General features: G+C 35.4%; 1 long non-coding RNA gene across 1 annotated transcript; it reads right to left on the bottom strand.

The window, feature by feature from the left end:
- Positions 1-6,477: 6,477 nt before the first annotated feature.
- LOC105483645 (uncharacterized) lies at positions 6,478-48,849 on the bottom strand. Its single transcript, XR_988444.2, has 4 exons — positions 48,735-48,849; positions 13,843-13,884; positions 8,731-8,863; positions 6,478-6,837 (listed from the first exon to the last, which is right to left on the bottom strand). It is a non-coding gene; the product is annotated as an uncharacterized lncRNA (long non-coding RNA).
- Positions 48,850-72,089: the final 23,240 nt, after the last annotated feature.

Consider the following 72,089-nt stretch of genomic DNA (forward strand, 5'->3'; position numbering starts at 1 on the left):
TGATGCAGCCACTTAAAAAAAAACCAGTTTTGCAGTTCCTCAAAATGTGAAACAGATTTTCCATATAATCCAGCAATTCACTAATATAGCTGAATTCACAATTCAGCTAATATAATAGCTCTATAGCACAATGAAATAAAAATGTATAGACACACAAAATCTTGTACATAAATGTTAATAACAGTATTATTAAAAATAACTTAAAAATGGAACAATGCAAATATCCACCAACAGATGAATGGAAAAACAAAATGTTGTATATCCATGCTTAATACAATGGAATATTATTCAGCAATTAAAGGACTAAAAGTATTAATCTATACAACAAAATAAATGAATATTAAAAACATTATACTAAGTGAAAGAAGCCAGTCACAAAAGGTAACATAATTTTTAAATAAATTTATGGAATACAAGTGCAATTTTATTACATGCATAGATTGCATAGTGGTGAAGTCAGAGTATTCAGTATATCCATTACCCAAATCATGTATATTGTACCCATTAAGTAATTTGTTATCATTTGTTATAATTTGTTACCTCCATCTGATCACCCTTCTGAATATCCATTGTCTATCGTTCCACACTCTATGTCCATGTGTATGCATTATTTAGGTCTCATTTATAAGTGAGAAATGTGCCATTTTTCTTTCTGTCTGACTTCATTTCATAGCTACATTTGCACCCTTATTGCTGTAAGAAACATTATTTCATTTATTTTATGGATGAATAGTATTCCATTGTGAATATATACCACATTCTTTAATCAAATTATCCATTAATGGACACTTAGGAAACATAATATTAATGTTATATGGCTACATATTAGATATGGCATTTCACTTTAGGGTAAACAAATTGTTTTAAAATTATGTTGTGGTGATGGTTGTACAGCTGTGTGAATATACTAAAACCCACTGAACTGAGTACTTTGTATTAATGAGTTTTATCATATGTGATTTCCATCTTAATCAAAATGTCAAAACATACAAAGTAACAAAATATAATTTTACTTATTAAAAATATATTAAAAATATGAAGGAAATTAAAGTTGTATATTACCTTTCTATGAACAAAAACCTTGAAATTGTTTTGCAAAGATATTTAATTTCCCCATTCTATATTAAAAGTAGTTTTTCCAATAATGGATGTTCTTGGGCACAATTATATTTCCTTCTATGGTGATCCTAATTTATCATTCACGTCACTCAAATGACATCTTAATTTCTAAAGCTATCACAACTTATTATGTGCCACAATATTGCCACATTACAGTCATCAAGATCTTAAGTGGTTCAAAAAGAAACTTATCATCAATTCAATGCAAGAAGGATCTATTTTATTATTTTAATCTTCCCATATACATCTGAAAAATTACTGAGTAACATTATGTAAAATAGAGCCTGTTGAATATTCAAAATACTAAACTGCCTTTTGACATTCTAAATGTAATCCTGAAGGTGCAATTTTAGCACACATACTTTCTAATCAAAAAAGATAAGTAAAGTTTAAACTAAAAACATAACCTGTAAGAACAAGCATTTGTTTCAAAGATTCCTGTAATAGCACACATAAAAATCAATTTTTCCAGTCTTTTAGTCTTATAAGATTTTTATTAATCAACTATAATAATAACTCAGTACCTGCTGAAGTCTAAATTTTACAAAACCCTGCAGTGTCATATTTTGCTTTCATTTCCTGATATTATTAAATTTCTACCCTCTGTAAAAAATTTTATCTTTTCCTTTGGTCTTCCCACTCTAATTGTTTCTCCATCTTCATATAAATTCTCTTAAATCAAGGGAATTCTAATTTAGAGACAATATCACATTAATTTGGGTTAAGAGGTAAGGCAAATGCCCAACTACAAATCAGACTAATCTTTAAAATGATAGCTGATTGCTATAAAAAGAGAGGAAGTGGAGTACAGCAGCTAAAAGCAGATTCTGAAGCCTGTCTCAGTTCCATCAATAACTAGCAGTGTGAACTTGGACAAGTTAATTTATCTCTTTGTGCCTCAGAAACCTCATCTGTGAAATGGAAATAATTATAAGCAACTATGACATAGAATTATGAAAATTAAATGAGTATGAACAGTAATTAGAATAGTGGCTGGCTTGTGGTAGGAGCTCTATAGGTAATAGCTGATGTTATCTTTAGGTAAGGCACCACCAACAAAGCTTTTGAGACCTAATAGGCATTTGTGCTGCTGTTGTTTTTTACTGGAATCTGACAATTACTTGAAATTACTTATTATCAAATAAAAGATGAACTTTGTTATTATTATTATTATTTTTTGCTCTTACTTGTTCTCTGTCACAAAAACTTTCAGGTGGGTTACAATCCAACTGCATTTTAAAATCAAGTTTATGATGCAGATGTGTCTACTATTTCTTCCAATTCAAAAGATGGATTATTCATTTACTCCTAAGAGCAAGACTTTGGAAAGAAGATACATTTTATGAATTAACAATAATCAAAAAGTAATATTTAGTTGGGAAATATAGGATGACAGAGATTGAATAAAATGGATTACATAAATATTTAAAATACCAGGCACCACCCGCAAAATGCCACTGTCACATGCATAGTAAATTCTTTGGGAATTGACAGTGCATTTTACTCTAGAATTAATACAGTGGTATTATTCAATGGTAATTAAAGAGCAATGCACTCCCTCCTCTACAAAATTCTTTCATGCACCTCAGAACAAAGCACTAGGGAAAGCAAGAGACAAGGAGAGAAAATGACTTTCCAATTGTGGTAGAAACCTTACTTCATAGTTGCTTCCATATTGGGATCAAACTGGTAACTATTATATACTTGATTACATTCCCAGGATTATTTTCAGGCTACACCTGCCTACTGCGGCTTCCTCTGCTCCATTCTACCCTAACTCCAAACAATTAGAAATAAACAAAATCCTTGACTAAATTGTGCTAATATGTTATCAGAAAATAATGACTCAATGTATTACTACATATTGTACAATGAGTTAAAATGTATATCGATGGAGTCTGTCTAAAGGCCTAATATTTTATTCCAAATCAGTAATTCTTTTTTGATTTTTTTCAAACTTACTTACTTTTCTTAAAATTTTATTTTAAATTCAAAGGTACACATACAGGATGTGCAGGTTTGTTATATAGTTAAACATGTGCCATGGTGGTTCACCACACAGAACATCACATGACCTAGGTGTTAAGCACAACATCCATTACCTATTCTTCCTCATGCTCTCCTTCCCCTCAAAACCCTCATCTGATGTGTCCAGTGTGTGTTGTTCTGCCTTACTTGTCCATTTGTTCTCATCATTCAGCTCCCACTTATAAGTGAGAACATGCAATGTTTGATTCTCTGTTCCTGTGTTAGTTTGCTGAGAATAATGACTTCCAACTTCATCCATGTCCCTGCAAAGGACATGATCTCATTCCTTTTTATGGCTCTATAGTATTCTCTGGTGTATATGTATGACATTTTCTCCATCCAGTCTATAATTGATGGGCATTTAGGTTGATTCTGTATCTTTGCTATTGTGAATAGTGCTGCAATGAACACACATGTGCATGTATCTTTATAATAGAATGATTTATACTCCTTTGGGTATATATCCAGTAATGAAATTGCTGGGTCAAATGGTATTTCTGCATCTAGGTCTTTGAGGAATCACCACACTGTCCTCCACAATGGTAAACTAATTTATACTCTCATCAACAGTGTAAAAGAGCTCCTTTTATCCACAACCTTGTCAGCATGTGTTGTTTTTTGACTTTTAATAATAGCTATTATGCCTGGTGTGAGATGGTATCTCATTGTGGTTTTGATTTGTATTTCTCTAATGATCTGTGATGCTGAGCTTTCTTTCACAGGTTTATTGGCCATATGTATGTCTTCTTTTGAGAAATATCTGCTAATGTCGTTTGCCCATTTTTTGATGGTTTTGTTGTTGTTCTTATAAATTTGTTTGGGTTTCTTATAGATCCTGGACATTAGACCTTTGTCAGATGGATAGATTAAAAAAATTTTCTCCCATTCTGTAGATTGTCTCTGATGATAGTTTCTCTTGCTGTGCAGAAGCTCTTTAGTTTAATTAGATCCCATTTGTCAATTGTTTCTTTTGTTGCAATTGCTTTTGGTGTTTTTGTCTTAAAATCTTTGCCTGTGCATACGTCTTGAATGGTATTGCCTAGATTTTCCTCCTGGGTTTTTACAGTTTTGGGTTTTACATTTCAGCCTTTAATCAATCTTCAGTTGATTTTTGTATAAGGTGTAACAGTTTCAATTTTCTGCATATGGCTAGCCAGTTCTCCCAGAACTATTTATTACGTAGGGAATCATTTCCCCATTGCTTCTTTTTGTCAGGTTTATTGAAGATCAGATGCTTGTGAGAGAGTGAATTATAAAGGGGTCCCCACAGGATCCCTGCAGGTCCTGTGCACTGGGAGAATAAAGCAGAACCATGGAAATGCATGCCGTAAATTTGCAGAGGGGAGGAGTTGGCCTCTTGAGCTCCTGTATGGTGGAGCAGGAGCCAGTTAACAGACTTCCTCCTCACTCTGCTGAAACTTTTTCACTTTTTTCTTTTCATCCAATAAATTCTGTTTTCCCTTGCCCTTAAAAGCATCTGCAAATGTAATCTTTCATGTTTGTGTGACAAGAACCTAGATTTTCCTACATTTTGGTGTGCAATGTGGGGCTGGGAGAAGGGTGAGTGAGATGCAAACCAAAAAAACCTTTACCTCTTTTGCTTCTAAGCTTCGTGTCCCTAGGATTTCTTCAGAGGGTAGAGGCAACTGTGCCCCATCCTCTGTTGCTCCTGGGTGTCAGAAATATTGGCTTCAGTCCAACCCAGCCTTTCCATGGCCTTTTCCTTCCTGTTTTGGGACGGACGGGTGAGCAGCCACTCTCCTCTTCCTGACCAGGTTGGGACAAATGGCCCAAGGGCCCTGGAGTTCCCCAACAGGCCCTCATGGAGTCTCCCCCTCTTCCAGCCAAAGAGTTCTGCTCCATTGTACAGCAATTAAGCTTTTGTCCCTGGTAGAGGAACCACTTGCATAAGAATAAGAGGTTCTTCCCTCAGAAATCCTTTACCCTCTCAGCAGGTAACTTTTAAATGATTATTTTTTCTTTTGGAAGACATTTTTCTGGGCTAGAAATGATGGGGAGTATTACTATTTATATTATCTGTAGAGTTTTAATTGTGAAAAAGGATATGTGAGGCTGGTTTTAAGCTGTAGCCAATCTGGTGTGCTTTGCATGTCTTTCTGTACCGTCTGTAGCAAACTTTGCCTCAGGGCTCCATCTTGTTTTATGTCCTGGGGAGTGGACTGTAATCCTATGTCAAGGCTGTGTTTAGCCTCTGCAGAGCCAGGGATTTAGTCCTGGCTTCAGAAATGTGTCCTTTCTGGTTTTATATCTGCATGACCGTTTGCTGTTTGTTGATTCCCTTCCCCTCCACAAACTGCATTGGATTTTCTTTTCTCTGAACATTTAGTAAAGTTTGAAAGCCAGAAATAGTGGTCATTTGTCAGGTGATAAGGGAGTTAGAAGGATGATCTTAAGGAGTGCTCAGACTAATTAAATGTGAGTATGCAAGTTGTAGTTACAGTTAAAAGGCCTTTATGTTTTCTCTTTCTTGGACTTTGTTTTGGTGGAAAAAAAGAGGGTTTTTTCAGTCAACTGAATTATTTTTCTCCATTTTTCCTTGGCACTTTTAATGAACACATGAGAGTGGAGAGACCTCTGTTTTTCACATGGGATCCCAGGAATTAAAAGCACCAAGAGGCCAATGGTCCTAATAGGAGATTGGTAAACGAAGGATCTTGTGGTACTGGGTTTTGTTCCGCCTGTCTGTGTAATTGTATATGTGTTGTGTGTGTGGTGTCTATAAAGAGAGCTCTAATTAATTGGTCTAAAGGAAGATAAGTGCTTAGATGCTTGAATCAAATGTTTTTTAGAGGGAAGATAACAGCTGTGGTACCTTTCAGTTCACATGACTTTAATCTTTGAGAAATAAAAACAGCCTTAAAGACTATTGGTAAAATGCAGATGTCATCAAAATATAAATAGGTGGACTAAATTATGTTCAGATCCAAGGTTTGCTAAGTCTTTTGAGGTTATAAACTGCTACTCCATTTTTGAGAACTGTTCAACCTGCTAAGGCCTGGGGACATATGGAATTAACCATGCCCCTAATTGTGCTGGGAGGAGTCAAACCTTGGATGAAGTTGGCACATAATCAAAACAACTTACCAGGTTTTACATTCAAATTAAAAATTGTTAATAGTTACCATTATAACATGTAATTGAAATTACTGGAAATAGATTTACATGCAATATGTGTAAGAACAGTAAAATATGTTTTTAGTAAAAAATTATAGAAAGACATAAAAATATAAATAATTGCCTAGGGTTAAATAATTGTTTTAAATTAGATAAAATAAAGCTAAAAGTTAAAACAAGTGGTGGAAGGATTGTAAAATTTAATCTTGCAAAATTTCTGTGTGTGAACATATTGACTAAATTCAGAAAAGGTATTATATGGTTTTTCTGTAAATTGAGCATTAAAATAAAAGCACAACAAAGTGCTCTTAAGGAATTAATCTGCACTTTGGCAAAATTTTTAAAGGGTTATAAAAGGGATTTTTGCTTTTTAAGTTCCTGAGCCATAATTTTGGCAAAATAAATAATTTGTGGTAATCTGGAATTCTACTTCATAACATCAAGTGTTTTAAATATCCAACATATTTAACACGATTCCCAAAATTAAACTTCAGACTCAAAATTATCTTTCTTGACGTCTGTCTTTTTGAAGGCTTTAGACGGTCCCTGGAGCCTCTAGAAGAGAGAAAAATAAGATTATTTGACATATTTAATTATATGAGATTACCAAAATGGTGTACAAGCTACTTTACGTTATATTTTGGTGAATAATACTAATATATTCCAAAATTGTATAGGATTTCTGAAATTCTAACATTTACATATATTCTATTAATCATAATTAAGGTTATTATGCTAAGTTATTATAAACCATGGAAATAACCAAACTTCTTTGTCAATTGTATTTCTAACTGTAACTATCCTGGACATATTGTAATTCACAGACAATATTTGTCTTGGTTTAATCCTTTTCAAAAGATGGTTTATAACAAGCTAACCTTATTTTGTAAGATTTTATAAAGATGGTTTATAACAAGCTAAACTTATTTTGAACTATTTATGGCCTTGAATGATTGAGTAAGGTATACTCCTGTGAACAACATTTGCAGCACCATTTGTTTCTCTCTGCCTGGTTCCTCTAAAATTTGGAAACTACCTGTGAGTATTCTTAACTTATGGCAATATAATTGTTTGCATCAGTGAAATAAAAATCCGTTTTCTTTTGCAACAGGATGCAATTGGAGAAAGAAGTGGTTATTTTACCAAGGCTTTGCCTGGAAGGGTATGCTTCCCTTTAAGGACTCAAGCCGGATTTGCAGAGCTGATAAAACCCCTTGGGGAGACTGGCCTCATACCCTTGTCTATGCTGTCCCTATATAGGGTTTCTGACCTGTGGTCAGTAAAGAGCGTAACTTTCTAACAGTCAGAGGAGTTTCAAGCTTATCTTGGGATCTTAAGAGGAGAGGATCACCCAAATCACAGTCATTTGAGGATACAAACCCATAGCTGGGTTCAGCTTTAAGAGTTCTTATCTGAGATTCCTTATGAAACAGAGTTCCACTAAAGCCAATGTAAAAGGCCTGTGTAAAAATAGTTATTCTTGCTGCACTTCATGCAAATAATCAGGCCATGTATAAGGGTAAAGTCTATTTTTCAAACAACTTAGTCCTATTATGATGTTTTTTAACAAAAATGAGAACTAGAGAGAGAGAGAGAACTTATGTTCCAAAACTTATAATACATTTGTCATCAAATTCTAAACTCATTAGTTGTTTTTAGGTTTTTGCCTACATTTTTAGACTAACCCTGCTTGTTCCTGTGAACCCACCAGCAATCTCTGGCTGCAGCTCAGAAAGAACAAAAGAACAAGAGGAATGGGTAATGTAAAAATCTGGATCAATATTCTAGTTCTGAGCAATTATTCTGAAATCCTGCCAGGTGTTGGGTATAAATAGGATGCCCGTCATCAGAGATTTTCTTTTCGGAAAAGCAAGACTAAGGGAAGTAACCAAAGCCAAGTACCATGCATCCAAATTTTAGCAAGCATAACTATAGCGACCAGTTAGTTGGGCATGTCACAAAATATCCTTTTCTCTCCATTTTTGGAGGTGGACTCAATTCCGCAGCTTCACCTAAGCATTTGGTTTATGATAAGGAGTCCATGCAACACACCCTGAGACACATTTTTGTCCCAAACTAAATTCCAAGCTTCGGGTGAAAGTTCAGGAAAGAAAACTAGATCTATGGGATCCAGAGGTAGATGATAACAGAGGTTAAAAAGCACAGTGCAGGTGAGCATGACTGATTCTTGCTGATTAAGCCAAGCCTCCCATTTCATGGATAAAGGTCATATTAGTATCCATGGCATAAATGAAGTCTAGGGACGTCCAAGATACTGACAGCAGAGGGAATAGAGGCGAATAGGTGAGAGCAGATAATTCCTGTTCTCTAAGCCCTCCCTGTTTCATGGGTGCACGCCACTTTGGAACTTATAGGTGGTGCTCTGTCATGGTTGCCAGGACTTGGGGATATAAGAATAAAGGAAAGAAAGAGTAATACCTCACTTACCCTCCCTTATGTACCCCAGATATTTGCTAGGAAGAGAAGGGAATGAGGGATGCCTGCTCCCCTCTTTCCAGATGAGTAGCCATCCATGTTCAGTCTGTACCCCTTTTGAATGCATCCTGAATCTCTGGGACTCCTTTGGAAAAAAAATCATTTCTTTTTCCTTTTTCCTCCTCTGTCCTCTCTTCACTAATACGTAATTGTGTCTCCCTACTATGGAACACTCCACTCAAGTGCATCCTCCATACTGGGAAAGTTTAATTCCCCAAACCTTAAACTGGTTGGCTTAGGATTGAACCAAGGGGATGGGAACCCAGAAGTCTGACATGACAGTAAAAGGTGTTTATTTTATTTTATTTTATTTTTTATCAGTCAGGCTTTTGGATCCCTCTCTCTGTGCAAATTCCACTACATACTCACCAGGATAACTAAAATTTTAGTCTGACAATACCAAATATTGGTGGGAACATAGAGTAACAAGAATTTTCACATATTATATTTTCTACTGGAGTACGATATAATACGATTACTTTGGAATGGAAATTTCTTCTAAATCTAAACATGCATCCTTCTCAGTAATCTCTTTCCTAGATATACCCAAAGAGAAATGAAAACATATGTCCACAAAAAGACATTATAAAAATGTTCATAGAAATCTTATCCATGGCCTTATACTAGAAACAACAAAAAGGTCCATAAAAAAGAATTGATAAACTGTAGTGTATTCATACAGTGGGATGCCACATAACACTATATATAAAACAAAAAAAATATTAAAAACTAATATTAAAAATTGATATAAAACATTATGTTGAGTAAAAAAGCCCTCATACAAAACAGCATACTATGTCAAATTCCACTTCCAAAATTGGTAAAACTAATGTGAGGTGGAAAATTATCAGAACTGTGGTTGCCTCCTGGTAAGAGGCAGGAACATAGTGGAAGAATCATCAGGGTTTCCTCAGCATGAGCATGAGGGACATTCTCAAGTGAGAGTAATATTCTATATCTTCATATGGATTTTAGTTAAACAGCTGTGTCTACTTGTCAAAACTCACAGAATGATACACTATAAGACACTTAAGTTTGGCGCATTTCATTTTTGTAAATTTATCTACAAAATTGAATCACAACTAGTATTGTTTCATTAACGACATGTTTGTTGAAGTGTTTGGAGTAAATTATACTGTTTTCTGCAACTTTGAAGTGCATCATAATAAATAAAATAGATTATTAGGTAGATAAAGAAATGGATAGATAGGTGGATGTGTACAAAAGCAAATATAATAATATATTATTTGTAGAATGCAGGTGGTATTTATATGGATGTCTACAATTCTTTCAACTTTTTGAGATGTTCAAAAATTTACATAATCAAACATTGAGGGGAAAAAAATTAAGTCTTTACAGTGGCCCACTATCTATTCAATCTGTCCTGCCACTATTTCTTCTTAGATCTTGCCTTTTACTACTCTGTTCCATGCCCCTTTCCTCCCCCTACACCTTTCCTCAGTCACATTGGCCTTCTTGTTATTCTTGAAACACATCAAGCATGAATCTCTCTTATAGTCTTCGACTTTTACATCCTCTACTTAGAACACATAATAGATAACCACATTGTTCAAAGCCTGATCACTCATCTTCCTTAGCTCTTTGCTTAATTTACCTTTGCATCGAGGCCTTTCTCTAACATTCAAACTTGTCTGTGAGCACCTGATCCTGGTTCCTCACTTTGTTTATCTCTGCAGTACTTATTACCATTTGACATTCTGCATATTTCATGTATTTATTTGTTGATTCAAACGCAGTGAGGGCAGAAATTTGTGTCTATTTTCTTTCTGGAATGTTGAACAATACCTGGCACATAATGTGTGTTCAGTAAATATTTGTTAAGGGAATGGATTAGACTTGTAAATGATCTGAGTAAGTGGTAACGATGAAATTGAATAGGCCCAGCTGCATAATTTTCAAAAACAAATACTTAAGTACCGGCAGGGGGAAATAACAATGGCTGCAAAAAAAATGACAAAGGAATTTTAGTTAAATTAGTTAGCATATATAAAACACATAGAAAAGTATCTGCATGTAGTAAATACTAGTAATTGTGATTCTTTTTATTATTTGGGTAGAAAGTATAATCTTGCATTAGCAGTGTGATGGGGATTTCTAAAACAAAACAAAAGAAAACATAAATTCCATCTTAGGCCACCTTTAAAAGAGTGTAGCATTTAGAATAAGGGATGTTACAAAGTCCCTGCTGGCCACCACATTTCTGAGAATCAATAAAGTTCTGAGTACCTAATTAAAAATGAGCATGGATATCATGTACTATATTTACAGCAGAAGAAATACAATGATAATGGGAACTAATAGTATTTATCTGAGGAAGAGAATACTGCTGTATTGAAACATCTGAAGAATAGTCATGTGGAATAATGATTACATTATAGTTCTCTTGACCCCTAGCAGCTGAAATAAGAACAATGTGTGAACACTGTGAAATAACAGATTTTATATCAAGAAAGGATTTTCTTAGAGTAAGAACTATCTAAGTATATGATCTGGTTTCCAGGTGGATAGAATGTCCTCAACTACAAGTATTAAAGCATTGACTATGCAAATGTGTGGTATAAAGGAAAGAACATGAGCTTTTACTGTCACAATAACCTAAATCCAAATTCCATATGTGCAACTTACTTGTATGACTTTGAGCAATTGACTTAAACTCTAAGCCTCAGTGTCTTCATCTGAAAAATGTATTTCGACATCATAGGCATTATGAGAATAAAATGAAATGAAATGCATGTTAAGAACCAAACACTATATTTGGCACACATTAGGCCCTCTCTAATATGTGAGAGGTGATTCAAACCCTCGAATTTATGGTTGGACTAAAACTAAAGTGCCTTCCAAGTCTAAGAATTTGCGATTTCATAATACTATTCATGTTAATTGAGGCATACTGAAAATTGGGTTCCAGAACTGACATCTGAGATAGTATGTAAACAATTTGTGTTTTTCTAAGGAGAAGCAAATATTAGCATCCAATAATAGGCATGCAGAAATTTGAAACAGAACATTACTCTGTAGAGAAAGACAAACTGACTTTCCTTTCTTCCTCATGTCCATCCATCACATAATTTCACTAACATTTCTGAAGAATTATGTCTTAGAGAGAAGGCGCGGTTATAATTGTAAAACCTGAGTAATGTTAATGTAGCCAGAGACATGTACAACTCCCTCTAGAATTTAGTTGTTTTTATTAGTTTTTGAAGGCTGACATGTTTGAATAAAATACATATTCTCTATGTCAATGAACATTTCCTGTACTTCACATCAACATTTTACTTTCAGGTCCTATATGAAGCAGTGAGAGAGAAAAACGGAGCAAGAAAAAATAGAAATGATTATGAAGAAAAAATCTGAAGGATAAAGAAAAATAAAATGGGAAGGGAGGGCAAAAGGTGCTAGTATAAAACAGGGTAAAATATATAGAAAACATTATGTAATCATTAATGTATGCTTATTAAACACCATTAAGAGAGAGCATTTTAAAATATACCTCTCAATATTTAGTAAGTAAAGCCTTCTAAAAATCTTAACATTTGTTCAACTTGTATAACATATAAGTACTATAACTTTGCTGTCTGTACAAGCATAAACAATGAAATGAAATAAGTAAAGTCTTTTCATGATTTTTAAAATAGAATAATTTCAAACACAACATCTCCTCTGAATTGACAAGAAAACTGCAATGATGATTTATGGCAGATACATAATGTGGAGCCACTTCATTTTCAACTGTAACTTTTGTGGCGACTAGATTTTTATTAAAGTCAGATTCAGCTCATATGTAACTAAAACAAATACTTCAAGAGCAAAGTTGCCTGCTGCTAGAAAATCTGTCAAATGGCCTGTTTTTCTTCTTTTCTCTTTTTATACTTCAATCTCCCTTTCTATGAACTCAATGTCTTATGCTTTATTTCAACTTGTCCTTAACAAAATCTGTCTTTCACAAAGAACCCAAGAAACTTTCTTTCAGTTAAAAGGAAAACATGAGTTACTTAACGTTGAACATCTCGCAGGAAAACTTTCATTTTGATGAGAAACAAGGCTTAAAGCCAAAGCAATTACTTTCAAGCATGAGTAAACTGAAAAATGAGGTAGTTTCTAAGGCAAAGAGGCCTTCTCTCCCTTATACAATACTATGTTAAAAATGAAATTGATATAAGATATTTTCTTTTGGCATGAAACACTTGGTGAGCAATGGACAAAACAATAAGGAAACAAAACAAAACAAAACACTCTTAAGCCTTCTACAATTATATGAGTGTTTCAGCCTCTTAAACTTCCTTCAAATGAATACTAGCTTGATCTAGAAAGGGATGCATATAATAAATTAAATTTCTAACTGTATCATCCACATCTAAAATATGTCAGGAAATCTTGTAAGTCTATAGAGCATTATCAAATTATTTTTCTAAACAAAGAGTGCACATGCATACCCAAGGCAATGGGTATAAGCTCAAGGTCTGTTGGTGGGAAAAAATGATTTTCCCAACAGCAGCATTTTTATACAGATAAATTTCTCTGTGCCAACAAATCATTTCAGAGAATTTTGACTTATAAAGTGTATTAAGGCCTGTTGTCTTAGGTAATAAATAACCCCAAAGAGCAGTTATAGCCTCTGCCAAACACAAGCTTTACACAGAAAATTATTTCTTAGGGGAAGAGTGTTCCAAATTAGAAATGTAAATAAAGGGATTTGTTTTCTTTTTCTTTTAGAATATGTTAAAAAAAAAAAACTACTGCTCACATTTTCCCATTATAGTATACCTTCTTCACTGGGTTCATGGTTTATTCTTTATCTCATACTGTAAAATATTATCTTCTGTAAGACACATTTAATTGTTTTTCTTGTTTCATACAATTTGTTTCTTTGTCGCAAAAGAATAAACTAAAATTTGTTTTAATCGTTAGCTACATATGTGCATCTCTTTAGTTTTACTATGAGTACTAAGGGAGATATAATTATTTAGTATTCTAATATCAAGAAGAATGTAGTGGTTGTAAAATATTTTATTGGATAAAACAAAATCTTAAAAGGCCACTCACCACATCTATCATATCAGATTCCATTTCAAGACTGAGATCAGACTACAAGAAAAAGGAAAAAGGAGTTATTGTCTGTTGACACAAAATCTGCTGTTTCTTTATTTAAGGTTACAAACAAAATATTTAATGTTAATACAAGTGTGTTTCAAATAATCTATTATTTATAAATTGCAGAAAGGCATTCTTCAGAATTGAAGGGAACAGCCAATCTAACAATCTCTGTCTTTTAACAGATGGCTTTTATCCATTTATTTATTGTCATTCTGATACATTTGGATTTATTCTACCCTCTGACTGCATGTCTTCTATGTACTATGTTGTTATTCTTGTCCTGCTTTCCTCCCCTTCCCTGCATTCGATTAAATCATATTTTCTTCATTCTCTTTATTTTCCCATCTATTGGTTAAGACGTTACATATTCTATTTATGTACCTTTAACCTGAAAATTTTAACTACACAACAGACATAATCTGGTTAATCAACACATGTATAATTCTCTGATCAATACAATGACTTAAACCACTTATAATCCAATCTCTTCTCTTCCACCTTTTTTATTGCCATTGTCCAATATTATAGTTCCATCTTTTCCTCACCTGCCAAAGTTAGTCTTCTTTAACTGCCAAAGCTTATAAACAACATTTTAATGATTTTCCTGATCACCATAGCTTCTTTTAAAATAACTTCATTTATTTTATAATAAATAACTTACAAGTGCACCACTCACAAATATACAACTAGATGGTATTTATACATATGTATGTAACTGCATGACCAGAACAGAAGTAAGAATATAGAACCTTACCAGCACCACATAAGATTCTCTCATTCTCCTTCCTTGTCTATAACCCAGTTGGTAAACAAAATTCTAAATTATCCCATAATTATATTTTTCTGTTTTGAAATTTATATAAATGACTATATGCAGTATGTTTTTGTCTCTGGCTTCCTCCACTCACCATACTTTCTGTAAAAGTCATTCAGGTTGCTGAACACTACCTATACTCAGTTTGACATGATATATCCTTTAAAATTGTTTTCAGTTTGCAATACTTCTGTGTCCTTATATTTAGAATATATCTCTTATAAAATTATTTAGATCAATTTTTAATACACCATACCAATCTTTGTGTTTTAAATAAAGTGTTAAGCTATTTAAATTTAAGGTAATTGCTGATGTAGTTGAATTTTCATCTATTATTTTTATAATATCCATTTCTTTCTCCATCTTTTCTTTGTTCTTTTTTTCTCTTCCCTGTTTTATTTTTGATTACATATTTTTATTATTCCATTTTTTCTCATCTATTGGGTTTTATTATTCTTCCCATAAATAATATAAAGCAGATTTTTAAAGTATGTTTTGGAAAACTCTGTGTGTCCCAGGATATTTTCAGGGGTTTCATGAGGTCAAAATTACTTTCATAATAATATTAAAAGAGTGTTTTGCTTTTAAATTCTTATTTTTATGTATATATGGTGGAATATTACAGTGCCACAACACGCGATATCACAATTTATTAAATGTAAAAGCAAATATGAATATCCAGCTGTATTCTATTAAAGCAGAATTAAAGGCATTTGCAAATTATTTAAAAATGCAACTTTTCTCTTTAATTTTTGTTCAGTTTCATAAAATAGTTATTTTTCATAAAAATATGCTATTTATGTTAACATGTAATGGATTTATTATTGTTACATCTAAATGAATTAATAAATTATTTGAAAACATATGGAAGCTATCAAAAGATTTAACTCACATAAGCAAAGCATCTTTAGTTGTTTTTTATTTTAGATTCTGGGGTACATGTGCACATTGGTTACATTGGTATATTGCATGATGCTGAGGTTTGGGGTATGCATCTCATTACCAGGTAATGAGCATAGCATCCAATAGGTAGTTTTTCAAACCTTGCTCCATTCCCTCCTTACTGCCTCTAGTAGTTTCAACTGTCTGTTGTTGCCACCTTTATATCCATGTGTACCCTGTGTTTAGCTCCACTTATAGGTGAAAATATGCCATATTTAGTTTTCTGTTCTTGTGTTAATTTGCTTAGAATAATGGCCTCTGGCTGCATCCATGTTGCTGCAAAGAACATTATTTCATTATATTTTTATTGCTGTATAGTATTCTATGGTGTATACATGCCACTTTTTTAATCCAATTCACAATTGATGGGCACCTAGGATGATTCCATGTTTTGGCTATTGTGAATAGTGCTGTGAAGAACATACAAATGCATATGTCTTTTTGGTAGAAGAATTTATTTTCTTTGGTATATATATAGAATAATGGGATTGCTGGATGGAATGGTACTTATGTTTTAGGTTCTTAGAGAAATTCCCAAACTGCTTTCCACAGAGGCTGAACTACTTTACATTTCCAACATTGTATAAGCATTCCCTTTTCTCTGCAACCATACCAGCATCTGTTGTTTTCTGACATTTTAATACTGCCCACTCTGACTGGTGTAAGATGGTATCACATTGTAGTTTAAATTTGCATTTCTCTGATGATTAGTAATGTGAAGTCTTTTTTCATACGTTTGTTGGCCACTTTTATGTCTTCTTTTGAGAAATGTCTGTTCATGTCTTTTGTCCACTTTTTATTTTATTTTTTGAAACAGTCTTACTCTGTCACCCAGGCTGGGGTATAGGGGCGTGATCTCAACTCACTGCAACCTCTGTTTCCTGAGTTGAAGTGATTCTCGTGCCTCAGCCTCTGGAGTAACTGGGATTACAAACATGCACCACAATGCCCAGGTAATGTTTGTACTTTCAGTAGAGACAGGTTTCTTCATGTTGGCCAGGCTGGTCTGAAACTCCAGCCTCAAGTGATCCACAAGCTTCAGCTCCCAAAATGCTAAAATTACAGGTGTAAGCCACCGCACCCAGCGCCTTTGGCCCGCTCTTTAATGGGGCTATTTATTTGTTGTGTTGCTTGTTGAACTGTTTAAGTTCCTTATAGATTCTGAATATTAGGTTTTTGTCAGATGCGTAGTTTATGAATATGTTCTTCCATTTTGTATGTGGCCTGTTTATTCTGTTGATAGTTTATTTCACCATTTAGAAGCTCTTTAGTTTGCTTAGGTCCCATTTGTCTATTTTTGTTTTTGTTGCCATTGCTTTTGGGGACTGTATTAGTCCATTTTCATACTGCTATAAAGACATATCGAAGATTGGGCAATTTATAAAGGAAAAAGGTTTTATTGACTCACAGTTCTACATGGCTGGGGAGGCCTCAAGAAACTTACAATTATAGCAGAAGGGGAAGCAGGCAACTTCTTTACCAGGCAGCAGGAGAAAGAGAGGGTGTAGGAGGAACTGTCAAACACTTATAAAGCCATCAGATTTCGTGAGAACTTACCACACAACAACAGTATGGAGGAAGCCACTCCCATGATTAAATCACCTCCCTCCAGGTTATGCTCTCGACACGTGGAGATTATGAAAATTACAATTTGAGATGAGATTTGAGTGAAGACACAGAGCCAAACCATATCAGGGAAATAGCCAAAAATTATTTGCCAAGACCAATGTTGTGGAAGGTATTTCCTAGGTTTTTTTTTAAGTTTCTTATAGTTTGAGGTCTTAAATTTAAATCTTTAATCTATCTTGAGTTAATTTTTGTATACGGTGAAATGTAGGAGTCCAGTTTCATTCTTCTGCATATGGCTTAGCCAGCTATCCCAACACCACTTATTGAATAGAGAGTTCTTTCCTCATTGCTTATTTTTGTCAACTTTGTCAAAGATCTGTGTAGATTTGTGGCTTTATTTCTGGGTTCTCTATTCTGTTCCATTGGTCTATTTATCTGTATTTGAATCAGTACTGTGCTGTTTTGGTTACTATAGTCTTATAGTATAATTTGAAGTCAGGTATTGTGATGCCTCTTGGCTTTGTTCTTTTTGCTTAAAATTGCTTTGAATATGTGGGCTCTTTTTTGGTTTCATATGAATTTTAGAATACTTTGTTCTAATTCTGTAAAATGACGTTCATAATTTAATAGGAATTGCATTAAATCTGTAGATTGCTTTGGATTGTCTGGCCATTTTTTTTTCATTTGCATCAAATTTTATTTTATTTTATTTTTATTTCTACAGGTTATTGGAGAACAGGTGATGTGTGGTTACATACATAAGTTCTTTGGTGGTGATTTCCAAGATTTTGGTGTACTCATCACCTGAGCAGTGTACACTGTAACCAATGTGCAGTCTTTTATCCCTCACCCCCTCGCACCCTTACCCCTGATCCCCCAACATTTATTGTATTATTCTTGTGCCTTTGCATCTTCATAACTTACCTCCCACTTACAAGTGAGAAAATATGATCTTTGATTTTCAATTCCTGAGTTATTTCACTTAAAATAATGGTCTCCAACTCTATCCAGGTTGCTGCAAATGCTGTTATTTTATTCCATTTTATGGCTCAGTGGTATTCCATGGTATCTATATACCAGATTTTCTTAATTCACTCATTGATTGATGGGCATTTGGACTCATTCCATATTTTTGTAATTGTGAATTGTACTGCTATAGACGGGCATATGCAAGAGCCTTTTTCATTTAATGACTTCTTTCTCTCTGGGTAGATTCCCAGCAGTGGGATGGCTGGATCAAATAATAGATGTACTTTAAGTTCACCAAGGAGTATCCATACTGTTTTCCATTATGGTTATACTAGTTTACATTCTCATCAGCAGTGTAAAATTGCTCCCTTTTCACCACATCCATGCCCACATCTATTATTTTTTAATTTTTAAATTATAGCCATTCTTGCAGGAGTAAGGTGGTATTGCATTGCAGTTTTGATTTACATTTTTCTGATAATTAGTGATGTTTAGCATTTTTTTATGTTTGTTGGCCCTTTGTATATCTTCCTATCGAAATTGTCTATTCATGTCCTTTCCCTACTTTTTGATGACATTATTTTTTTTCTTGCTGATTTCTTTGAGTTCTTTGTAGATTCTGGATATTAGTTCTTTGTCAAATGTGTAGTTTGTGAAGATTTTCTCACTCTATGTGGGTTTCCTGTTTACTCTGCTAATTATTTCTTTTGCATTGCAGAAGGTTTTTAATTAAGCCCCCTGTATTTATCTTTGTTTTTGTTGCATTTGCTTTTGGGTTCTTGGTCATGAAGTCTTTGCCTAAGCCAATGTCTAGAAGAGTTTTTCTGATGTTCCTTCTAGAATCTTTATGGTTTGAGGTTTTATATTTAAGTCTTTGATCCATTTTGAATTGATTTTTATATAATACGAGAGATCAGGATACAGTTTCATTCTTCTACATGTGGTTTGCCAATTATCCGAGCGCCATTTGTTGAATAATAGTCTTTTATTTCATTTTATGTTTTTGTTTGCCTTGTCAAAGATCAGTTGGCTGTAAGTATTTGACGTTATTTCTGGGTTCTCTATTCTGTTCAGTTGGTCTATGTGCCTATTATTATACCAGTACCACGATATTTTGGTGACTATAGCCTTGTAGTATAGTTTGAAATCAGGTAATATGATGCCTACAGATTTGTTATTTTTGCTTAGTCTTGCTTTGGCTATGCAGGCTCCTTTTCAGTTCCATATGAATTTTAGGATTCTTTTTTCTAGTTCTGTGAAGAATGATGATGATGATATTTTGATGGAGATTGTATTGAATTTGTAGATTGCTTTTGTCAGTATGGTCATTTTCACAATATTGGTTCTACCTATTCATGAGTATGAGGTGTGTTTTCACTTTTTTGTGCCATCTATGATTTCTTTCAGCAGTGTTTTATGGTTTTCCTTGTAGAAGTCTTTCATCTCTTTGATTAAGTACATTCCTAAGTATTTTACTTTTTTTGTGCAACTATTGTAAAAGGGTTTTTTTTATTTGATTCTCAGCTTGGTTGTTTTTGGTGTAAAGCAGTGTAATTAATTTTTGTACATTGATTTTTTATCATGAAACTTTACTGAATTCATTTATCAGATCTAGAAGCTTTTTGAATGAGTCCTTAGGGTTTTCAAGATACACAATCATATCATCAGTGGACAATGATAGTTTGACTTCCTCTTTACCTACTGAAATGCACTTTATTTCCTTTCTCTTTCTTGATTGCTCTGTATAGGACATACAGAACTTTGTTGAATAAAAGTGGTGAAAGTGGACATCCTTGTCTTGTTCCAGTTCGCACAGAAAACCCTTTCAACTTTTTCCTATTCAGTATCATATATGGCTTTTATTACCTTAAGATATGTCTCTTCTATGCTGATTTTGCTGATGGTTTTAATATATAGGGGTACAGAATTTTGTCAAATTTTTATTCTGTGTCTATTGATATGATCATATAATTTTTTTACTTCTATTTATGTGGTGTAGATCATTTATTGACTTGTGTATGTTAAACTATCCCCTCATCCTTGGTATGAAAACCACGTGATAGTGGTGGATTATCTTTTTGATATGCTGTTGAATTTGGTAAGCTGGTATTTTGTTGAGAATTTTTGCATCTATGTTAATCTGGTGTATTGGTCTGTAGTTTTCTTTCTTTTCTTTTTTTTTTTTTTGTTATGTCTTTTCCTGGTTTTGGTATTAGGGTGACACTGGCTTCACAGAATGATTTAATGAGAATTCTCTCTTTTTCTGCCTTTTGGCATAGTGTCAATAGGATTAGTATCAATTCTTCTTTGAATATCTGATAAATTGATATGTGACTCTATCTGATCCTGGGATTTTTTCTGGTGAGCAATTTGTTTTCCCAAGTACTATTTCGATCTTGCTGCTTGCTATTGATCTGCTCGGAGTTTCTATTTTTTCCTGGTTTAATCTAGGAGGATCGTATACTTCCAGGAATTTATCCATCTTCTCTAGGTTTTCTAGTTTGTGTGCATAAAGGTGTTCATAGTTGCCTTCAATGATTTTTTGTGTTTCTGTGACATCAGTTGTAATATCTCCCATTTCGTTTCTAATTGAGTTTATTTGGCTCTTCTCTCTTATTTCCTTGGTTAATCTCACTAATGATCCATAGATTTTGTTTTTCATTTCAAAGAACCAGCTTTTTGGTTTTATCTATTTTTTGATTGTCTTTTGTTTCAATTTCATTGAGTTCTTTTCTGATCTTTGTTATTATTTCTTTTCTTCTGCTGGATTTGGGTTTAGTTTGTTCTTGTTTCTGTAGTTCCTTGCGGTGTGATGTTAGGTTGTCTATTTGTGCTATCTCAGACTTTTCGATGTAGAAAATTAATGATATGAACTTTTCTCTTAGCACTGCTTTTGCCATATCCAGAGTTTTTTTAAATAAGTTTTATCACTGTTGTCATTCTGTTAAAATAATTTTTAAATTTTCCTCTTGATTTTATTGTTAACAACAAAGATTATTAAATACATTATTTAATTTACATGTATTTGCATAGCTATGAGGATTCCTTTTGGGATTAATTTCCAGTTTTATTTCACCATGGTCTGAGAAGGTACTTGATATGATTTCAATTTTCTTAAATGTATTGACACTTGTTTTGTGGTTCTTTTATATGGCCTATCTTGGAGAATGTTCCATGTGCTGATGAGAAGAATGTATATTCTGCAGTTATTGTGTAGAATATTCTGTAAATATGTGTTAAGTTAATTTGTTCTAGGGAATAGTTTAAGTCCATTTTTTTCTTTGTTTACTTTTTGTCTTGATGACCCATTTAGTGCTGTCAGTGGAGTACTGAAGTCCACTACTGGTGTGGTTTGACTGTGTCCTCACCCAAATCTCACCTTAAATTGTAATGATCCTCACATGTCTTGGGTGGGGCCAGATGGAGATACTTGAATTATGGTGGTGGTTTCCCCCATACTTATCTCATGGTGGTAAATAAGTCTTATGAGATCTGATGGGTTTATAAAGGGGAGATTCTCTACACATGCTTTTTTTGCTTGCCACCATGTAAGACATGACTTTACTCTTCCTTTGCCTTTTGCCATGATTGTGAGGCCTCTGCAGCCATGTGGAACTGTGAGTCTTTCTTTTATAAATTACCTAGTCTTGGGTATGTCTTAATTAGCAGTGTGAGAACTCACTAATACAACTACTATTATTGTGTTTCTGTGTGTCTCATTTCTTATGTCTACTAGTAATTGTTTTATGAGGTTGGGAGCTCCAGTGTTAGGTGAATATATATTTAGGATTATAATATTTTCCTGTTGGATTAGTCCTCTTATCATTATATAAGGTCCCTTTTGGTCTTTTTTAACTGTTGCTGCTTTAAAGTGTGTTTTGTCTGATATAAGAATATAGCTGTTCTTGCTTGCTTTTGGTGTCCATTTGCATAAAATATCTCTTTCCGTCCCTTTACTTTAAGTTTATGTGAGACCTTATGTGTTAGGTGAGTTTCTTGAAGACAACAGATACTTGGTTGGTGAACTCTTATCCATTCTGCCATTCTGTATCTTTTGAGTGAAGCATTTAGGCCATTTACATTCACTGTTAGTGTTGAGATATGAGGTGCTATTCTGTTCATTATGCTAGTTGTTGTTTGAATACCTTGCTATGTTTTTCATTGTGTTTTTGTTTTATAGGCCCTGTGGGATTTATGCTTTATTTAGGTCCTATTTTGGTGTATGTCGAGGTATTGTTTCAAGATATAGAACTTCTTTTAGCATGCTTGTAGTGTTATCTTGGTAATGGTGAATTCTCTCAGCATTTATTTGTCTAAAAAATGCTTTAATTTTTCTTTACTTATGAAGCTTAATTTCCTTGGATGCAAGATTATTGGCTGATAATTGTTTTGTTTAAGGAGGCTAGAGATAGGCTTCATTTCCTTCTAGCTTGTAGGGTTTCTGATGAGAAATCTGCTGTTAATTTGGTTAATTTTTCTTTATTCTTATTTTATGCTTTTGCCTCACAGCCTTTACAATTCTTTCCTTCATCTTGACTTTAGATAACCTGATAACTCTCTGTCCAGGTTATGATCTTTTTGGGATGAATTTTCTGGGTGTTCCTTGAGCTTTTCCTGTTTGGATGTCTATATATCTAACAAGGGCAGGGAAGTTTTTCCTTGATTATTTCCTTAGATAAGTTTTCCAAACTTTTTTTTTTTTTTTTTTTGAGACAGAGTCTCACTCTATTGCCTAGACTGGAGTGCAGTGGTGCAATCTCAGCTCCACAACCTCTGCCTCCCAGGCTCAAAGAATTTTCCGGCTTCAGCTTCCCAAGTAGCTGAGATTACAGGCACACACTACTACCATCTGGCTAATTTTGTGGTTTTAGTAGAGAAGGTGTTTCACCATGTTGCCCAGGCTGGTCTTGAACTCCTTACTTCAAATGATCCACCTACCTCGGCCTCCCAAAGTGATGGGATTACAGGTGTGAGCCACTGCGCCCAGTCCAGGAACACCAATTATTCTTATGTTTGGTCATTTATCATAATCCCAAGCTTTTCGGACGCTTTGTTCATAATTTTTTCTTTTCTTTTTTTTCTTGTCTTTGTTGGATTGAATTAATTTGAAAGCCTTGTCTTTAAGCTCTGAAGTTTTTTCTTCTCCTTGTTGGATTCTATTTTTGTAACTTTCCAGTATATTTTGCATTTTTCTAAATGTGTCTTTTATTTCTGGAAGTTGTGATTGCTTTTTATCAATGCTATCTATTTCTCTGGGATTTTTTTACATCCTTACCCTGTATTATTTTTTAAATTTCTTAAAAATTGTTTTTTACCTTTTTGTGCCTCATTGAGTAGCTTAATAATCAACCTTCTGAATTTTTTTCTGGCATTTCAGAGATTTCTTTTTGGTTTAGGTCCATTGCTCATGACCTAGTGTGATGTTTTGAGGTTGTTAAAGAACCTTGCTTTTCTGTATCACCAGAATTGTTTTTCAGGTTCGTTTTAATTTGGGTAGCCTATGTCAAAGAACAAATATGGGGTTTACAGGTTGCTGTTCTAATATTTTTGTCCCATAATGTGGTCCCTTGATGTAATGCTCTCTCTTTTTCCCTAAAAATAGGGCTTCTTGAGAGCTGGACTGCAATCATTGTTATTGCTCTTCTGCGTCTAGCCACCCAGCAGAGCTACCGGGCTCCAGGCTGATAATAGGGACTGTCTGCAAAGAGTCCTGTGATATGATCTGTCTTCATGTCTCTCAGCCATGGATACCAGCTCCTACTTCACTGGAGATTGCAGGGGCATGAAGTGGAATCTGTGAAGATCTTTGGTTGTAGTTTTGTTTAGTTCACTGGTTTTCTCAAATGCTAGTTTTGTTAATGGTTGGTTGGCTTCCAGCCAGGAGGTGGCAGATGCAAGACAGCATCAGCTGATACAAGCTTGCCCTAAGGTCACCTGGATGAATATTATGGTTTCTCAGGCAATGGCCAGTGCCTTAGAGCTCCCAAGAGATTATGTCTCTTATTTTTGGCTACCAGGGCAGGTAGAGATAGATCATCAGGTGGGCGCAGGGTTAGGCATTTCTGAGCTCAGACTCTCCTTGGGCGGGGGTTGCTGCAGCCTCTGTTGGGGATAGGGATGTGGTTCTTAGGCAAATGGAGTTATGTTCCCAGGAGGATTATGGCTGCGTCTGCTGCAATATACAGGTCACCAGGGAAATCAGGGAAAGCTGGCAGCGACAGGCATCACCCACTTACCATGCAGCCAACAAGGACAGTCTCATTCCCACCACCTGCATGGGAGTTTATATTCAGGCCTCTGGTGCAGGACTTAGATCTTGCCTCAGGCAACCAGCCTCTTTGCTGAGAACACGGGCAGGGTTTTCAGGCTCCACCTTTCCCTGCCTTCCTTGGCTTCTGTGCTCATATTTGCATTTCCCATTTGCTGTCCTCCTGGATTCTGCCCAGGAAAGTTTATGATCATTTTAAATTATTACAAAGTTCAGCTGGAAGTTTCCTTCTTCCTGTGATCCTGCACCAAATTTCACTGGCAGCCCTACCCAAGGACCCCCGTGAGACAAAGTCAAAAATGGCTTCATTGGGAACTGAGAGTACCCACAGGACTCTTTCTGCTGCTTCTTCTACCTTTATATTTTGCTCAACAATCTAAATTTGTTTTAGCTCTAGGGAAGATTAAATCCTTCTCCCATGATCCGGATTTTCAGGTTTCCCAGTGATGATTTGTGTTCAGAAGTGGACCTTCTCTCACACCTTGGGCACTCACAGTTTTTTGGCTGTCACAGGAAGCTTACAGTGGCAAGCTGCTTCCTTTAAAGGGTCTGTGAATTCTTTTGGTTTTCCTGCTATGTTCCTGTGGTAGTCCTTGAAGCAAAAGTTTACAATGTGAATCTCCACATGCTGTTCCATCTGTCTGAGTGGGAGCTGCAAGTTAGTCCTGCCTGCTAACTAGCTGCCATTTTTCTCAAAAGACCAGTCTGGCCATTTTAACAATATGGATTCTTCTAGTCCATGAGTATGGAATATTTTCAGATTTGTTGGTGTCATCTCTGATTTCTTTCAACAATGTTTTTTTTGGTTCTCCTTGTAAAGTTATTTTACCTCTTTGTTTTGATTTGCTTCTAGGTATATTTTTTGGGTAGCTATTGTAAATGGAATTGTGTTCTTAATTTGGCTCTCAGCTTGAATGTTATTGGTGTATAGAAATGCTACTGATTTTAGCCTGGGCAACAATATGGTGAGAGCCAATCTCTACAAAAAATACAAAAAATAGCTAGGCATTGGTGGCTTGTTCTGGTAGTCCCAGCTACTCAGGAGGCTGAGGCTGGAGAATTATTTGAGTCCAGGAATTGGAGGCTGAAGTGAGCTGAGATCATGCCACTGCACTCCAGTCTGTGTGACAGAGTGAGACCCATAAAAAAATGCTAATAATTTTTATATACTGATTTTGTATCCTAGCATTTTACTGAAATCATTAATCATTTCCAATGTCCAACAAAGGTCCTTTATAGTTCAAAATAATATTTAAGAGTTTAAACAGCCCCTCAGTCCAAAAGGTTTGATACCTTTTGCACTACAGATTAAAATATGTGTCTAATTTTTTTAAGTTCACATTAAATTGGTAATTCCACCACTTCAAACCAATGACCAGAATTTTACCAAAAAAGCCGTGCTATTGTTGTCATGTTTTTTACTTTTATATATGTTATAAATTTTAAAAAACTTGAATAGTGTTTTTATTTTAAACAGGTAGTATCCTTTTCTATTTTAGGTGCATGTTTTTCCTTTGTAGTGCTTTTTGTGACTTTTTTTGGTTTCTTATTTTCATCTGATATTTTTTTCCATCAGGCAGAAGAATTCCCTTTACTGTAGTTCAAGTCTCCTGTGGGAAATCCTTTCAGCTTTTATTTTTGTTAAAACATCTGAATTCTTCATTCATTTTTGAAGGTTACTTAAATATATTCAATTTTGTCTTCAATTGTAAAGAACAGAATACATGTTAGCAGTCTTTTTATTTTTCACTATGTTAAAGATATTACACAATTATCTTGTGGCTAGGGTGGCCAACCATCTTGATTTGCTTAGGACTGTTGCAGTTTATTTAATGTAATAATTTCTTTATTCTATTTAATATGAAAATGAGGAGGGTGGAGCAAGATGGCCTAATAGGAACAGCTCCAATCTCCAACTCCCAGCGTGAGCGACACAGAAGACCAGTGATTTCTGCATTTTCAACTGAGGTACTGGGTTCATCTCACTAGGGAGTGCCAGAAAATCGGTGCTGGGCAGCTGCTGCAGCCCGACCAGCGAGAGCTGAAGCAGGGCGAGGCATGGCTTCACCTGGGAAGCACAAGGGGAAAGGGAATCCCTTTTCCTAGCCAGGGGAACTGAGACACACAACACCTGGAAAATCGGGTAACTCCCACCCCAATACTGTGCTTTAAGCAAACAGGCACACCAGGAGATTATATCCCACACCTGGCCGGGAGGGTCCCATGCCCACGGAGCCTCCCTCATTGCTAGCATAGCAGTCTGTGATCTCCCAGCAAGGCAGCAGCCAGGCTGGGGGAGGGGCGCCCGCCATTGCTGAGGCTTAAGTAGGTAAACAAAGCCACTGGGAAGCTCGAATTGGATGGAGCTCACAGCAGCTCAAGGAAACCTGCCTGTCTCTGTAGACTCCACCTCTGGGGACAGGGCACAGTAAACAACAAAAGCAGCAGAAACCTCTGCAGACGCAAAGGACTCTGTCTGACAGCTTTGAAGAGAGCAGTGGATCTCCCAACATGGAGGTTGAGAGCTGAGAAGGGACAGACTGCCTGCTCAAGTGGGTCCCTGACCCCTGAGTAGCCTAACTGGGAGACATCCCCCACTAGGGGCAGTCTGACACCCCACACCTCACAGGGTGGAGTACACCCCTGAGAGGAAGCCTCCAAAGCAAGAATCAGACAGGTACACCCGCTGTTCAGAAATATTCTATCTTCTGCAGCCTCTGCTGCTGATACCCAGGCAAACAGGGTCTGGAGTGGACCTCAAGCAATCTCCAACAGACCTACAGCTGAGGGTCCTGACTGTTAGAAGGAAAACTATCAAACAGGAAGGACACCTACACCAAAACCCCATCAGTACGTCACCATCATCATCAAAGACCAGAGGCAGATAAAACCACAAAGATGGGGAAAAAGCAGTGCAGAAAAGCTGGAAATTCAAAAAATAAGAGCGCATCTCCTCCAGCAAAGGAGCGCAGCTCATCGCCAGCAACGGATCAAAGCTGGACGGAGAATGACTTTGACGAGATGAGAGAAGAAGGCTTCAGTCCATCAAACTTCTCAGAGCTAAAGGAGGAATTACGTACCCAGTGCAAAGAAACTAAAAATCTTGAAAAAAAAAGTGGAAGAATTGATGGCTAGAGTAATTAATGCAGAGAAGGTCATAAACGAAATGAAAGAGATGAAAACCATGACACGAGAAATACGTGACAAATGCACAAGCTTCAGCAACCGACTCGATCAACTGGAAGAAAGAGTATCAGCGAATGAGGATGAAATGAATGAAATGAAGCGAGAAGAGAAACCAAAAGAAAAAAGAAGAAAAAGAAATGAACAAAGCCTGCAAGAAGTATGGGATTATGTAAAAAGACCAAATCAACATCTGATTGGGGTGCCTGAAAGTCAGGGGGAAAATGGAACCAAGTTGGAAAACACTCTTCAGGATATCATCCAGGAGAACTTCCCCAACCTAGTAGGGCAGGCCAACATTCAAATCCAGGAAATACAGAGAACACCACAAAGATACTCCTTGAGAACAGCAACTCCAAGACACATAATTGCCAGATTCACCAAAGTTGACATGAAGGAAAAACCGTTAAGGGCAGCCAGAGAGAAAGGTCGGGTTACCCACAAAGGGAAGCCCATCAGACTAACAGCAGATCTCTCAGCAGAAACTCTAGAAGCCAGAAGAGAGTGGGGGCCAATATTCAACATTCTTAAAGAAAAGAATTTTAAACCCAGAATTTCATATCCAGCCAAACTAAGTTTCATAAGTGAAGGAGAAATAAAATCCTTTACAGATAAGCAAATGCTTAGAGATTTTGTCACCACTAGGCCTGCCTTACAAGAGACCCTGAAGGAAGCACTCAACATGGAAAGGAACAACCGGAACCAGCCATTGCAAAAACATGCCAAAATGTAAAGACCATGGAGGCTAGGAAGAAACTGCATCAACTAACGAGCAAAATAACCAGTTAATATCATAATGGCAGGATCAAGTTCACACATAACAATATTAACCTTAAATGTAAATGGACTAAATGCTCCAATTAAAAGACACAGACTGGCAAACTGGATAAAGAGTCAAGACCCATCAGTCTGCTGTATTCAGGAGACCCATCTCACACACAGAGACATACATAGGCTCAAAATAAAGGGATGGAGGAAGATTTACCAAGCAAATGGAGAACAAAAAAAAGCGGGGGTTGCAATACTAGTCTCTGATAAAACAGACTTTAAACCATCAAAGATCAAAAGAGACAAAGAAGGCCATTACATAATAGTAAAAGGATCAATTCAACAGGAAGAGCTAACTATCCTAAATATATATGCACCCAATACAGGAGCACCCAGATTCATAAAGCAAGTCCTTAGAGACTTACAAAGAGACTTAGACTCCTATACAATAATAATGGGAGACTTCAACACTCCACTGTCAACATTAGACAGATCAACGAGACAGAAAGTTAACAAGGATATTCAGGAATTGAACTCATCTCTGCAGCAAGCAGACCTAATAGACATCTATAGAACTCTCCACCCCAAATCAACAGAATATACATTCTTCTCAGCACCACATCGTACTTATTCCAAAATTGACCACATAATTGGAAGTAAAGCACTCCTCAGCAAATGTACAAGAACAGAAATTATAACAAACTGTCTCTCAGACCACAGTGCAATCAAACTAGAACTCAGGACTAAGAAACTCAATCAAAACCGCTCAACTACATGGAAACTGAACAACCTGCTCCTGAATGACTACTGGGTACATAACGAAATGAAGGCAGAAATAAAGATGTTCTTTGAAACCAATGAGAACAAAGATACAACATAGCAGAATCTCTGGGACACATTTAAAGCAGTGTGTAGAGGGAAATTTATAGCACTAAATGCCCACAAGAGAAAGCAGGAAAGATCTAAAATTGACACTCTAACATCACAATTAAAAGAACTAGAGAAGCAAGAGCAAACACACTCAAAAGCTAGCAGAAGGCAAGAAATCACTAAGATCAGAGCAGAACTGAAGGAGATAGAGACACAAAAAACCCTCCAAAAAATCAATGAATCCAGGAGTTGGTTTTTTGAAAAGATCAACAAAATTGACAGACCGCTAGCAAGACTAATAAAGAAGAAAAGAGAGAAGAATGAAATAGACGCAATAAAAAATGATAAAGGGGATATCACCACCGACCCCACAGAAATACAAACTACCATCAGAGAATACTATAAACACCTCTACGCAAATAAACTAGAAAATCTAGAAGAAATGGATAATTTCCTGGACACTTACACTCTTCCAAGACTAAACCAGGAAGAAGTTGAATCCCTGAATAGACCAATAGCAGGCTCTGAAATTGAGGCAATAATTAATAGCCTACCAACGAAAAAAAGTCCAGGACCAGATGGATTCACAGCTGAATTCTACCAGAGGTACAAGGAGGAGCTGGTACCATTCCTTCTGAAACTATTCCAATCAATAGAAAAAGAGGGAATCCTCCCTAACTCATTTTATGAGGCCCACATCATCCTGATACCAAAGCCTGGCAGAGACACAAGAAAAAAAGAGAATTTTAGACCAATATCCCTGACGAACATCGATGCAAAAATCCTCAATAAAATACTGGCAAACCGCATTCAGCAGCACATCAAAAAGCTTATCCACCATGATCAAGTGGGCTTCTCCCTGGGATGCAAGGCTGGTTCAACATTTGCAAATCAATAAACATAATCCAGCATATAAACAGAACCAAAGACAAGAACCACATGATTATCTCAATAGATGCAGAAAAGGCTTTTGACAAAATTCAACAGCCCCTCATGCTAAAAACGCTCAATAAATTCGGTATTGACGGAACGTACCTCAAAATAATTAGAGCTATTTATGACAAACCCACAGCCAATATCATACTGAATGGGCAAAAACGGGAAAAATTCCCTTTGAAAACTGACACAAGACAGGGATGCCCTCTCTCACCACTCCTATTCAACATAGTGTTGGAAGTTCTGGCTAGGGCAATCAGGCAAGAGAAAGAAATCAAGGGTATTCAGTTAGGAAAAGAAGAAGTCAAATTGTCCCTGTTTGCAGATGACATGATTGTATATTTAGAAAATCCCATTGTGTCAGCCCAAAATCCCCTTAAGCTGATAAGCAACTTCAGCAAAGTCTCAGGATACAAAATTAATGTGCAAAAATCACAAGCATTCATATACACCAGTAACAGACAAACGGAGAGCCAAATCAGGAATGAACTTCCATTCACAATTGCTTCAAAGAGAATCAAATACCTAGGAATCCAACTTACAAGGGATGTAAAGGACCTCTTCAAGGAGAACTACAAACCACTGCTTAGTGAAATAAAGGAGGACACAAACAAATGGAAGAACATACCATGCTCATGGATAGGAAGAATCAATATCGTGAAAATGGCCATAATGCCCAAGGTTATTTATAGATTCAATGCCATCCCCATCAAGCTACCAATGAGTTTCTTCACAGAACTGGAAAAAACTGCTTTAATGTTCATATGGAACCAAAAAAGAGCCTGCATAGCCAAGACAATCCTAAGTCAAAAGAACAAAGCTGGAGGCATCACGCTACCTGACTTCAAACTATACTACAAGGCTACAGTAACCAAAACAGCATGGTACTGGTACCAAAACAGAGATATGGACCAATGAAACAGAACAGAGTCCTCAGAAATAATACCACACATCTACAGCCATCTGATCTTTGACAAACCTGAGAGAAACAAGAAATGGGGAAAGGATTCCCTATTTAATAAATGGTGCTGGGAACATTGGCTAGCCATAAGTAGAAAGCTGAAACTGGATCCTTTCCTTACTCCTTATATGAAAATTAATTCAAGATGGATTAGAGACTTAAATGTTAGACCTAATACCATAAAAAGCGTAGAGGAAAACCTAGGTAGTACCATTCAGGACATAGGCATGGGCAAAGACTTCATGTCTAAAACACCAAAAGCAACGGCAGCAAAAGCCAAAATTGACAAATGGGATCTCATAAACTAAAGAGCTTCTGCACAGCAAAAGAAACTACCATCAGAGTGAACAGGCAACCTACAGAATGGGAGAACATTTTTGCAATCTACTCATCTGACAAAGGGCTAATATCCAGAACCTACAAAGAACTCAAACAAATTTACAAGGAAAAAACAAACAACTCCATCAAAAAGTGGGCAAAGGATATGAACAGACATTTCTCAAAAGAAGACATTCATACAGCCAACAGGCACATGAAAAAATGCTCGTCATCACTGGCCATCAGAGAAATGCAAATCAAAACCACAATGAGATACCATCTCACACCAGTTAGAATGGCGATCATTAAAAAGTCAGGAAACAACAGGTACTGGAGAGGATGTGGAGAAATATGAACACTTTTACACTGTTGGTGGGATTGTAAACTAGTTCAACCATTATGGAAAACAGTATGGCGATTCCTCAAGGATCTAGAACTCAATGTACCATATGACCCAGCCATTCCATTACTGGGTATATACCCAAAGGATTATAAATCATGCTGCTATAAAGACACATGCACACGTATGTTTATTGTGGCACTATTCACAATAGCAAAGACTTGGAATCAACCCAAATGTCCATCAGTGACAGATTGGATTAAGAAAATGTGGCACATATACACCATGGAATACTATGCAGCCATAAAAAAGGATGAACTCGTGTCCTTTGTAGGGACATGGATGCAGCTGGAAGCCATCATTCTTAGCAAACTATCACAAGAACAGAAAACCAAACACCGCATGTTCTCACTCATAGGTGGGAACTGAACAATGAGAATACTTGGACTCGGGAAGGGGAACATCACACACTGGGGGCCTATCATGGGCAGGGGGGAGGGGGGAGGGATTGCATTGGGAGTGATACCTGATGTAAATGACGAGTTGATGGGTGCTGACGAGTTGATGGGTGCAGCACAGCAACATGGCACAAGTATACATATGTAACAAACCTGCACGTTATGCACAAGTACCCTATAACTTAAAGTGTAATAATAATAAAAAAAATTAAAAAAACTAGAAAAAAAAAAAAAGAAAATGAGAAGCGTTTGTCATCCTACTTCTGACTTCCATTGCTTCTGCTAAAAAGTCATCTATCAGTCTTATTGTGGTTCCTTTGAAGAATATCTCTTTTCTCTGATTGATTTTAAGGTTTTTTTTTCCCTCTTCAATTTTTTAATAATTTGACAAAGGTGCGTGTAGGTGAGATTTGTTTATTTATAACCTGCATGTGGTTTGTTGAAATTCTTTAATCTGCGGGTTGATGTCTCACACGTATGTTAGACATTTTGTGTATTTAATATGTGCTCTTTTATCAGTTTTCTTTTTTTTTTCCTATGTGTTTTGGTTGGAATACTTTCAATGGACATCAAGTTTACCGTCTGCTGTAAACAACCCATTTATTGAAACAGCTCTTAATTTCATATATAATATTTTGCAGTTCTAGAATATAGACTTACATATATTTGTACATTCTAATTACATTTTGGAAATATGCATCTTTTCATCTATTTTACCAATATCTTTTCTCTATTTTATTTAATATAATAATAACAATTTTTGCAGCCCTTCTCTGCTAACCCCAATATATCTTATCTAATCTCTGGTATACTGGTATTTACTATTACTTTTCTTGCTTGTTAATCATTTTTCTTGTGTCTTTGCCTATCTAGTAATTTTTATTATATTTCAAATATTGTGAACAATACACCGCAGTGACTCTGTATTATGTTATTTTCCTCTAGATTATGTAGAATAATAGTGTGGCAGATAGTTAAATTACCAGTAGACCACCTTGATTCTGTTGAGATTTGTTTAGTCTGTTATTAAAATGGCTGTGTTAGAGTGTATTCCATACTCCATAACCACATGGTAGGGTCTTTTTGAGGTCTTTTTGCCCTTTTTTTTCTTTTCAAAATTAAACCTCCATCTCCCAATATCTAGGCAGTCTCTGTAATATCTACCTAGTATTTCAGCCTCTCAGCAGCTGTCCTCTGATAGAACTCCCAGACTTCTATCATATCATATAAATGCATAGCTTAGAAATAAATAAGGTCAGGTGTGGTGGCTCATACATGTAATTCTAGCACTTTGGGAGGCCGGGGTGGGCAGATTGCCTGAGCTCAGGAGTTCGAAACCAGCTTGGGTAACATGGTGAAACCCCATCTCTAGTAAAATACAAACATGAGCTGGGCACATGCTCTCCAGCAAAATGCAAACATTAGCCGGGCACGGCATCATGTGCTTGTAGTCCCAGCTACTTGGGAGGCTGAGGCAGAAAAATTGCTTGAGCCGGGAGGCAAAGGTTGCAGTGAACCAAGATTCTCTGTGGCCTCTTTGGGGATCACCAACCTGTCACAAGGCCCAGTTGCCATGCTGTCTCTGAAATTATTTGCACAGAAAACCTGTTTTTCTCTGCTCTTGCTCTATTGCTCTGTACTGTGAATTAGAAAATGCCCTCAGGGAGTCTTTGGGATTTACCTCATGCAGTTTTCTTCTCTCAAAGGTTGTAGCCTTACTTGTCTTGCAATTTTTGCAAATCGATTGTGTTATATATATTTTCCAGATTTTATAGTTGTTTATGGTAGAAGGATAATTCTGATACAAGCTATCACTCACCATAGCTTCTTATATCCCATTCCTTCCTTAAATATTTCTTAAATTTCTCGTTAGTGAGAGCATGCAAATAGTAGTCAACTTCTGCAGTTTACTACTATTCTGCAACAAATATCTTTATTTTTGCCCTGTGATATGGTTTGGCTGTGTTGCTACCCAAATCTCATCTGAATTGTAGTTCCCATAATCCCCACAAGTTGTGGGAGGGACCTGGTGTTAAGTAATTCAATCATGGGTGGTTACCCCCATGCTGCTGTTCTCATGATAGTGAGTGAGTTCTCACGAGATCTGATGGCTTTGTAAGGGGTTTTTCTCCGTGCTTTTCCCCTCTCTCTTGACTGCTGCCATGTAAGAAGTGACTTTGCTCCTCCTTTGCCTTCTGCCATGATTGTGAAGCCTCCTCAACCATGTGCAATTGTGAGTCAATTAAGCCTCTTATTTATAAATTACCCAACCTTGGGTATGTCTTTATTAGCTACATGAATACAAACAAAAACACACTCTCTCAAGTTAAATAATTTTAACTTAAAATTTATTTTTTAGTCAGAATTGAAAAACTCTGATTATGTTTTGGTAGATAGTTTTGCTGATGAGGAAACTGCTATTACTCTAATTTCCATTTATTATGGTTGATCCATCTTTTATCTGAGGAAGATATTAAGATTATTTTTTTTATTTTTTATATACTCTATTTCACTATTAGTTATATGGGCGTGGGGGTGTTTTTGTTTTGCTTTATTTAATTTGGAATAAGTTTAATTCTCTGAATCTAAGAATTTACATATTTCATCAGTTCTAGATAACACTTTCCAGCATATTTTGAAGGATCAGTTCTTTTCCATTATGTCCATTCTGTTCTTTGGAAAGTCTTTTTTTGTTTTGTTTTTTTTTTTCGATGGAATCTCGCTCTGTCGCCCAGGCTAGAGTGCAGTGGCAAGATCTCGGCTCACTGCAACCTCCACCTCCTAGATTCAAGTGATTCTGCCTCAACCTCCAGAGTAGCTGGGATTACAGGTGCACGCCACCATGCCTGGCTAATTTTTGTATTTTTAGTAGAGATGGATTTCACCGTGTTGGTCAGGTTGGTCTTGAACTTCTGACCTCGTGATCTACCCACCTCGGCCTCCCAAAGTGCTGGGATTACAGGCGTGAGCCACTGCACCCGACCTCTTTGGGAACTCTTAGTTACAAGTATGTTGAATCTTCTCATTAAACTCTGCAAGTTTTAAACTCTTTTTCATATTCTTGACCTTATTTCTATATAATACACTCTGGATTCATTCCTCCTCAGATGCTTTAAATATGAATTTAAATTATCTTGTAAATGCTAAAATATCAATTACTAAAATTTCCTTTTCTCAAAATAATATTTGTTCTTTTCAACTCCCCTTGTACTTTTTTATATTACCCTCTACTTACTTATTATATTTTTAAATAACTTCTTTCTTCTATTTAACCATTGCAAGCATACTTTGTTTGTAATAGCATTCATGATCTTCTATTATTTTCTACTGTGGGGATGTCAACTGTTTGAAGACAAGTCTCCATGGATCTCTTATGTTTCTTAATTTCTTATGAGCAGAAATTTGTAACTTACTACAGCTAAAGAAGAGGCAGGCATTGCTCAAAAATATTGTAGGGTAAACAACTTGATGCCTGGGACAAAAGAATACATCTAAGACATACAATAGACTACCTATAATCTGGTAAAAAAAAAATTTGGGCGGGTTTCTTTTTTACATTAGGGTATACAGACCACCCATACCTGATAAATTATAAAGTCACATGCAGGCCTAGGGCAAGACACATGCTCAGAAAAAATCTGAGAACACCCTAAGCTTTCACATCAAGCTGATTCCTAGTTTCAGTGTAAACTTAAACTTGGCTATATGTTGAAGGAGAGCCCCAGTAGAGCAATAATAAGCAAAATCTTGTAGATGATTTTGTTTTCTATTTGTAGCTCCTGGCGTTCAGGAAACCTGTGAAAACACCAGCTGCACACAAGCTAAACAAACAAGGACATCATGACCACATATAAAAAGAAGTACAGTTTTTGAAAAATGGTTTGAAAAAGTCACTAAAAATAATAAACAACTAGATCCTTAAACGTTTTTTAAAAAATCCCAGCAAATCCTGTGAAAGAAGAATCTGACTCCAGAATTACCATGTTATAATATTCAAAGGTACATTTTTTTTTTCATTTTTATAAAATTTTAGAGATGAGGGTCTCACTCTGTTGCCCATGCTGGAATATAGTCTCATGATCAGAGCTCACTTCAGTCTTAAGCTCCTAGGTTTAAGAGATCTTCCCACTTCAACCTCATAAGTGGCTTGTACTAGATGTGTAAGCCACTGTGCCCAACTAATTTAATTTTTTTAAAGATATAGGCAACTTGCTATGTTGTTGAGACTGGCCTTGAACTGTGGCCTCAAACAATCCTCCTCCCTCAGCATTTTGAGTAGCTTGGATTGTAGGTATGAGTCACTGTGCCTAGGAAATGTCCATCTTTCTATCAAAAAATATTATAAGACATAAAAAGAAACATATAAAGTATAGCACATTTGAATGAACATAATAAGTAGAACGAACTCATTCCTGAAAGAATAGGAGTTATGAGACAAAAGCATCAGGTAACATATTGAGGAAAACCTACCAGACTAACATCAGATTTCTCAGCAGTAACCTTACAGGCCAGAAGGAATTGGGGTACTATCTTTAGCTTCCTTAAACAAAATACTTTTAAGCCAAAAATTTTGTATCCAGAAAAACTAAGCTTCATAAATGAAGGAGAGATAAACTCTTTCTTAGACAAACAAATGGTGAGAGAATTTGCCACTACCAAATCAGCACTACAAGAAATGCTAAAGGAGCCCTAAATTGTAAAATTAAACCTCAAAATACACCAAAATAGAATCTTCTTAAAACATAAATTTTATAGGGCCTATAAAACAATAACATAGTAAAAGAGCAAAGTATTAGGGAATAACTAACATGATGAATTAAACAGTACCTCACATCTCAATACTAATATTGAATGTAAATTACTTGATGCTTCTCTAAAAAGATACAGAATGGCAGAATGGATAAAAACCCACTAACTGAGTAACTGCTATCTTCAAGAGACTTACTTAACATATAGGTAAAAGACAAAAGGGTGAAAAAAATATTTAATTCAAATGAAAACCGAAAGTGAGCAGGAGTAGCAGTTCTTAAAAAAAAGTAAAAAAAAAAAAAATTACATAATAATTGAAAGACTAGTTTAACAGGAAGATATTATACTTGTAATCCTAAATATACATGCACCTAACACTGGAGCTCCCAAACTCATAAAACTGTTACTACTAGACCTAAGAAATTATATACACAGAAACACAATAATAGTAGGGGACTTCAATACTTCACTGAGTGCTAAACAGTTCACCAAGAGAGAAAGTCAACAAAGAAGAAACGGACTTAAACTATACCCTAGAACAAATGAACTTAACACATATTTACAGAACATTCTACACAACAACTGCAAAATATACATTCTTCTAATCAGTACATGGAACATTCTCCAAGATAGACCACATACATGATAGGCCACAAAGCAAGTCTCAATACTTTTTTTAAAAATGACATCATATCAAGTATGTTCTCAGACCACAGTAGAATAAAACTGGAAATTAGAAGGGCGTGCCCAAAGTGGCCAAATAGGAACAGCTCCAGCCTCCAGCTCCCAGCATGAGTGACACAGAAGACGGGTGATTTCTGCATTTTCAACTGAGGTACCAGGTTCATCTCACTGGGGTATGTTGAACAGTTGGCGCTGGTCCGTGGGTGCAGCCTGACCAGCGAGAGCTGAAGCAAGACGAGGCATTACCTCATCTGGGAAGTGCAAGGGGGAAGGGAATTCCTTTTCCTAGCCAAAGGAAATTGAGACACACAACACCTGGAAAATTGGGTAACTCCCACCCTAATACTGCACTTTACCAAGGGTCTTAGCAAATGGCACACCAGGAGATTATATCCCACACCTGGCCAGGAGGGTCCCATGCCCATGGAACTTCCCTCATTGCTAGCACAGCAGTCTGAGATCTAACTGCAAGGCAGCAGTGAGGCTGGGGGAGGGGCGCCTGCCATTGCTGAGGCTTAAGTAGGTAAACAAAGCCGCCTGGAAGCTCGAATTGGATGGAGTCCACCACAGCACAAGGAGGCCTGCCTGTCTCTGTAGACTACACCTCTGGGGACAGGGCATAGCTAAACAAAAAGCAACAGAAACCTCAGCAGAGGTAAATGTCCCTGTCTGACAGCTTCAAAGAGAGCAGTGGATCTCTCAGCATGGAGGTTGAGATCTGAGAACGGACAGACTGCCTGCTTGAGTGGGTTCCTGGCCCTGAGTAGCCTAACTGTGAGACATCCCCCACTAGGGGCAGACCAACACCTCACACCTCACACAGCTGGGTACTCCCCTGAGACGAAGCTTCCAGAGCAAGAATCAGACAGCAACACTCACTGTTCAGCAATATTCTATCTTCTGCAGCCTCTGCTGCTGATACCCAGGCAAACAGGGTCTGGAGTGGACGTCAAGCAAACTCCAACAGACCTGTAGCTGAGGGTCCTGACTGTTAGAAGGAAAACTAAGACACAGAAAGGTCGCCCACATCAAAACCCCATCAGTACATCACCATCATCAAAGACCAAAGGCAGATAAAACCACAAAGATGGGGAAAAAGCAGTGCAGAAAAGCTGGAAATTCAAAAAATCAAAGCGCATCTCCCCCTCCAAATGAATGCAGCTCATCGCCAGCAACAGAACAAAGTTGGATGGAGAATGACTTTAAAAAGTTGAGAGAAGAAGGCTTCAGTCGATCAAACTTCTCAGAGCTAAAAGAGGAACTACGTCACCAGTGCAAAGAAACTAAAAACCTTGAAAAAAGATTTCAGGAATGGTTAACTAGAAAAACCAATGTAGAGAAGTCCTTAAAAGAACTGATAGAGATGAAAACCATAACAAGAGAACTACATGACAAATGCACAAGCCACAGTAACCGACTTGATCAACTGGAAGAAAGAGTATCAGCAATTGAAGATCAAATGAATGAAATGAAGTCAGAAGAGAAGTATAGAGAAAAAAAGAGTAAAAAGAAATGAACAAAGCCTCCAAAAAATATGGGATTATGTGAAAAGACCAAATCTACATCTGATTGGGGTGCCTGAAAGTGACGGGGAAAATGGAACCAAGTTGGAAAACCCTCTGCAGAATATCATCCAGGATAACTTCCCCAACTTAGTAAGGCAAGCCAACATTCAAATTCAGGAAATACAGAGAACACCACAAAGATATTCCTTGAGAAGAGCAACTCCAGGGCACATAATTGTCAGATTCACCAAAGTTGAAATGAAGGAAAAAATGTTAAGGGCAGCCAGAGAGGAAGGTCAGGTTACACACAAAGGGAAGCCCATCAGACAAATAGCAGATCTCTCAGCAGAAACTCTCCAAGCCAGAAGAGAGTGGGGGCCAATATTCAACATTCTTAAAGAAAAGAATTATCAACCCTGAATTTCATATCCAGCCAAACTAAGTTTCATCAGTGAAGGAGAAATAAAATCCTTTACAGACAAGCAAATGCTTAGAGATGTTGTCACCACCAGGCCTGCCCTACAAGATATCCTGAAGGAAGCACTAAACATGGAAAGGAACAACAGGTAGCAGCCATTGCAAAAACATGCAAAAATGTAAAGTCCATTGATGCTAGGAAGAAATTGCATCAACTAACGAGCAAAATAACCAGTTAATATCATAATGACAGGATCAAGTTCACACATAACAATCTTAACCTTAAATATAAATGGACTAAATGCTCCAATCAAAAGACACAGACTGGCAAGTTGTATAAAGAGTCAAGACCCATCAGTCTGCTGTATTCAGGAGACCCATCTCACATGTAGACACACATAGGCTCAAAATAAAGGGATGGAGGAATATCTACCAAGAAAATGGAAAAAAAAAAAAAAAAACAGGGGTTGCAATCCTAGTCTCTGATAAAACAGACTTTAAACCATCAAAGATCAAAAGAGACAAAGAAGGCATTTACATAATGGTAAAGGGATCAATTCATCAGGAAGAGCTAACTATCCTAAATATACATGCACCCAATACAGGAGCACCCAGATTCATAAAGCTTGTCCTTAGAGACTTACAAAGAGACTTAGACTCCCATACAATAATAATGGGAGATTTTAACACCCCATTGTCAACATTAGACAGATCAATGAGACAGAAAGTTAACAAGGATATTCAGGAATTGAACTCAACTCTGCACCAAGCGGACCTAAGAGACATCTACAGAACTCTCCACCCCAAATCAACAGAATTTACATTATTCTCAGCACCATATCACACTTATTCCAAAATTGACAACATAGTTGGAAGTAAAGCACTCCTCAGCAAATGTAAAAGAACAGAAATTATAACAAACTGTCGTTCAGACCACAGTGCAATCAAACTAGAACTCAAGACTAAGAAACTCAATCAAAACCGCTCAACTACATGGAAACTGAACAACCTGCTCCTGAATGACTACTGGGTACATAACGAAATGAAGGCAGAAATAAAGATGTTCTTTGAAACCAATGAGAACAAAGATACAACATACCAGAATCTCCGGGAAACATTTAAGGCCATGTGTAGAGGGAAATTTATAGCACTAAATACCCACAAGAGAAAGCTGAAAAGATCTAAAATTGACACGCTAACATCACAATTAAAAGAACTAGAGAAGCAAGAGCAAACACATTCAAAAACTAGCAGAAGGCAAGAAATAACTAAGATCAGAGCAAAACTGAAGCAGATAGAGACACAAAAACCCTCCAAAAATCAATTAATCCAGGAGAGGGTTTTTTGAAAAAATTGATAGACCGCTAGCAAGACTAATAAAGAAGAAAAGAGAGAAGAATCAAATAAAAAACGATAAAGGGGATATCACCACCGACCCCACAGAAATACAAACTACCATCAGAGAATACTATAAACACTGCTACGCAAATAAACTAGAAAACCTAGAAGAAATGGATAGTTTCCTGGACACTTACACTCTTCCAAGACTAAACCAGGAAGAAGTTGAATCCCTGAATAGACCAATAGCAGGCTCTGAAATTGAGGCAACAATTAATAGCCTACCAACCAAAAAAAGTCCAGGACCAGATGGATTCACAGCCGAATTCTACCAGAGCTACAAGGAGGTGTTGGTAGCATTCCTTCTGAAACTATTCCAATCAATAGAAAAAGAGGGAATCCTCCCTAACTCATTTTAGGAGGCCATCATCATCCTGATACCAAAGCCTGGCAGAGATACAACAAAAAAAGAGAATTTTAGATCAATATCCCTGATGAACATCAATGCAAAAATCCTCAATAAAATACCGGCAAACCAAATCCAGCAGGACATCAAAAAGCTTATCCACCATGATCAAGTGGGTTTCTTCCCTGGGATGCAAGGCTGGTTCAACATTCGCAAATCAATAAATGTAATCCAGCATATAAATGGAACTAAAGACAAAAATCACATGATTATCTCGATAGATGCAGAAAAGGCTTTTGACAAAATTCAACAGCCCTTCATGCTAAAAACTCTCAAAAAATTCGGTATTGATAGAACGTATCTCAAAATCATAAGAGCTATTTATGACAAACCCACAGCCAATATCATACTGAATGGGCAAAAACTGGAAAAATTCCCTTTGAAAACTGACACAAGACAGGGATGCCCTCTCTCACCACTCCTATTCAACATAGTGTTGGAAGTTCTGGCTAGGGCAATCAGGCAAGGGAAAGAAATCAAGGGTATTCAGTTAGGAAAAGAAGAAGTCAAATTGTCCCTGTTTGCAGATGACATGATTGTATATTTAGAAAACCCCATCTTCTCAGCCCAAAATCCCCTTAAGCTGATAAGCAACTTCAGCAAAGTCTCAGGATACAAAATTAATGTGTAAAGATCACAAGCATTATTATACACCAGTAACAGACAAACAGAGAGCCAAATCATAAATGAACTTCCATTCACAATTGCTTCAAAGAGAATAAAGTACCTAGGAATCCAACTTACAAGGGATGTAAAGGACCTCTTCAAGGAGAACTACAAACCACTGCTCAGTGAAATAAAAGAGGACACAAACAAATGGAAGAACATACCATGCTCATGGATAGGAAGAATCAATATCGTGAAAATGGCCATATTGCCCAAGGTTATTTATAGATTCAATGCCATCCCCATCAAGCTACCAATGAGTTTCTTCACAGAATTGGAAAAAACTACTTTAGAGTTCATATGGAACCAAAAAAGAGCCCGCATTGCCAAGACAATCCTAAACCAAAAGAGCAAAGCTGGAGGCATCATGCTACCTGACTTCAAACTATACTACAAGGCTACAGTAACCAAAACAGAATGGTGCTGGTACCAAAACAGAGATATAGACCAATGGAACAGAACAGAGTCCTCAGAAATAATACCACACATCTACAGCCATCTGATCTTTGACAAACCTGACCAAAACAAGAAATGGAGAAAGGATTCTCTATTTAATAAATGGTGCTGGGAACATTGGCTAGCCATAAGTAGAAAGTTGAAACTGGGTCCTTTCCTTACTCCTTATATGAATATTAATTCAAGATGGATTAGAGACTTAAATGTTAGACCTAAAACCATAAAAACCCTAGAAGAAAACCTAGGTAATACCATTCAGGACATAGGCATGGGCAAGGACTTCATGTCTAAAACACCAAAAGCAATGGCAACAAAAGCCAAAATTGACAAATGGGATCTCATTAAACTAAAGAGCTTCTGCACAGCAAAAGAAACTACCATCAGAGTGAACAGGCAACCTACAGAATGGGAGAAAAATTTTGCAATCTACTCATCTGACAAAGGGCTAAAATCCAGAACCTATAAAGAACTCAATCAAATTTACAAGAAAAAAACAACCCCATTAAAAAATGGGCAAAGGATATGAACAGACACTTCTCAAAAGAAGACATTCATACAGCCAACAGACACATGAAAAAATGCTCATCATCACTCACCATCAGAGAAATGCAAATCAAAACCACAATGAGATACCATCTCACACCAGTTAGAATGGCAATCATTAAAAAATCAGGAAACAACAGGTTTTGGAGAGGATGTGGAGAAATAGGAACATTTTTACAGTGTTGGTGGGACTGTAAACTAGGTCAATCATTGTGGAAAACAGTGTGGCGATTCCTGAAGCATCTAGAACTAGAGATACTATTTGACCCAGCCATCCCCTTACTGGGGATATACCCAAAGGATTATAAGTCATGCTGCTATAAAGACACATGCGCATGTATGTTTATTGTGGCACTATTCACAATAGCAAAGACAGAATCAACCCGAATGTCCATCAGTGACAGAGTGGATTAAGAAAATGTGGCACATATACACCATGTAATAGTGTGCAGCCATAAAAAAGCACAAGTTCATGTTCTTTGTAGGGACATGGATGTAGCTGGAAACCATCATTCTCAGCAAACTATCACAAGAACAGGAAACCAAATACTGCATGTTCTCACTCATAGGTGGGAATTGAACAACGAGATCACTTTGACACAGGAAGGGGAACATCACACACCGGGTCCTATTGTGTGCAGGGGTAGTGGGGAGGGATAGCATTAGGAGATATACCTTATGTAAATGGTGAGTTAATGGGTGCAGCACACCTACATCACACATGTATAAATATGTAAGAAGCCTGCACATTGTGCACATGTACCCTAGAACTTAAAATATAAATAAATAAATAAATAAATAAATAAATAAATAAATAAATTGAAAAATTTAAAAATAAAAACAAATTGGGATCTGGTCCCCCAAAAATGAAAAAAATAAAAACTGGAAATTAACCCAGAAAGGAACCCTCAAAACTAAACAAATACATGGAAATTAAATAATCTATTTAATATTATTTGGGTTAACAATGAAATCAAGGTGGAAATTAAAAAATTCTTTGAGCAGAATGACAATAGTGGTACAAATTTTTTTAGAAACCTGTTGGATACAGTAAAAGCAGTGTTAAGAGGAAAGTTCATAGCATTAAATTCCTACTTCAGAAAGTCTGAAGGAACACAAATAGACAACCTAATATTACACCTCCCGGAATTAAAGAAACAAGAACAAATTAAACCCAAATCCAGCAGAAAAAAAGAAATTCAAAAACCAGAGAAGAACTAAATGAAATTGAAACAAAAAAATAGAAAAAATAAATGAAACAAAAGCTAGTTCTTTGAAATGATAAACAAAATTGATAGAACATTAGTGAGATAAAACAATAAAAAGGAGAGAAAATCCAAATAATCTCAATTAGAAATGAAAAAGAACATATTACAACTGATACAACAGAAATACAAGAGATTATTCAAAGCTACTATGATCACCTTTACATGCACAAATTAGAAAATCTAGAGGAGATGAATAAATTCCTGGAAATATTCAACTCTCCTAGATTAAATTAGGAAGAAATATAAACTCAGGGCAGACCAACAGCAAGTAGCGGGACCGATACAGTAATTTTAAATTTACCAACAAAAAAGGGCCAGGACCAGATGGAGTCACAGCTGAATTCCACAAGACATTCAAATAATTGGTACCAATTCTATTGAAACGATTCCAAAGCATAGAGAAAGAAGGAGTTCTTACTAAATCATTCTATGAAGCCAATGTTACCCTAGTACCCAAACCAGAAAAGGATGTAACAAAAAAAGAAAACTACTAACCATTATCCTTGATGAACACAGATGCAAAAGTCCTCAACAAAATACTATGTAACTGAATCCAACAGCATATCTAAAAGATATAACATCATGATCAAGTGGGTTTCATATCAGGGATGCAGGGATGGTTTAACATATGCAATTCAACAAACGTGATACATCACATAAAGAGAATTAAAAATAAAAACCATCTAATCATCTCAAACGATGCAGAAAAATCATTTGACAAAATCCAGTATTCCTTTATCATAAAAATCCTTAACAAATTTGGCATAAAGGACATATATCTCAAAGGAATAAAAGTCACCTATGACAAACCTGAAGCCAAATAGAAAGAAGTTGAAAGCAATCCCCCTGAGGACTGGATCAAGAAAAGGATGCCCACTTTTACCACTCATATTCAACATAGTACTGGAAATTCTAGCCAGAGCAATCAGATAAGAGAAGGAAATAAAGGACATCCAAATTAGAAAAGAGAAAGTTAAACTGCTGCTGTTCACCCAGATATGAACTAATACCTAGAGAACCCTAAAGACTCATCTAAAAACCTCCCAGATCTGATAAATGCATTCAGAAAAGTTTCAGGATACAAAAACCAATGTACACAAATCAGTAGTACTTCTATACACCAACAACGACCAAACTGAGAATCAATTTAAGGACACAATCCCTTTTACAACAGCTGCAAAAATAAAATGAAATAATTACAAATATACTTAACCAAGGAGGTAAAAGAGCTCTACAAGAAAAATTACAAAACACTGCTAAAACAAATCATAGATGACACAAACAAATGAAAATACATTGCATGCTCATTGACAGGTAGAATCAATACTGTGAAAATGATCACATTGCCTGAAGCAATCTATACAATTCAATACAATTCAATTCAATACAATTCCCATCAAAATACCATTCAATTCAATTCCCATCAATACAATTCCCATCAAAATACCATTCAATTCAATTCCCATCAATACAATTCCCATCAAAATACCATTATCATTCTTCACAGAACTGGAAAAACCAATTCTAAAATTCATATGGAACCAAAGAAAAGCCTGCATAGCAAAAGCAATATTAAGCAAAAAGAATAAATCTGGAGGCATCACATTACCTAACTTCAAACCATACTACAAGGCTACAGTTACCAAAGCTGCATGGTACTGATATAAAAATAGGCCTTAGACCAATGGAAACGAATAGAAAACACAGAAATAAAGCCAAATAGAGCCAACTGGTCTTCAATAAGGCATACAAAAACATAAAGTGGGGAAAGGACACCTTATTCAACAAATGGTGCTGAAATAATTGGCAAGCCACATAGAGTAGAATGAAACTGGTTCGTTATCTCTCACCTTATATAAAAATCAACTCAAGGTGAATCAAAGACTTAAATCTAAGACCCCAAGCCATAAAAATTCTACAAATAATATTGAAAAAACTCTTCTGGCCATTGGTTTACCAAAGAATTCATGACCAAGTACCCAAAAGCACATGCAACAAAAATAAAAATAAACAAATAGGGCCTAATTAAAATAAAAAACTTCTGCATGGCAAAAGAAATAATCAACAGAGTACACAGACAACCTACTGAGTGCATGAAAATATTAAAAAATTGTACATCCAACAAAGGCCAAATATTTAGAATCTAAAAGGAACACACACAAAAAAATCAGCTAGAAAACAACAACAAAAAATAATCTCATCATAAGTGGGCAAAGGACATGAAGGGATAATTCTCAAAAGAAGATATGCAAATGGCAAACAAACAAAAAAAATGCTCAACATCACTAATTATCAGGGAAATGTAAATTAAAACCACAATGAGATACCACCTTACTCCTGCAAGAATGGCCATAATTTAAAAATAAAAATAATAATAAATGTTGGCATGGATGTGGTGAAAAGGGAACACTTTTACACTGCTGGTGGGAAAGTAAACTAGTACAGCCATTATGAAAAAAAATATGGAGATACCTTAAAGAAATAAAAGTAAAACTACCATTCAACCCAGCAATCCTACTATTGGGTATCTACCCAAAGAAAAAGAAGCACTATATCAAAAAGACATCTGCACTAGTATGTTAATTACAGTACAATTCACAATTGCAAAGACATGGAATCAATCTAAATGCCCATCAACCAATGAGTGGATAAAGAAAATTTGTTATATAGATACCGTGGAATACTACTCAGCCATAAAACGAAAGGAAAAATGGCCTTTGCAGCAACTTGGGTGGAGTTGAAGGCCATTATTCTAAATGATGTAACTCAGAAATGGAAAAACAAATATCATATGTTCTCACTTATAAGTGGGAGCTTAACTATGAGGACACAAAAGCATAAGAATGATTTAATGGACTCTGGGGACTCGGAGGGAAAGTTCAGAGGGCATTGAGGGATAAGAGACTACATGCTGGCAGTCTATACTGCTCTGGTTATGGGTGCATCAGAATCTCAGAAATCATCACTAAAGAACTTATTCATATAACCAAAACCACCTGTTTCTTAAAAACTACTAAAATTTAAAAAGAAGTATAAAAAGAATTGGGGAAATTGAGGTGGAGTAAGGAGCAAATGAAAACTCTTTGTACTTTATCTTCCATGTTTTTGCAAACATAAAAACTGCTCTAAAAAAAATCCATTAACTTTAAAGAAAATAGAGAGACCTAGGATGGCTATACTAATATTATTCAAAATAAACTTTAAGTCAAAAACTGTTACAAGAGACAAATAATAACTATATAGATATAGATAAAATGGTAAAATTATCAAGAAGATATAGAAACTCTAAACATCTATCTACCAATCAGTAAATTCCCAAAATATATGAAGCAAACATTGAGAGAATTGAATGGAGAAATGGAAAGTTCCCCAATAACTGTAGACTTCTACAACATAATTTTTTTTTGATCCGATTTCTCACTCTGTAATCCAGGCTAGAGTGCAGTGGTGTGATCACGGATCTCCAAGCCTCAAGTGATCCTCTCACCTCAGCCACCTGAGTAGATGGGACTACACTTGCGTGCCACCATGCCTCTACAAATATATATGTATATTTGTACCTCTACCAATATATATGTATATTTGTACCTCTACATATATAAAAAATATATATAAATAGATATATATATAACTCTATGTGTATACACACACATATGTATATATTTATATATATATATAGAGAGAGAGGTACAAATGTGTGTGTGTGTGTGTGTGTGTGTGTGTGTGTGTATTTGTAGAGATGTTGTTTTGCCATTTTGCCCAGGCTGGTCTTGAACTTTTGGGCTCAAGTGACATGCTCACCTTGGCCTCCCAAAGTGCTGGTATTAAAGGCATTAATCATGACCCTTGGCAACACCATACTTTCAGTAATGTACGTAACATCTAGATACAAGATCAATAAATAAATAGAGGACTTGAACAACTGTATAAACAATATACTAAAAAGACATATATAACAAGTCATACTAAAAAGAATACTTCAATCCAACAAAAAAGCAAAATATATATTGTTCTCAGGTGCACATAGAACATTCTCCAGGAAGACAGTATATTACACCACAAAACACATTTCCATACATTTAAAAAGAATAAAGTTGAAGATGGCAAACTAGACACAGCCAGGATGTGCCATTTCAACTGAGAAAGACCAAGGTTTTGAGTGAACCATCATAATTTGCACAGATATTTGGAGAGAAATTTCAGAGAGTGGATGTAGATGTGACACAGACCCTCAGGCTGAGGCTGACAAGGAGGCTGGGAACCCTGCATGGGGTACCCAAATGCTGGGGCTATTTTCCATGCCTGAATGGCTCTTGAAAAACAGAAGAGTGAAGGTGCTGTGGGAATACTCACTTTCGTTGCTGAGCTATGGGATCCTAGCTACAGGGGGGCGCAAGTTCCCCATGGACATTTGAGCTGGCAGGGGGATCTGCCTGGAAAGCAGACAGAAAAAGGGCTTCAGCTAGCACGGAACTGAGGGCCTTTGTGACCACTGCAGCTCTAATAGAGTGTGGCCATAGGTGCCCATCCCCCAACTCCCTCCAAGAAACTCTAGAACCAGTTGACCACCAGGCCAAGAAAAAGCAGAGCCACGTTTCCCATAGTACTGGGGCACATCTGTTTTGAAGGCCCTCCTTCATGCCAACCTGGGTGCTTTACTCCAACTAGTCACTTTTCTGGTAGCCTGGGAGCACATCAGGTCCCCCAGCACACCCAGAAGTGACTCCAAGGGTTTAGAGAATGGAAATGTGAGCTGATCCTAGTGCTGCAGGGCTGCAGTGTGCTGCTCGGTAGTGTAAAGTTGAAATATTTCACCAACAATTGAGCAGGTAAGGAGCCCACACTTTGTGAGCACTGAGACAAGTGATACAAAGGCTCATGAACTATGGCTGGAGCGGGGCATGCCTCCCTCCAAAGGACCTGCCCAGAAAAGATGTGACCTATCTCTCCAACAAAGTCTCTGCACAGAGAACTTTGTGGCCCAGAACACCTAACAAAAGAAATAAGGGCACAATGCCAGTGATTGAAGGGGGCAACCCCAAGGTCCACAAGTGGACCTGGTGGGGGTTCACCTCTCCTACTCTGCATCACAGAACATGGCAACAAATGTGAGTCAATACAGAGGAGCCATGCACCTGAGTAATTATTAGTCAAATAAAGATAAATAATTAGCAAAATATTTACTATAAATCCACAGTAGTCAAGAAAGTGTGGTATAGGTGAAAGAATAAATCAGACTATCAATGGAACAGAATAGAAAGATCAGAATATACACACACACAAAATCAATAAACACATTTTTGAAAAAAGAGCAAAGGCAATTCAGAGAAGAATTGATAGTCTTTTCAACAAATGGTGCTGGAATAACTGGACATCCACATGTAAAAATTAATATAGACCCTGACCTTAAATTTTTCATAAGAATTAACTTAAAACTGATCAGAGACCTAAATTTGTAAATCAAATTTATAAATCAAAATTATAAATATAATCAAAATTATAAAACCTTTAGAAGATAACAGAGCAATATCTAGCTGACTTTGAGTTTAATCATAAGTTTTTTAGATACAACACCAAATATATAATCACTGAAAGAAGAATTGATAAATTTTCCATTTATTAAAATAAAAACTTCTTTTCTGAGAAATATATTGTTAAGGTAATAAAAAGACAAGACACAGACTGGAAGAAAATATTTCCAAAATGAATCTGATACGAAGAACTCTCAAACATCAACAATAAGAGAACAAACAACCCAATTTTAAAATGAACAAAAGATTGGTGTAGATACCTCAGTAAAACCATAAATAAATGGCAAATAAACTTATGAGATGCTCAATATTATACATAATTGGGAAATTGCAAACTAAAACAATAATAAAATACAACTGAACAGCTCTTAGAATGGCTAAAGTACATAAAACTGACACCATAAAATGCTGATGAGAATACTGAGCATCATTGACTGCTGGTGGAATTGAAAAAGGGTACACTCACTTTTGAAGACAGACTGGAAGTTTCTAACAAAGCTAAACACCTTAACGTATGATTCAGTAATCACACATCTAGGCATTCACCCAAATAATTTGAAAACGTATCTCCACAAAACCAGCACCCAGATACTTATTGGAGCTTTATTCACGTTTGCCAGAAATTCTAAGAAACCAAGGTGTCCTTCAATAGGTGAACGGGATAAACGGGGGTACATTCATAAAACAACATATTATTGAGTGTTAAAAATTTCAGCTATCAAGTCATGAATAGACATGGAGAAACCTTAAATGCATTTTGTTGCTAATTGAAAGAAGCCAGTCTCAAAAGGCCACATATTGTATAAATTCAACTATATGACATTCTGATAAAGGCAAATGTGTACAGACAGTAAAAATTTAGCTGTTGCAGGGGTTACAGGCAAGGGGAGGGTATGAGGAAATAATGAATAGGTGAAGTACAGGAGAGTTTTAGAGAAATGGAACTATTCCGTGTGAATCTGTAATGGCAGATACATGGCCTTACGCATTTGGAAAAACTCAGCACTGTACAACACAAACAGTAAACATTGGTATAAACTATGGGTTTTAGTTAATAATATTGTGTCAATATTGGCTTATCAATCATAACAAATATACTACAATAATATCAGTTATTAATATTAATAATCAGAGGAACTGTGTGGGGGAGTATATGGAAATTCTCTTTACTATCTGTTAGATTTTTTTTGTAAACTCTAAGAAATAAACTATTAGTATAAAGAGACAAAATGGTACTGCCACTGTGAAAAGCAGTTTGGTGGTTCCTTAAAAATAAAATACAGTATTATGATATGACCCAGCAATTCTACTCCTAGATATAAAGCCCAAAGAATTCAAAACAGGTATTCCAACGAAACCTTGCACGTGAATGTTCATAGTAACACTGTTAACAATAGCAAAAATGTAGAAACAATAGACATATTCATCAATGGATAAACAGATAAACAAGATGTGCCATATCCATACAATAAAATATTATTCAGCCATAGAAAGAATGAAGTACTGATATATGCTACAACATAAATGAGCCTCAAAAACATTTGCTAATTGAAAGAAGCCAGATATGAAGTCACATATTGTGTGAATCTGTTTATATGAAATATCCAGAATAAGAAAATGCACAGAGAGTAAAAGCAGATTAGCGGCTGCCTAAGGCTCAGGGGAAGGGAAAAGGGGAAGCCATCATTTGAGGTGTATAGGGTATTCTTTTGGGGGTGATGGAAATGTTTTGGAACTAGATAGAACTGAAGTTTGCATAACATTTTAAATGTATTATATTACACTGTATTATATATTTCAAAATGATCACTTTTTATAAAATTTTTATTCAATTAAAAAAGGAAAAAAGGTACTCTCTTTAGGTGAGGTATCTTCAACTAGCCTGTTTAAAAGCAAGTTTTCATAAACTACTTGATAGCCAATATGTTTAGACCAACACAAATATGTTAAAGTCCAAAGAAGTGAGCTGCTGGAATCTAGAAGATAATCCTTTTTTGAGCAAAAGCATGGGGATCAGACAAATTTGTGTTTAAACTTAATTTAGTAATCTAGGATTGTAATTCCTACTTTGCCCAGTTTACTGAAGATTTTAATTAAGCATGGAAAGTAATTAGCAAAGTACATGGCATGTAATTATTATTTTATCAAGCCAAAATTCTGATACTGTTGAATGAGCTATTATATGATTTAATGACTTCTATCTTCCAATGCATAAAAAAAGTTTCAAATTTTATGTATTATATATTACATATATTCTATAACAGAGAAAAAAGATTTGTATATTCTTTGAATATTGAGTTCTTCATCAACAAATGAATTGATGACTTAAATATAAACCTTGTGTTTAACTAGCTTTAGACAATGAATTTTAAAAATTACCTATTGCTATCATTGTAAACTGACTATACTGCTTACTGAAAACTTTATCTCAACCATCTAATCTATTACACTCATCAGAAGTGTTTTCTGGGACCCTCCCTAGAGTTTTTTATATGTTTGGTCACAGTCAAGGCCAGACAATTTGCATTTCTAACAAGTTCCCGGGTGACCATGATGAGAAACAGTGCCTTAGGATATATTTGTCAAAATTGCACAATTGAGACCATGTTATGAAAACAGGCATATCATTTATGGTAAAATTATACCTGCTTTGTATTATGCTTTCACGCATTACTAATGAGAAGATTGGAGTCACTAAATTTATTGCACTTATACATTTGCTCGAACTGCTCTCTTAACTACTTTGACATTGAATAAACAAATTCATTGATGTTGTTACTCAAAAACGTGGTCTCCCGTGAAGAATTATTCTAAATAATCCTCCATGCTAAGTCAGACATATCAAGCATTATTTTCGGTAATGACTTAAATTGTAAAAAATGTGCATTCCTAAAATAAAGAGCAGTATTTCCTCTACATACCACATGTCTACTACAATTAAACACTTTTCACTCCTCTGGAAAAGCGGTCAATTCCATATTACACATAACATTTACTAATATTCTTTTAATTACTCTAAAATGTATTAACCTTCTATATTTCAGGAAAAAGGCTATTTTTTCAAATGTATATTTTGTTACTCCACATGTCTGAATCCTAGGATTTTACAGTTATCTAGGCATTATGCAAGTAGCATATATTAAATAGATTTCTATAGTAACGTCTTCCTGGAACAGGATTGACTGACACATACATTTGAATTAGAATTCCCATTTCACCTTCTCTGTATATTAACCATTTTATGATACTGGTCGATGATTAGCATCATAATAGAATATAGATTATATAGAACAACACAGCAATTCAGATTTAATAAAACAAAGCAATAACTGAGATTTAAGAATTGGAGAGGGAAAAGGAGGTAGTGATGGTGGTATTATCAGCACTCTAATGCTTCACTAAAAGCTGGAACTGACTTCTAGGTATCAGCACTGCATTCTCATATACAGCTTACTCAATGGGAATAAATAAAAGGCTTTCTGACATCAATAAATGCAAATATAAATGATTTCCACCAAACATATCATGGTTCATAAAAGGAAACAAGCATAAAAAGTATCTGTAGTCATTCATCTTGTATAGCTAAAGGGAAAGCCTGTCAGGAAGCTAAATTAGTAGATGTTAAGCATGATATGATATTCTAAGATTTTTTTTCCAGATATAAAGATGACAACCAACACCTTAGAATTGCAAATGTGAAAGAGTAGAGATACATATTTGGCTTTAGGAAACCAAAATGTAAATAGTATGAAATATTTATATCAGAGATCTTACAATCTTAAATTCCACTTTTATACTGTGGAATACTTATTGTGAATTCAAATTCTAAAATGTACAGCCAATAGTGAAAGAATCTCAAGTTCTACTTCAATATCAAAAGGAAACTTCTAAAATATTAGCATATTTCTATGTTTTACATCAAGATAAATTCTAACTTTTAATGAAGATTAGCTAATTAAGCTATCTAATTTCATTTTCTCTCCTGTAAGGCTGTAATTTTGAAGGAAATTAAAGCCCTCTATAAGGAGAAGAAAAGAATTCCCCAAGCAAAAATGTGTATATTCAGAGAAGCAAGGAAGAACTTGGCACAATAAAGACTATTACATTTACAAGTTAATTATTTTATGAGTTAAACTCCTTTCTAGAACATTTCTGCTACTATGGGAGTTTGCAAAATTAACTATGTACAATTTTAAGAGGCAACACTTCAGAACAAATCTTGGAATCTGCAGACATGTTTTCCTTGTCCAAAAATGAGAAACTATGTCCTCTTGCAAAGCAGGTGTTAAGTCAATAGTCACTTTTCCATTGCCCAGTATTAAGAGGTCACAAACAGTTGTGCTCTTCTTCAGTACAAATTCCATTTATAATATTAAATAAGTCTTCAGTTTATGTAGTTATTTCAACCACTCTGCATGTTACATATATTATATTGGTGTAATAATGTGAAATTTAAAAAGAAAGCATGACTTCTAAAAATAAAAATATTTCTAGATTGATGGCTGATTTGGATCATCTCTGCTACTTCTAATCGTCGTAACAACTAGGAGTTATAATGAATAGTAAAAGCTTGTTTGGAAGCCACGAACCACAGAGCACTTCAAATATGTGCTGCTTAGAATGTCAGATTTGTGATATGATGGGTACCTAAATTTACCTAATTATATATACAAAGTATAGCAAATGCATCAGATTCACCTGAAGTATACTTATCTTAAAAGGAGATGTTTACGTCCCACCTAAGAGTCTGATTCTCATCCCTGAATGTATGCTATAATGACTTGGGGAGCTTTGGGAAAATAACAATAGCCAAATTCCATCCCTTAACAATTAAATCTTAAATATGGGGGGGTCAGGATGAGTATCAGTATTTTTTTTTTTAAACTCCTCAGATACTTATTTTGCAGTGAGGGTTGAAAACCAGTGGTAGTGATTCAGGTCCTTTGGGGTGGGACATAGGAAGTAGGCTGTATTAGCTCTCCAGCTGTATTAGCACCTTATGATTTCAGGACTACTGCTATGGAGGTCTTGACCTCTTTTTGTGAAGAGTGCATTGCCCTTCACAGATGACTGACTGATCCAACTATTAACCTGTTTTTAATTTTTCTTGCTCAACAGAGATACCGAGGAAGTTTGAAGTCTTTTAGTTGCAGATCTACTTTCCAGGAAATCACATGAGAGAATATTTTTGATCAAGCTCTCTTAGTTCTTCAAGGCCAACGTGAAGATTGATTGTTCAAGAACTATGGCTTCTGATTAGCTTTTTTCACTTCTTGCACTTTCTTCCTACAGACTTAGAATTTCCTCTTTAGGCTGTATGATGACTGTGCTTATCTGCACAGCCAGAAACTTGGTTCTGTTGACATTTTTGAAATGACTGTCACCAAAACCCATTGACCTAGCTCTTCCTTTTGCTTTGATAAATACATTTCCTTCCAGTCTTTTTTTTTTTTTTTTTTTTTTTTTTTTTTTACCTTGCAGATTCCAGGATTGTTTATTACTTACTTGTTGTTTCCCCTGTGTACTAGATTTTTGAAACTGAGACTTTTTTTCTAACCTTTGCATGGATTAAACTAACAAATAAATTGATACCTAGAAGAAAGTGGTCTCTGGCTATTTTACTGACATGTTAAAGCTATAGTTGATGTAGACAATAAAAAAAAACTAATGGTTATGGAAATGGGAAATTAGAAGTAGAATGGGAGAGTATGGTGTCAACACTTTCCAGTATAGAGTGCAAAGTCAGGAGCAGGTCCCAATAAGTTATTTTTTATATTTATAGACGTGAAAAAGAAAAAAAGAAATTTTATAATTTACTCTTCTTCTAAACTCTACATATTTCCATAATTTTTAATCCTAAATTATAGCTCTTTGAAGATATCATACTGATTTATTGCTATGGAAAGATAAGTGAAGCTATGTGTTCTTCAAATAATTCACCAGATATTATTATTCTTATTTCAAGGCTGCTCTGAATTTGTGTTTGTAATGACTCACTGAATGGAGAGTTAAGTATCTCTAAATTTTTTAAGTATCTAAATATTCTGTAAATGTTTTCAGAACTATTGTGGTAATATTGGTGAGTGTTAGGATAAATGAGAAAGGGGAGAGAGAAGGAGCAAGGCTTCAGAGAGGAGAAGGAAAAAAAGGAGGTAATATAATGGCGCAATAAGAGTAGCTTTTTATTATTTTATTAAAAGAATTTAGCCTTGAGAGAAATAAAGACTTTGTAATTTAGCCTTTCTTCACTTAAAAACAAAACCCTTGGGAGAGAAAAAAGTAAAACAGAAATCAAAGAACATCTGAGTTTTGGTATTGTTTACTATGTCGGAAATGGAGGAAGAATGGAGTGAAATTATTTGCTACTCATGATAAACAAAGTTGGAGCTAAAGCTATGTAACCTTATGAATTGGGAAGAGTGAAGAGATTAAAACTATTTCAAGATGTTCATGGGAAATATTTTACTCCCAAATAAACCAAACTGAACAGATTGTATGGAGGCTGTGCAAAGCTTTTTCTACATAATGTTATTCAATCTCTAGAAAGGATTTGGAAGATAATTTGAAATAACATTTAAAAACAAATCCAAATAAAATCTACTTAAATATTTGTATAAGTATGTATTTGATGATAGGACTTTTATCTTATTGAATAAATAGCCATCAAGTTTGTGGTAACTCACTATATACAAAACTTGCATTCAAATAATCATTGAAAACAAAACCAACTCTCCCTATGGTAATATCCATCATTGTGAGAAAAACATAAGCCATCTCTCATCATATAGAAGACATTAATGTTGTTAAAACACTTAAATAGGCCACCCAGAGCTGCTATATAAATTATTAATGGATTTCTCAAAAGAAAATGCCTTTTAGAGAAAAGGATTAAGAATAAGAAATTAAAAAAAATAATTTTGATTGAGCTAGGCAGAACAATATGGATTGAATATGTCAAGGGAAATGAGAAAGGAGATACTGCATATAGTCATTATTGGAATTTCACAAAACCCACCAACTCTAAGATGTCTTTCTTAGTGGCTTGCCTCAAAATTTATTTCCTTGGAGTCATTCCTTTGGATTAGATTCCATTTTTTAGAACAGTATTAGATTGTTTCAGATTACCAATTATTATTTTGGAATTGAAGAGCCCAAAGTTGATGGGGCACCAGAAAATTTTAATTGAAGTGAGAAGAGATAAGTACAAGGACAGAATACAAAAGAAAATTATTGTGTCTTGCTTTCTGCATAATCAGAGCATGTTTAGGTGATGTGCTTCCTTGGGAAGCTCTGTGCAGCTAGGGTGGTACATAAGGGAAAAGTTGACAATTGCATAGAGTGTTTCAAAAGGAAGAAAATGTTCCTATTTCTCCACATCCTCTCCAGCACCTGTTGTTACACTGTTGGTGGGATTGTAAACTAGTTCAACCATTATGGAAAACAGTATGGCGATTCCTCAAGGATCTAGAACTACAAGTACCATATGACCCAGCCATCCCATTACTGGGTATATACCCAAAGGATTATAAATCATGCTGCTATAAAGACACATGCACACGTATGTTTATTGCAGCACTATTCACAATAGCAAAGACTTGGAATCAACCCAAATGTCCATCAGTGACAGACTGGATTAAGAAAATGTGGCACATATACACCATGGAATACTATGCAGCCATAAAAAAGGATGAACTCGTGTCCTTTGTAGGGACATGGATGCAGCTGGAAACCATCATTATCAGGAAACTATCGCAAGAACAGAAAACCAAACACCGCATGTTCTTACTCATAGGTGGGAACTGAACAATGAGATCACTTGGACCCGGGAAGGGGAACATCACACACCGGGGCCTATCATGGTGGGGGGAGGGGGGAGGGATTGCATTGGGAGTTATACCTGATGTAAATGACGAGTTGATGGGTGCTGACGAGTTGATGGGTGCAGCACAGCAACATGGCACAAGTATACATATGTAACAAACCTGCATGTTATGCACATGTACCCTAGAACTTAAAGTATAATAATAATAATAATAAAAAGGAAGCAAATGATGACAAATTACTTACCTGGTGGTAGGGAAGAGCACTGTATTGTAAGTTGTAGTCAAAAGACCTGGCCTCTACTACTTGTTTTGCAATTTACAACTTTTCAGACCTTGAACACATCACTTTACTTCTGAAATTCAGTTTCTTCATCTGATAAGTGACCACTAATTTCTTAGGTCCCTTCTAGCCAAAATGACATACTTCTACTTCATAGCTTTCCCTAAAGCCTCCCCTGTTGATAGTGATATTTTCATTTATAAGTAAGAAGACTGAGAGGGCATAATGTATTGAGAATTAATTAGGTATGTAAAACCCAAAATGGAAATATTTCTAGACTCTGGCTTTTTTCTTCCCAATGAAGTATTTTATCCAATGCAGACATGAAGTCTTACCAGGTTAAGTCATATTCCCAAATATTACTGAATTGTTTATCCATTTCCAACTTTTTGACACACAGTACTGTAGACAATAATAAAATGGGTTGGTAAGTTTCTATTGCCAACAAATCTAGGGTATACTGCTGCTATTATTACTGATTGATGCTGTCTTTACAATCTATTAGTTTTATAATGTTCAGAAAATATCTAGAGTCTGATTCATACCTTTCAAATGTTATTGAAAAATGATGTCATGTGTTTCTCTCAAAATGAGAGGAACTGACAATTTCCACACTTAATAGGTATTTTTATAATTCTGTTTTTTTCTGATTTATTGGGTATATTTTTTATTATGGTGCTTACATATTCAGGTATATCTTGTATGGAGAAAAATCATTACTAGACACATAAGAAAAAAAATTGTACCATATGTCCAACTGGAACATGTTCCATTCAGTTTATTTCCTTAATATTTTTTGACCAAGAGTAAAGATAAAATGCTTTATCTTTATCCAAAGACACTATCCAAAGAACCAATCCAAAGTAAACCCAGAATTGGAAGACGAAAAGAAGGCATTTGATTGAACACAAATTCCACAAGGCATGTGTAGAGAACAACCAAGTTATGGCAGGAATAGGTAGCTATAATGTAGGTTATTTACATTCTGGGAACCTCTTTGTCTGACAGTCAATGACACTAATGGACCTGAGAAATATTGTATTTTATTTCAACAAAGAGGTTTATTCTACTCCTGCTTCCCTTTTCCTGCCCAAGGCTGATTCAGCAGAGCCACGCTATTGAATGTGTATGAGAGGAGAGGAAATGGCACTGATTTCTAGCTCCTGATCCTATCAGTTAAATAGAATTGCTAAAGCCAAGGATTTCTGAAAAATCAGAGTTCTAGAGAAGATTAATGGACCACTTCATAGGACATATCTGTTATCAAGAAAGAAAGTTAATATTCAATCTTTATATGACAACGTTTTAACATTAATGGTTCACTGTAGTAGATGCAAAGTGAAGTCCTTAGTCTCTGAGGACAATATTGTCTTTGGGTATAGCCACTATATGGCAAACATCAAAACACTTCTCTAAGAGTTACTACTTTAGAGAGCATGACTGACAATCAGCCCCAGTTGCTACACTCCGAAAGCAATCACCCTTTAAAAGTTGAGATTATGTTTCTCAGGAGCTTCTACCAGCCAATGACAAAATAACAGTGTTACTAATGCAAGTCCATTCCTCAAAGTTACACTGGTTTCATAATACTAGCTGCAAAGTGTTCTCCCATTTTCTATGATCTGGCAGAGTTTGTAGAGGGTTAGCACTATCTATTTCTTCAGTGTTTTAAATGATTCATAAATAAAGTTATCTTGGCAAACGTATCTTTCTGTGGGGATATATAATTAATGAATTAAATTTATTTAACATAATATTTCCTTAAGATTGATGTGTATATGGATCAACAGTGTTACTAATGGACTTGCGTTAGTAACACTGTTCTTTTCAGTCATTGACTGGGAGAAGCTCCTGAGAAACATGACTTCAACTTTTAAAAGGGTGATTGCTTTCGGAGTGTAGTAACTGGGGCTGTCAGTCATGCTCTGTGAAGTAGGAGCCCTTAGAGAAGTGTTTTTATGCTTGTTAAAATTTAGATGGTGATTTAGTAGATTGGTGTGGGACCTAAGCATCTGCCCTTCTAACAAGACCCCAGGTGATGTCAATGTTTATTGGTGCAGACAGGACACTCAAGGAGGAAGACATTAATACACATGGCAATTCAAATTTTCTTTTATTGTGTATGCCAATTTTCATGAGTTTTTTGGAAGTTTTTTATTTCATGTACATTGCCAATTTTTGGCATAAAAGGGATAAAAGAATATTATGAACAACTTTACGAATGCAAGATCTCTAGCAGTGTCTTCCTTTTTATTTTTGACAATGTATTTGTGTGTTTTCTAGGTCAAAAAAAATTAGTCAGTGTTTAGCATTATTACTATTATTAGTTTTTGTTGTTGTTGTGTTTTGTTTTTGTTTTTGTTTTTGTTTTTTTGAGATGCAGTTTTGGTCTTGTCACCCAGGCTGGAGTGCAACAGCGTGATCCCGGCTTACTATAACCTCTGCCTCCCAAGTTCAAACAATTCTCCTGCTTCAGCCTCCTGAGTAGCTGGGATTATAGGCGCCCACCACCACGCCCGGCCAATTTTTGCATTTTTAGCAGAGACGGGGTTTTACCATGTTGGGCAGGCTGGTCTCAAACTCCTGACCTCAGGTGATCTACCTGCCTCGGCCTCCCAAAGTACTGGGATTAGAGTCGTGAACCACCACGCCTGGCTACTATTATTACTTTTTAAAAAAATAAAATTTGTCTTTTTAATCCTTTTCATAGTTTTCTATTTCATTACTATTTCACTAATTTCTGAATTTATCTTAGTTATGTTTTTCTTGCTGCATTTAATCTGCATTTTGTTCTTATTATTATACAAACATATTGAGATGATTGCTTAGATCATTAATTTTCAACTCTTCTTTTCCACTGAATACATTAATAGCTGTGAATCCCCTCTATGTACAAATAAAACTGCCTGACATATGTTTACTACATCATATTTTTATCATTCAGAATGAAATATTTTCAAATTCTCATGGTGATTTCTTTTTTCTGCCTTATTATAATGTTTCTTGTTTTAAAATATACATCATATATTTGTGTGTGTATATATATATGTATAATTACACGAAGTTTGAAAAATTCGACTTGTATGACATATCTTCTTTCATCCTTTTGCTTCCATTCCTTTGGTGGCACCGTATCTTGTAATCCAATCCATAATATCTTGTAATCCAATCCACAAAAAAGTTACTTTAAAATCTTATCTATTTTTGTGTTCTAATTAAAATTTTAGTGTATTTATATTTAATGTAGTTACTAATATATTGGTGCTTACACATACCATATTGCCATTAGCTTTCTATTTGCTCCACATACTATACGTATTTATCTTCTTTTCCTTTGTTGCCTTCTTTCAGATTAAGCATTTTTATTATTCCATTTTTCTCCTTCTGTTATCTTTTTAATTACAAGTCATTTTACTAGTGTTCTAGGAGTTATGCCCTAGATATTAAAACATGTGACTTTGATTTTCAAAAATGCAAAGATGTGAAAAACACTTCGATTCTGTTCATCCCCTTCTTCTCTCTTATGGTACTGGGCCATGTATTTTACCTTAAAATGTATTTGAAGTCCCAGCGTATTATTGATTGATACAGTAAATGTTCATTGAGATTTTTCCCACATATTTATCACCTACATTCCTGTTGATTCTCTCTTTTTTAGTCACTGGATTTTTACAATTTAATTATATTATATTTCAATAGTTTTTGGGGAACAGGTGGTTTTTGGTTAAATGGATAAGTTCCTTAGTAGTGATATCTGGGATTTTCGTGCACTTATCACCTGAGAAGTGTATGCTGTACCCAATGTGTAGTCTCTTATTTTTCAACCTACTCTCACCATTCCTCACAAGTCCCCAAAGTCCATTACATCATTCTTATGCCATTGCATCCTGTTAGCTTCCACTTAACAGCAATATCATATGATATTTGGTTTTCCATTCCTCAGTTACTTCACTTAGAAGAATGGTCTCCAATACTTTGTTGAATAGCAGTGGTAAGAGAGGGCATCCCTGTCTTGTGCCAATTTTCAAAGGGAATGCTTCCAGTTTTTGCCCATTCAGTATGATATTGGCTGTGGGTTTGTCATAAATAGCTCTTATTATTTTGAGATATGTTCCATCAATACCGAATTTATTGAGAGTTTTTAGCATGAAGGCTGTTGAATTTTGTCAAAGGCCTTTTCTGCATCTATTGAGATAATCATGTAGTTTTTGCCTAGTTCTGGCTAGGGCAATCAGGCAAGAGAAGGAAATAAAGGGTATTCAATTAGGAAAAGAGGAACTCAAATTGTCCCTGTTTGCAGATGATATGATTGCCTATTTAGAAAACATCATTGTCTCAGCCCAAAATCTCCTTAAACTGATAAGCAACTTCAGCAAAGTCTCAGGATACAAAATTAATGTGCAAAAATCACAAGCATTCTTATACACCAGTAACAGACAAACAGAGAGCCAAATCATGAATGAACTCCCATTCACAAGAGCTTCAAAGAGAACAAAATACCTAGGAATCCAACTTACAAGGGATGTAAAGGACCTCTTCAAGGAGAACTACAAACCACTGCTCAGTGAAATAAAAGAGGGCACAAAAAAATGGAAGAATATACCATGCTCATGAATAGGAAGAATCAATTATCGTGAAAATGACCATACTGCCCAAGGTAATTTATAGACTGAATGCCATCCCCATTAAGCTACCAATGACTTTCTTCACAGAATTGGAAAAAAACTGCTTTAAAGTTCATATGGAACCAAAAAAGACCTCGCATTGCCAAGACAATCCTAAACCAAAAGAACAAAGCTGGAGGCATCATGCTACCTGACTTCAAACTATACTACAAGGCTACAGTAACCAAAACAGCATGGTACTGGTACCAAAACAGAGATATAGATCAATGGAACAGAACAGAGCCCTCAGAAATAACACCACACATCTACAGCCATCTGATCTTTCACAAACCTGACAAAAACAAGAAATGGGGAAAGAAACTTATTTAATAAATGGTGCTGGGAAAATTGACTAACCATAAGTAGAAAGCTGAAACTGGATCCTTTCCTTACTCCTTATACAAAAATTAATTCAAGATGGATTAGAGACTTAAATGTTAGACCTAAAACCATAAAAACCCTAGAAGAAAACCTAGGTAACACCATTCAGGACATAGGCATGAGCAAGGACTTCATGTCTAAAACACCAAAAGCAATGGTAACAAAAGCTAAAATTGACAAATGGAATCTAATTAAACTAAAGAGCTTCTGCACAGCAAAAGAAACTACCATCAGAGTGAACAGGCAACCTACAGAATGGAAGAAAATTTTTGCAATGTACTCATCTGACAAAGGGCTAATATCCAGAACCTATAAAGGACTCAATCAAATTTAGAAGAAAAAAACCAACAACTCCATCAAAAAGTGGGCAAATGATATGAACAGACACTACTCAAAAGAAGACATTCATATAGCCAACAGACACATGAAAAAATGCTCATCATCACTCACCATCAGAGAAATGCAAATCAAAACCACAATGAGATACCATCTCACACCAGTTAGAAGGGCAATCATTAGAAAATCAGGAAACAACAAGTGCTGGAAAGGATGTGGAGAAATAGGAACACTTTTACACTGTTGGTGGGATTGTAAACTAGTTCAACCATTGTGGAAGACAGTGTGGTGATTCCTCAAGGATCTAGAACTAGAAATACCATTTGATGCAACCATCCCATTACTGGGGATATACCCAAAGGATTATAAGTCATGCTGCTATAAAGACACATGCACACGTGTGTTTATTGCGGCACTATTCACAATAGCAAAGACTTGGAATCAACCCAAATGTCCATCAGTGACAGATTGGATTAAGAAAATGTGGCACATATACACCATGGAATACTATGCAGCCATAAAAAAGGATGAACTCGTGTCCTTTGTAGGGACATGGATGCAGCTGGAAACCATCATTCTCAGCAAACTATTGCAAGAACAGAAAACCAAACACCACATGTTCTCACTTACAGGTGGGAATTGAACAATGAGTTCACTTGGACACAGGAAGGGGGACATCACACACAGGGTCCTATTGTGGGGAGGGGGGAGAGGGGAGGGGGGAGGGATAGCATTAGGAGATATACCTAATGCAAATGATGAGTTAATGGATGCAGCACACCAACATGGCACATGTATACATATGTAACAAACCTGCACGTTGTGCACATGTACCCTAGAACTTAAAGTATAATAATAATAATAATAATAATAAAGAATGGTCTCCAATTCCATCCAGGTTTCTGCAAATTTCTTTTTTTTTATGGCTGAGTAGTATTCTATTGTGTGTATATATCATATTTTCTTTGTCCACTCGTGGGTTGATGGACATTTAGGCTGGTTCTATATTTTTGCAATTGCAAATTGCGCTGCTATAAACATGTGTGTACAAGTGTCTTTTTCATATAATGACTTCTTTTTCTCTGGGTAGATACCTAGTAGTGGGATTGCTGTATCAAACTGTCATTCTACTTTTAGTTCTTTAAGAAATCTCCATACTGTTTTCCATAATGGTTTTACTAGTTTGCATTACCCCCAGCAATGTGAAAGTGTTCCCTTTTCATCACATCCATGACAAACTGTATTTTTTTTTATCTTTAAATTATGGCCATTCTTGCAGGAGTAGGGTGGTATTACATGGTGGTTTTTATTTGCATTTCCCTGATGATTAGTGATGCTGAGCATATTTTTATGTTTGTTGGATATTTGAACATCTTCTTTTGAGAACTGTATATTCATGCCATTTGCCCACATTTGATAAAATTGTTTTTCTTTCTAGCTCATTTGTATGAGGTTTTTGTATATTCTGGATATTAATCCTTTGTCAGATGTTTATTTTGTGAATATTTTCTCCCATTCTGTGGGTTGTCTGTTGGCTGATTAGTTCTTTTGTTGTGCAGAAACTTTTAAATTTAATTACATCCCATCTATTTATTTTTCTTTTTTTACATTTGCTTTTTTGAGATTTTTACCACATATTTATCCCCTCCATTCCTGTTGTTTCTTACATCTCTGTGCTTCTTCCATCAAGGATCAACATCTTTCTGCATAAATAACTCAAATTAGTGTTTCTTTCTGGTCTGATAGTGAAGTCTGTTAGACCTTTTTGTCTAAGATGTTTATAAACCTAAGTTGTTTGCAACCTTAAGGTGTAATTTATAACCTTTCCTGAGCATGGAACTCTAGACTGGTGATTTTTTTTTTTTTAGTACTCTCAATAGTAAAATTTCTGAAATATTTTAAGATGGTTTATTTATTATTTGCATTAAGGTGTTTTACTTTGATATCCAATGGTGGTGTTTTCTTTTCAAGTTCATAATGCTACTTCATCTTTTTGGAAATTGCCATTTTAATTATTACTTTATTTTTTCCTTTTAAATCAAGTTACTTTTTTTCTATTTACAGGACTCAGTGTTCAGTTAGGGTTTAATTCAACTTTTATTATACGTTCAGGGGTTACATGTGCAACTTTGATACAAAGGTGTGTGGCATAATGCTGAGTTTTGAGGTACAAATGAATCTCACTTCCAGGTAGTGAACATAGTTCCTTATAGGTAGTTTTTCAACCTTTTTCCTTTTATCTCACCCTCCTGTATTCCCCCTTGTCTATTAATCTCATCTTTATGTCCATGTATACTCGATGTTTAGCTCTGACTTGTAAGTGGGAATATGCAGTATTTATTTTTTTGTTCTTGATTAATTTGCTTATGATTATGCCTGCCAGTGGCATCCATGTTGCTGCAAAAAAATATCATTTCATTCTTTTATATGATTGCATAGTAGTCCATGGTGTACAGGTACCACATTGTATTTATCCAATCCAGAGTTGATGGGCACCTGGGTTGATTCTATATGTTTGATGTTGTGAATAGAGCTATAATGAATATATTGGTGCATATGACTTTTTGGTAGAACAACAAAAACCATATGACCATCTTAATAGATGCAGAAAATAGTCCATACAATTTAACATCTTCTCATGCAAAGTAGGCACTGAAAGAACATACCTCAAAATAATAAGATCATCTATGAGAAACCTACAACCAAAATCATACTGAATGGTCAACAGCTAAAAGTCTTCCCCTTTAGAACGAGAACAAGACAAAGATGCTCACTTTCACAACTTCTATTCTACATAGTACAGGAAATCCAAGCCAAAGATAACAGGCAAGATAATTAAAAGACATTCAAATAGAAAAAGAAAAAAAAAATAAAGTATCTGTCTTTACTGATAATACGATTCCATACACAAAAAAACCCAAAAGACCGCAACAAAAGGCTCCTAGAACTGACAAACAAGTTTAGTAAAGGTTAAATGATACAAAACCAATGTTTAAAAGGTAGCATTTCTATACACCAGTAGTATTCAAGCTGAGAGCCAAATTGAGAACACAATACCATTTACAACAGCTACAAAAAGAAGAAAATGTCTAAGAATACAGAAATAAAGGCAGGTTAAAGATCTCTACAATGGAAATTACGAAATACTGCTGAAAGAGATCAGAGATGACACAAACAAATGGAAAAATATTTTATATTCATGGATAGGACGAATCAATATGGCTAAAAGGGTCATACTACGCAAAGGAATCTACATATTCAGCCCTATTCCCCTCAAACTACCAATATCAAGTTTCACAGAGTTTTAAAAAACTATTCTAAAATTAATGTGGAACCAACAAAAAGTCCAAATAACCAAAAAAATTCTATGCAAAAAGAACAAAGCCAGAGGAATCATATTACATGACTTCAAACTACACTACAAAGCTACTGTAACCAAAACAGCATAGTACTGGTACAGAAACAAACATGTAGATCAAGGAAGCAAAATAGAGGTCCCAGACATAAAGCTGCACACCTACAACCATCTGATCTTCAACGAAATTGTCAAAAATGAACAATGGAGAAAAAAACTTCCTATTCAATAAATGATTCAGGGATAATTGGCTAGGCAAATGTAGAATAATAAAACTCGATCCCTACCTTTCATCATATGCAAACAATAAGTTAGGATAAATTAGACACATAAATATTAGGCTTCAAATTATAGAAATTCTAGAAGACAACGTAGAAAATATCCTTCTTGATACTGGCCTTGGCAAATAATTTTTGGCTGAGTCCTCAAAAGCAATTGCAACAAGAACAAAAATTGAAAACTGGGACCTAATTGTACTAAGGAGTTTCTTCACAGAAAGACAAACTATCAAAAGAGAAAACAGACCACATACAGAATGTGAAAAAATAATCACAAACTATTCATCTGACAAAGATCTAATATCCAGAATCTATAAAGAACTTAAAAAATTCCACAAGCAAAAACAAATAACCGTATTAACTTTGGCCTTAAAGATGAGGTAGAGGAAGAGTTGAGGTGGAAAGTTTATAGAAAGGGATAACAACAAAAAAATTCCCAAACCTAGAGGAGTATATCAATATCCAAATACAAGAGGGTTATAAAATACAAAACAGATATAATTCAAAGAAGACTGTCCCCAAGGCATTTAACAATCAAGCTCACAAAGATCAAGATCTAACAAAGGGGTCAATTCATCAAGAGGATACAACAACTGTAAATATATATCCACCCAACACTGGAGCACCCAGATATGTAGAGTAAACATTTTTAGCACTAAAATTGAATACCAACCCCAATACAGTAATAGCTGGAGACTTCAAAACCCCATTTTCAGCATTGGACAAATATTCCTGACAGAAAATCCATAAAGAAACAATAAATTTAATCTGTACTATAGACCAAATGGATCTAATAGATATTTACAGAACATTTTATCCAACAACTGAAGAATACACATTCTTTACCTCAGCATGTGGATCATTTTCAAAGACAGACCATTTATTAGGAGACAAAGCAAGTCGAAAATATTTTAAATATTTAGAATATCTTTTAGAATAATATTGAGCATTTTTTTTTCTGACCACAATGAAATAAAACTAGAAACCAATAACAAGAGGAATTTTGGAAAGTATGCAGACATGTGTAAAGTAAAAAATATGCTCCTGAATGACCAGAGCATCAAAAAAAAAAAAAAATGCTCTTGAGTGGCCAGGGCATCAAAAAACGTTAAGAAGGAAATTTTAAAAATTCTCACAACAAATGATGATGAAAACACAACATGTCAAAACCTGTGGAATACAGCAAAAGCAGTAGTCAGAGGGAAGTTTATAACTATGAGTACCTACATAAAAGAAACTTCAACTAAAAAACAAATGATACATTTTAAAGAAATGAAAAAGAGAAAACCAAACTCTAAATTACTAAAAGAAAAAAATAATAAAGACCAGAGACAAAATAAATGAAAATGAAATGATAGAATAAAATAACTCAATAAAACAAAAACCTTATTGTTTGCAAAGTTAAACAAAATAAACACACCTTTAGCCATAAAAGGGAGAAAAGACCCAAATAAAAACCAATCACAGATGAAACAGATAACATTACAACTGATATTTTAGAAAATGAAAGAAGTATTAGTGGGTGCAATGAACAACTATATGCCAACAAATTGGAAAATCTATAAGAAATGGGCAAGTTTCTAGACAAACACAACCTACCAATGTTGAACCAGGAAGAAATCCAAAACCTGAACAGACTAATAGTAAGTAATGGATTCAAAGCCATAATAAAAAGTTTTCCAGCAAAGAAAAGCCTGGGACCTGATGGCTTCACTGCTGAATGCTACCAAACATTTAAGAAATAATAGCACCAGTCCTTCTCAAACTATTCTGAAAAGTAGAGGAGAAGACAATATTATAAACTCATTCTACAAGGCCAGTGATACCCTGATACCAAAACCAGACAAAGACACATCAAATAAAGAAAACAACCAACCAGTATCTCTGATTAATTTTGATACAAAAATTCTGAACAAAACATTGTCAAATGGAATTTAACAATACAGTAAAAAGATTATTCATCTTGACCAAGTGGAATTCATCCCTAGAATGCAAGGATGGTTCAACATATGAAAATCAATCAATGTGATACATCCTATCAACTAAATGAAGGATAAAAACCATGTGATCATTTCAATGGATGCTGAAAAATCATTTGATAAAATTCAACATCACTTCATGATAAAGATCCTCAAGAAACTAGGTATAGAAGGAACACATTCAACATAGTACAAACCATACAAGACAAACTCACAGCCAGTATCATACTGCATTCAGAGAAACTGAAATAACTTAGTCTAAGGTTTGGAACACAACAAGAATGCCCACTTTCACCAATATTATTCAACATATTACTGGGAGCCCTAGATGGAGCAATCAAAAAAGTGAAAGATAAAAGTGAGATCCAAATTGGAAAAAAAGAGGTAAAATTATCTTTACTTGAACACAATATAATAGTATATTTGAATATTTGGAAAAACCTAAAGACTTTACCAAAAACTATTAGAACTGTTAAACAAATTTGATAAAATTTCAGTATACTACGTAAACATACAACAATCAGTAGCATTTCTACATACCAACAGTGGACAATACGAAAAAGAAATTAAAAAGTAAACACATTTAAAATAGCCAAAAATAAAATTAAATACCTAAAATTTAACTTAATCAAGTAAGTGAAAGATCTCTACAATGAAAAGTTATAAAACATTGATAAAAGAAATTGAAGGGGACACCACAAAGTGGAAAAATATTCTATGTTTATGGGTTGGAAAAGTCAATATTGTTAAATATCCATACTACACAAAGCAATATAAAGATTCAATGCAATCTCTACAAAGATACCAATGACATTCTTCACAGAAATATAAAAAATTCTAAAATGTATACGGAATAACAAAGATCCAAAAATAGCCATAGCTATCCTAAGCAAAAATAACATATCTGACTTCACATTATACTCTAGACCTATAGTAACAAAAACAGCATAGTACTGGCATGGAAACATACATAGACAAATGAAACAGAATAGAGGATCTAGAGATAAATACACACACTTATTTTTGACAAAAGTTCTAAGAACATACACTAGGTAAAATATCATTTCTTCAATAAATGGTGGTGAAAAAACTAGATATTCATATGAAGCAGAATGAATATAGACTCCATTTATTGTCATATACACAAGTCAAATCAAAGTCAATTAAATAATTAAATATAACACCTCAAACTATGAAACTACTATTAAAATTTTTTGGATAAACTCTCTAGGACATTGGTCTGGGCAAAAATTTCTTGAGTAATACCCCACAAGCACAGACAATCAAAATGAAAATGGTCAACTGAAATCACATCAAGTTAAAAAGATTCTGCACAACAAAGGAAACAATAAGTAAAGAAAAGAGACAACACAGAGAATGGAAGAAGATATTTGCAAACTATCTATCTGACAAGGGATTAATAATGAGAATATATAAAAAGCTCAAACAAGTCTATAGGAAAAGATTGAAAACTTTGATTATAAAATGGGCAAAAGACCTTAATAGATATTTCTCAAAAGAGGACATACAAATGGAAAACAGGCATATGTAATGGTGCTCAACATCATTGATCATCAGAGTAATGCAAATCAAAATTACAATGCGATATCATCTCATTCCAGTTAAAATGGCTTATATTTAAATGACAGGCAATAACAAGTGTTTGCAAGGATGTAGAGAAAAGGGAACCCTTGCACATTGTGGGTGGGAGTGTAAATTAGTACAACCACTATGAAGAACAGTTTGTGGGTTCCTCAGATAACTAAAAGCAGAGCTATCATACAATCCACAATGCCAATGCAGGGTATATACCAAATGGGAAAAAAAAAAAAAAAGGAAATCAGTATATCAAAGAGATAGCTGCACTTCTGTTTGTGGCAGTGCTATTCACAATAGCCAAAATTTGGAAGCAACCTAAGTGTTCATCAACAGATGAATGGATAAAGAAAATGTGGTATCTATACACAATGGTGTACTATTCAGGCATAAAAAGTTGAGATCCTGTCTTTTTCAACAACATGGATATAATTGGAAGTCATTGTGTTAAGTAAAATAAGCCCGCCTAATAAAGACAAACATTTCATGTTTCCCACTTATCTGTGGGATGTGAAAATTTAAAAATTGAACTCATAGATATGGAAAGTAGAAGGGTCATTACTAGATGCTGTGAAGGGTAGTGGGGATGTAGGAGTGAGTTGGAGATGGTTAATAGGAACAAATGAGGAAGACCTCATATTTAATAGTACAACTGAGTGACTATGCTCAATAATAATTTAATTGTAAATTTTAAGTCAAGTAAAAGAATATAATTGGATTGTTTGTGACACAAAGGATCAGTGCTGAATTGATGAATATCCCATTCTCAGTGATATTATTATTAAACATTACATGACTGGATAAAAATATCTAATGTATCTTTTAATTGTATGAATACCTACTACGTATTCACAAAAATTTAAAAATTAAAAAAAAATTATTGTTAAATGCAAGGGCATATATATTTACCCTTACTGTTTTTTTCTAAAATTGTTTGTAACTCATATTTAGGCAATTTATCCATTTTTAAATTATACTTAAAGTTCTGGGATACATGTGCAGAACATGCAGGTTTGTTACATAGGTATACATGTTCCATGGTGGCTTGCTGCACTCATCAACCCGTCATCTACATTAGGTATTTCTCCTAATGTTATCCCTCCCCTAGTCCCCCACCCCCTGACAAACCCTGGTGTGTTATGTTCCTCTCCTTGCATCCATGTGTTCTCATTGTTCAACTCCCAGTCATGAGTGAGAACATGCAGTGTTTGGTTTTCTGTTCCTTTGTTAGTTTGCTAAGAATGATGGTTTCCAGCTTCATCCATGTCTCTGAAAAGCACATGAACTCATCTTTTTTTGTGGCTGCATAATATTCCATGGTGTATATGTGCCACATATTCATTATCCAGTCTATCGTTGATGGACATTTGGGTTGGTTCCAAGTCTTTGCTTTTGTGAATAGTGCTGCAATAAGCATACGTGTGGCATGTGTCTTTATATTAGAATGATTTACAGTCTTCGGTTATATACCTAGTAATGGGATTG

This window comes from Macaca nemestrina, chromosome X (genome assembly GCF_043159975.1).
Source record: "Macaca nemestrina isolate mMacNem1 chromosome X, mMacNem.hap1, whole genome shotgun sequence".
Taxonomy (NCBI): domain Eukaryota; kingdom Metazoa; phylum Chordata; class Mammalia; order Primates; family Cercopithecidae; genus Macaca; species Macaca nemestrina.